The sequence below is a fragment of the Pimephales promelas genome, chromosome 1, assembly GCF_988280905.1.
Source record: "Pimephales promelas chromosome 1, fPimPro1.hap1.1, whole genome shotgun sequence".
Classification (NCBI taxonomy): Eukaryota; Metazoa; Chordata; class Actinopteri; order Cypriniformes; family Leuciscidae; genus Pimephales; species Pimephales promelas.
Window position 1 is genome coordinate 15,123,711 of NC_142769.1, and position 64,143 is coordinate 15,187,853.

Below are 64,143 nucleotides of genomic sequence, written 5' to 3' on the forward strand. Positions count from 1 at the left end.
AGTTCCGTAGCCATCCTTTCTGGCATCAGCAAAATGATGTAACTGCCTGTGTATGGGTTCTCCAAAATCCTACGGCTTTACACATCTGTCCAATCTGAATGAAATCAACAACTTAATATCTTCCAACCACCGCTTCCATTGAGTCAAGATATCTGATGGTATGACATCGTCCCATCCACACTTTCTCCTGCAGAGCTCCTGTTGCATAATTTTTGCTGACAAAGTGACTGGTGCCAAAATACCCAAAGGATCATACACGGAGCTTGTGATGGATAACATGCCACGTCTGGTTAGTGGTTGTTCTTTCACTTCGATTTTGATCTTAAAGGAGTCTGACTCAACACACCAAAGTAGACCCAAAGCTCTTTCCATTGGCAGATTATCTCTATCAAGGTTCAACTCCTTTAGCTCCTTAGCCCGCTGTTCTTCTGCAATTGTGTGCAAAACTGCCCGACTATTGCTGATCCATTTCTCCAGTATGAATCCACCTCTTTTACAAAGATCATTGAGCTCTTTAACCATCTGGATCGCCTCCATGTCCGAGCTTAAGCTCATCAAACAGTCATCTACATAGAAGTTTTGGTGAACAGCTTGAAAACATTTAGCAGAAAAGTCAGATTGATTGTCAGTAGCAGTTCTCCTTAGGGCATAATTAGCACTAGGTGATGAAACTGCTCCAAACAAATGTACAGTCATCCTATAGTTCTGAGGCTCCTTGCTCAAGTCCCCTTCTGGCCACCAGAGGAAACGAAGGAGATTTCTGTCCTGTTCAACCACCTTCACTTGATGAAACATGGCCTGTATATCCCCCATTACTGCTACAGGTTCTTGCCTAAATCGAGTGAGAACTCCGAAGAGTGAGCTGGTGAAGTTTGGTCCTTGCAACAACTGGCTGTTTAATGATGTTCCCTTATAGGTAGCTCCACAATCAAACACCACTCGTAGAGAACCTTTTCTGGGATGGTAAACACTGTGATGTGGGATATACCAAACCTTCCCACCTCCGCACTGCAACTGCTCTGGCAGTACTTGCTCAGCATAACCTTTAACGATAACCTTGTTAAGATAACTGGAATATTCCTTGTGCAAAGTTGGATCATTCACAAACTTCCTTCTTAACCCAAGCATTCTTTGTTTAGCCACTGCAAAGTTATTTGGTAGAAAGACCCTTGGGAGGCAACTTAAGCCAGTACCTTTCATCCTGTAATGTTGCAGAAGATTCCATTATTCCCATAAATCTGCAGTCTTCTCTAGACATTTCCTTGTCCTCTGTGTTCTTTTCATTGAAGTCGTGTTTATACTGATTGTTCAGCACTTATGCTGAAGTCCTACAGAAATCCTATTTACCAAAACAGAAGGACACGCCACTTCAACAGCATTGCCATTTCCATTTAAAGGACCGTTGATGACCCACCCCAACACTGTTCTTATAGCATATGGGCCACCTCCACGGCTATTGACAATTTCCCATGGTTCCAATAACTTGGGAGCGTTGGTTCCTATCAACATGTCAACATTGGCCCTTAACTGGGAATGTGAATTTTTGACAAATGTGGCCACCTTTTAACATCTCTAGCAGTAACAATGTTATCTGTAGTGACTGGCATCTTCTTCTGTGTGAGGACTTCAGGGAGAAGGTAAAAGTTGTTTTCCTCCAAACCAGACACCTCCAATCCACGTAAGGAGTATGCTGGCACAACTTCTTCACATCCCATCGTTTTCAAGAGAAAATGAGTCCTTTTTCCTGTTACGCTTAACCTTTCCATAAGCTCCTCTGAACAGAATGTAGCTGTACTACCAGGATTCAAAAATGCATATGTCTGTATGATGCTGCCTCCTTTCGTGGACTTGACCTGTACTGGAACAATAGAAAGAACACAGCTATCCTTTCCAGCCCCTGTATGTCCACATGTCTGTGATACTGTTGAAAGTTTAACTCCAGATGACACAGACGTTTGTTCTGACTCCACATTAGTTTTCCTGATATGGAGCACAGTGGGGTGCTGTTTATCACAAACTTCACAAGTCATGCGACTATCACACTCCCTACTTATGTGTCCCATAACCAAGCATCCAAAACAAATGCCTTTCTCCTTTAGAAAAAGGATCTTGTCTCTGTGCTTTTAAATTGTTGGCATTTCTCCAAAGGATGAGCACGTGTACAGCTATGACAAGACATGCTCTTTTCTTGGGACAATTGACTGTGGGTTTATTTTCATCAGGATTAACTTCAGTCACTGTAGTGGCAAAACTGCTACCTTTCATTCTGCTCTTTGACTGTAGCTTAAACCTGTTTGAAGTGTTTAGGACAACACCCCTTTGTGGTTGGCTTGCACCTTCAATGTCTCCAAAAATTGGGTCTGATAGAATTCTTACATGTCTCTCAAGAAATGAAACCATGTCTGAGAAATGAGCTCTGTCATTAGAGGCTTCCCAAATGTCATGAGCTTTGGCTCTCCACCATTCTCTTAGCTTAAATGGCAACCTGGAAATAACAACTTTCATATTAGCTGGTATATCTAACTCTTGCATGAAGTGAAGTTCTTCCATCACATTACAACATCCACGCAGGTATAATGCATAAGCTTGGAGGGCTCTGACATCCTCAGTCTTGATGGTTGACCAAGATAAAGGCTTTTCTATATATGCAGTAGCGATCTTGTACTCGTTTCCAAAATGCTCCTTCAGAAGACCCTTAGCCACAATATAACCACGTTCAGGAGACATATGTTGGCAGCTACGAACCAGTTCCTTTGGCTGCCCTCTAGTGAACTGTTCCAAGTAGTATAAACAGTCAGCTCCACTAGCTTTATCCTCCACTCCTTGCTCAAATGCCTTAATGAAGGCCCTATATTGAAGTGGATCGCGAATATGGGAATTTCTCTTGTTGGTAAAGACAGCAAACGCTGCTGGTGGGTAAGTGCTGCTGTAATTTCATTCTGCTTCTGCATAATAGCCATAACATCTCCTGATGATGTGTGTCCATGCATGTTGGCTTGGTGTTAAGCCTTTTGCTTACCATCCTGTGCAAGCGCTTTGCTTTGTGGGAATGGCGACTTTGTTTGCGGAGTTTTCCCTGTTTCAGGCACATACTCCTTTGCCATGGGGTTAAGAGTGTTGAACTGTTACAGTTTCCTTTGTTTCCTTTGTTCCCTTTCAAAATAAGAGTTCATTCCATTTGACAATACATGAGAGGAAGCTTGTCCATCAGTTGCTTGCAAAACTGCCAACTTAGCAGTAGATGCCGCTAACTCTATTTCCAGCTTCATTTTCTCCTTTTTCCTCTTTATTTGAAGCTCCTCTTCCTCCAATGCGTGTAGCTCTTTCAAAGCTGCCATGCGTGCAATTACTGCAGCCCTTTCAGCTGCTGCTTTAATTTGCGCAGAGGAAGTGGTTGTCAGGATTCAGACTCGGAAACAGAGGTAAGTAATGAACATAAACTTTTCTTTATTAACAAACAAAGGTAAGTAGTCAGGATTTCAGGTGCTTAGAGGTGAACTTCGAGGAGGATACGTGGCAGGAATGCATCCAGGTGAGTAAATCCTCTTCTTAAGGAATAACATAAACGATGAGACAGGACAATTACTTTCCTTTTCTCTCTTTCAGCTCTTCTTCGAGCAGACAGGGTGCAGAAAGGATTCCAGGTGAGTAGATCCTTTTTAGTGCAGTAAATCGGGAACTAACACAGTTCAGTGATTCTTGCTTTTTTTCTTTACAGAACATCCATTTGGGGAACGAGACTCAGGGCAGATTCTAGGACACAGAGAACGAGAATCATGGAGCAGATCCTGGGAACATCAGAACAAGGACAGAGAGGTTAGTCTTTTCAGGTGAGTATACTTTACTTTTCAGCTCGTTGGATGACTCGGGGAGAAGCAAGTGGAGACTGGTTAGGGTCTTTTCCTGTTGGAGGCTTGACAAGGAGTGAACGTGAACTGGGTGCTTTTGTGCTGGCTGGGAAAGGCGTGCTGAGTGGAAATAGGTGCAGGTGATTAGTAATCTGGGGACAGTGATCGTTGCGTGGTGACTTGGGAGGACTCTGTTTGGCTCCTGACAGTGGTACTTGATTTATTACTGATGTTGCTTTTGCTTTTACCCACATTGGAAACACTGTCATCTGGATTTATACCATGATCACCCTCGTCAAAATTACCATTTTCATTACCATCATTTTCAGAAAAAATGTTTCCCAACCCAATTACGCACATTGACAATAAAATCATCATTAAACATAATTTTTGCCTTAAACCATGTTTCATGTTTTTGTAAGAAAAAATGATGTGGACTTCGAAGATCTCAAAAATGAAGTTTATTACAGCATAGCAGTGGCACGGCACACGAAGCACCTTGGGTTCACCGGCGTCAGAATGAACCCCGAACATTCAAATCTTCAACCTTTTATCCTGTTACTGTCCTCTTAATGTAAATGAAGTTGCTCTTGTCGTAACAGCTGTGTTCTGTCTTTGATCTTCTTTCAAATAAGAACGGCCAAATGTTTAAAGCAATACGGCCAAATGTTTAAGGTGATAACATCTCTTTGAAGCCCCCTAATCAAGATGGTTCTTGAATACCTGCTGTCCTTCCCACGCTATAGGTGATGAACATAACTGTGATACTTTTAAGATTGTAAGGAATTGATTCTATGATAAATAAGCTCTTTTAAGTGAAGGAACCTTTCAATATAATCTATATTGGAGTCGAAGTTGGATCGGAGCAGACTATAATTTCTTACATTTTTCTTTTTCCTCCTGCGGTAACAAATGCAGTATAGACTCATGCATGCATCTTATTTCATCACATAATGCAATATAACCTTCAAAAGCATTTTGCACATCTGAATGTTTACCAATGTCCATTAAACCGTGCAACCTTTTTCTTAAATCACAAGCCTTATTTAGCTTTGATTTTCGACCAGCTTGTAATTTTTCCAATTTATCAGCAAGTGCTTTAACAGAAAGTTTGACAACACGCTTGCTGCCGTGTGTTTCACTGCTGGCCATACTGTCCGCTTTGCCAGCAGATATCGTACGCTCAACTGGCGCTTTGTCCGTGTCCACAACCGACATATTTAATAGTCCGACAGTTTGTAGATTATAAACCGCATAAACTGACGCAAAGCTTATTGTTTGTCCATTTCAGCGACCAATGCATTGGGATTACGCATGTGTGCACACAAATAATAGTCTATTATATGGCCATTTAAACACGTTGGCAGCGCTACCTTACCTCGTCAGATGAACAGCTGATGTAGGAATATTTCAGTGTAATACAGCTCCAAGTATCGATCCTCTCTGGCGCCCTATGCAGCCGATGAGCGTTGACTGTAGCAAAGCGGTCCCCTCTCCGCCGTCCCGATCAGCTGATTACCAGACGAGCCACAGCTGGTGAAACATTCCTTGCTTTTTCCGTTTCCCTCCTCGTCGCCGCCACCACCAACGATATGGAAAAAGCGTTTCCTCCAATTCTCCAAACGCGTCTTTGAAACTCCATCAAGCAAAAGTTTTTGACTTTAGATGTAAAGGCCAAGCTCAAACTTTAAGCCCCTGAGATGCTTTCCCTGGAATTTAGTAGTTGACGCACTTTTACCTTTAGAGTTAAATGAAAGTCCAAGTCATCTTTGCAGTTAAAACCATAAGTTCGGTTTCTTTCCATCATAGCCACATCCAGACAAACTTCATTGTGCACATTTGACTTTGTACTGGCATCGGCGTGTCTCTGTGTGTGGTCAAAAACTGTCTGTGCTTCCGGGTCACACCTGAGGAACCAACGACTGATTCCTATTTATGGTAAGAGCGCTAATTGGCTCTTACAGTCCCATTGTTGTCCAAAATGTCTGGGGACAAAAACGAGGATTCCCCAGTTGACAACTACCACTTTAGCGTGAAATCCGCTGCCGATTACAGCATGCCACCCTGGCTGGCGATGACAATGGAAACATCCTGCTCGGCAATGACATCTGTCAAGCTGACACTGCTGTAACAGTGGTTATAAATAATGAGAATCACAGTTATGCAGCTTCAACTGTTAAATGTGCAAAACGTGACAACTTTCAGGAAGATTACAGCTACAACCTAGAGTCTCCAAAGACTTTGAAACAGAAAAATCAGGCCACAGAGCAAATTCTACAAAAATACAGGAAAAGGCTGAGAAGGCAATGACAAAAGTCCAGACGTTTAAAAAGAAAAGTCTGCACCTTAAAGGGGGTCACAAAAGAACTCAGGAAGAAGCTGTTAATATCAAATCGATGTACCTCTTTGCTTGAGTCAATTAATGAAGTACCAAAACATATCTTGTGGAAAATACAGGAGGGGAAAAAGTCAGCAAAGTACTCAGAGGACCTGAAGCAGTTTGCCACCACACTTTACTCCCCAAAGGCATATGAGTATGTCCGTGACAATTTTCAAAAGGCTTTGCCACATAGTCACACCATCCGCAGTTGGTACAGCAGCATCTCAGCCGATCCTGGATTCAGGCCCGGTTCTAGAACCAAATCACTGAGGGTGCTTTTGAAAATAGTGAGGGTGCTCAAATGTTAAACAATATCCATGATCGACTATGTCCCTGTATGAGTTTTTGTCCATTACAGATCATTTCATATAGTTAAGAAATGTTATCGAGATTTACTACTTACTGGTTATGCGCATGTGCAGACTCAGTTTTTTTTTACAAAAGGTCCATTTTTATGTGTTATAATGTAATATCCCTTTAAAAAAATGCTAACTACCATATTAATATTTGTACTGTAAGCCAGCTGAACAAGAATAACTGAAAGTTTCAGTTATTAAGGAAATATGTGTTTTGACAAGTCAAAGATGAATATTTGATGATAATTTTTACTTTTCACACCGTTTTAACAATAAAAACAGTAGTCTACAGCAGGGGTTCTCAACTCCAGTCCTCGCGACCCACTGCTCTGCATATTGTGTATGTCTCCCTTATTTAACACACCTGATTCAGATCCTCAGCTCGTTAGGATAGCCGTAGAGTCTATCTTAACGAGCTGAGGATCTGAATCAGGTGTGTTAAGTAAGGGCGACATACACAATATGCAGAGCAGTGGGTCGCGAGGACTGGAGTTGAGAACCCCTGGTCTACAGTATACGGTAGAATTGTATTATAATTGTATTTCATATAGCCTAATATTAATCAACATTTTCTGTGATCGATTCGGACTACGGTAGCATTTTTCGACAAGGCAGCACAAATCGTCAGAACACCGGTGTTTGAATGGGTGTCATACGGTGAGATTTCGTCGTTAGTAATTTTGTACCCACCACTTTTGGAAACATTGAGGCACGGATTTACCTACTACAAATAAAACGTCCATTTAACTAGCAGAGCATTCATTTAGTTCGCTCTAAATTAAGAGATCTAGCTGTTAAATTTGATGTTATTGAAATCAAGTTGTTACAACTGCTGTCAGTTTCATACGGTTCTGGCTCGTGCAATCTTCACTCGGACGCGCACTGCGCGCACTTCAGTCTACCGCCGTTGCAGAGACTCTCTATTCATTCCGATATACAGTATATAGATAGATTTATTGGCTATCTAAAGGCAGCCCCGTCTCTAACGAATTTCCTGAGTGGGGCGCATTTAACTAGCAGAACTATTTAACTAGCTAAACTATTTAACTATTTAACTCCATTTAACTAGCAGAGCATTCATTTAGTTCGCTCTAAATTAAGAGATCTAGCTGTTAAATTTGATGTTATTGAAATCAAGTTGTTACAACTGCTGTCAGTTTCATACGGTTCTGGCTCGCGCAATCTTCACTCGGACGCGCACTGCACGCACTTCAGTCTACCGCCGTTGCAGAGACTCTCTATTCATTCCGATATACAGTATATAGATAGATTTATTGGCTATCTAAAGGCAGCCCCGTCTCTAACGAATTTCCTGAGTGGGACGCACACAAGCAAACAAAGTTGGCAATTAAAGAGACAGCTTCACCTATGCATATTACGATCGCGAAAGGACATAACGAATCCAATGCATTACACATGAAATAGCCTACTGAAATAAATTCTGATGTGAAAAATCACGTTAATGTATTTAGTTTGTGTAACCTATTATTTGAATGAGTGTGAAATCCGTCTGTTTCTTTTGTCGACAAAATCTCGTTTACATAATAAAAAATGAATCTGAGGGTGCTTTGACTTTTGTTTGAGGGTGCTTAGCACCCTCAAGCACCCCCGTAGAACCGGGCCTGCCTGGATTTACTGTGGTGTCTTTCACAGCACTACAAAGTCGTGTACAGGCAAACAAAGAGATAAGGAAAAGAAACTGTCTGTGCCCTAATGATGGATGAAATTTACATTCACAAGATGACTGAATTTGCAGGGGACCGGTTCCATGGCTATGTGGACATTGGAACTGGAGAAATTGATAAAACACTGGCCACCCAGGCCTTGGTACTCATGGTTGTTGCGGTCAACGAGTCATGGAAAATTCCAATAGCATACTCCTTCATCACAGGTATGGATGGAAAAGAGAAGGCAAATGTCATAAGGGAGAGCCTTAGCAGGCTTCATGAGGTTGGTGTTAAAGTTGTCTCACTTACATGTGATGCCCCCACAGGCAAATTGAGCATGATAAGGGAACTTGGCGCTGACCTAAATATCAAATACATGAAGCCCTACTTCTTGTATCCTGAGGACCCTGCACATAAAGTACATGTGTTCTTGGATGCATGCCACATGATAAAGCTTCTTCGGAATGCCTTTGCATCTTCACTAGAATTTGAGACAGAAGATGGAAGGAAGATTATGTGGAAGTACTTTGAAGCCCTCAATGAACTTTAGGAGAAAGAAGGTCTGCGACTTGGGATCAGGCTAAAGATGGCTCATATCCAATGGCTCAGCACAGCTCTTCAGCAGCAGTGTGGCAGATGCTATGGAGTTCTGTGAGCAAGGCTTGAAGTTAGAGGAGTTCAAGGGTTGTGATGCACCTGTGCAGTTTGTGTGCACTGTAGATGCAGCTTTTGATGTACTGAATAGCCGTAATCCTCTCGGAAAAGGTTTCAAAGCCCCAATCAAGCCAACAACTAAAGACCGGGTTGAGACCTTTTTGAAGCAGGCAAAACCGTGGGTTGCTCTGTGGGTTGAAGGTTCAGCAGTACAACAAGATGGTGCCACTTCCCACAACAAAAAGAAGACTGCCATATATGGCTTTATTGCTAATGGCAGAAGTCCACTCAACATCTACCATGATCTTGTTGAAAGGGCCAATGCACCATACAGATATCTTCTGACCTACAAACTTAGTCAGGACCACTTGGAGCTCTTCTTTTCTGCTATATGAGCAAGGGGTGGGCACAATGACAACCCCAATGCCAGGCAGTTCAGGGGAGCATACAAATGCCTTCTTGTGAGGCACCAAGTGAAAACAGGCACCGCCAAATGTTTGCTTCAAGACAACAATTATATGCTCAACTCAACACCTGCAGCTGTAAATGTTGCCCGTAGAATGGAAGTGCAGTTGGTGGGAGTGGGTGTGCCTGAAGATGACACCATTCCTGACCTCCCAGATGTATGCAGTCTTTCTGAATACAAAGAAGCAGCGACCAACTACATCACAGGATTTGTGGTTAAGAAGATGAAAGAGAAAATCACCTGCTTACCTTGCTAACAGGCATTGACAACTGATGGTGCTGCACATTTCATTCATCTACAAGACCGAGGCGATCTGCAGAAACCATCACCAGGCATGGTGTCTGGCCACAGAGAAATTCATTCAGAGGAGGATCAAAACAAATGCAGGTGAGCCTCCCTGTGGACGTGGATTCACATTGCATTGTCAATCAGGTTTTTGAAGATTGTGCCGATAAAGATCTTTTCCCAAATCTCCACAACCATATGTTTGATACATGGGTTGAAGTGAACCACATTCATGTTCTGGTGAAGATGGTTTCCTTGTGGTATACGCTCTATGCACGAACCCTGCTGACGTATGTCCGAAAGAATCTCAGCCAGCTACTTTACTTCCTCAAGCGCGTTCTGCAGGCAAATTATATATAGTGTTGCTTTCGTCGACGAAAATTATGACTAAATATCATCGTCAACGAACCTTTATCACGTGACGAAAACGAGACGAGACGAGACGCAAATGCTGGTCGTGTGACGATGACTATAACTAAATGTATAATGCAATATCGTTGACGAATAAAAACGAGACTAAATGTGGTTTACAAAAATAAAAACTATGATAAAATGTCTCTTCATTTTCGTTGACCAAAACGAGACGTTATTTAACGTTATTTCGTCTCGTTTAGCCTACTTGCATTATTAGTATGCAGCATTTCTGTTTCCTGTGTCACTTCAGGGGCTGCATCAGATCGCACTGTGCAAACGCAGGCGACTTCAGATCCTCAAGCCCCACTCGCGGCATTATTTAGAAGAAGCAGTTGCGTGAGTTACAGCTGTTTCACACACACTCCGTGTGTAGCGTGTATGCGGTGTGTGTTGCAGTATGCAGGAGCAGCGCACGTTATTGCTTTCACATGTACTGCGTTTGCAGTGCGCAACTGATCTACGGCTGTACCACAATCACAACATTTATTCTCTATTTTTTATTTCAAATCAGTATTTTAGCCTACATCCATTGTGTCGCGTTGTTGAGGTACTGTGTAGATCTCTGCTCTGCTGTTATGCACGCAACGCTCCTAGAGCGCGCGGTATGAGCGCTAATCTATAACGGTTATAACTGTATGGGTGCGGGAAAAATACGCACTGCAAATGGAGTATGTGTGAAACAGGCGTTAGCATAAACGACAACAAAAAAAGTTAAGTCTGACACAGAGAAAGGGGTTCGTCTTTGGGAGAAAAAGAAGAAATGACATTTGGAAAAACTTTCATTTCATCATGTAGGCTACTATGTTTGGTTGGTTGGTAAAATAAATGTGTTGTAAATTCAATTCAGAGCGTCTTCCTGGAATCATTCTTGAGTCTATAAGGTAACAATAATATAAGAAGATAAGAAGATAAGATTGTTTGAAATGGGTTTGGCTAAAAGAAAAAAATTGGTTTCGTCTATAGGCTAGCCTACTACTAGGTAGGCTTCTTATATTGGGTTAAATAGAATTGCCCACTAAAAAGAGACTAAAATACAATTTTCATTTACTAAAACTAGACTATGTCTTTCGTCAACTAAAACTAGACTAAAATGTCATCGGGTTTCGTCGACTAAAACTAGACTAAAATGTCATCGGCTTTCGTTGACTAAAACTGGACTAAAATGTCATCAGTTTTCGTCGACTAAAACTAGACTAGACTAAAACGAGTATGAACATGACTAAAACTAACAAAAACTAAAATGTCAGCTTGACACAAAGACTAGACTAAAACTAAAATTAAAACAGGCCGCCAAAAACAACACTAATTATATAGTGGCAAAACTTTAATAAAATTAATTCTCAGAAACGGAGACAACGATTTTAGAAACTGATTCGCTTGTTGTATATTGCACGATATGAGAGAATACTCACCCTCAAAGTTGTTGATGTAACTCGAAATATATCATTTAAAGCCCTTCTCTTTTTTACTCTAATGTGTGACAGCTAACTGCCTCACAGTGTTAACATCATTCACGTTAACCGCAGAAAGTTTTTGTAAACAGCGAGTGTAATTTGACACTCTCCACCTAACGCAAAACCGGCTTCTGACGCAGCACCTGTAACGGAACGAACCAGAGGAGAGACATACAGATCCATTCGCAAGGCTTTATTCCTAAAACGTAGTCTTAGTACAGGCAAGGTCAATGGACAGCAGACAGGTATGGCAGAGGTATAGCACAGAGAAATCCTAAGAGCAAGCGTGGGTCGACGAGGTGCAAACAGAATCCGAAGGGCTAGGCTGAGGGAGAATCCAAGTAACACAGGCAGGGATCAAAACACGAAGGACAAGGCAAGACTAGAGTTCAATGGAAGGTTATACAATACGTACAAACAAACAATATCCAGCAACAGAGAGAGGAAGTCCAAGGTTTATAAAGGGTGTGAGAGTGAGGGTGTGAGGGTGTGTGACGGTTCTCAAGTGTGAGCATGATTAGTGGAATCAGCTGTGTGAATCGTCAGTACAATGAATTATGGGGATTGTAGTGAAGTGCAAGAGTCCATGCTGTGAGTGGGAGACCTCTGGTGGTGAATGTCCAGAAGTGAATGGACCAGATACGTGACATAGCCCCCCTCCAATGAGCGGCTTCCAGACGCTCCAATGACATCCCAGAGGACCATGGAGCGAAGGCGGATGGGGAGACAAAAGATCCTCACAGCAGAACAGAAGACCACCAGAGCAGAGCAGGTTGTGGTTGTGCAGGCAACCAGGGCAGAGACGACTTTTTGGGCGACCACGGTGGTGAAGACCCTGGCAGAACAGGAAGTGCAGGCAACCAGGGCAGAGACGACCCCTTGGGGATCCTTCTGGCGGCCACGGAGGAGAGGACCCCTGGGGCAGCCAGGGCGGGAGGACCCCTCGGTCGGCCAGGGTGGCGAGGACCCCTCAGACAAAAGATTCTCACAGCAGAACAGAAGACCACCAGAGCAGAGCAGGTTGTGGTTGTGCGGGCAACCAGGGCAGAGACGACTTTTTGGGCGACCACAGTGGTGAAGACCCTGGCAGAACAGGAAGTGCAGGCAACCAGGGCAGAGACGACCCCTTGGGGATCCTTCTGGCGGCCACGGAGGACAGGATCCCTTGGGCAGCCAGGGCGGGAGGACCCCTCGGGCGGCCAGGGTGGCGAGGACCCCTCAGGCGGCCAGGGCGGCGAAGACCCCTCGGGCGGCCAGGGCGGTGATGCCCTCTCAGGACCAGACACCGGCTCGGGACCAGACACCGGCTCAGGAACAGACACCGGCTCAGGAACAGACACTAGAACAGAAATGGTCACAAGGACAGACACAAACACAGAAACAAACACTGGGTCTGGAACAGACATTGGCTCCAGCTCTGGAACAGGCACTGGCTCTGCCTCTGGCTCTGGAACAGGCACTGGCTCTGGAACAAACACAGACATGGGCACAGGAACAGACACTGGCTCAGGAACAAACACAGACATTGACACAGGAACAGACACTGGGTTGTTTGTGTCTGTTCCTGTGTCAATGTCTGTTGTTTGTGTTGTTTGTGTTTGTGTTTGTAGCTCCGGAGAATTTCTTCATTAATCCTTGATTTTCTTCTTTACCACTTATTTATAAACAAGCACTTTCTATTTTTATATCATGTGAACTTATCCTCGATACTATTCCTTATAAAAACAATTGGATTGCTTTGATATCACTACTTATATCCAACCTTCCGAATCCCGGCTACTAGCCTTTAGCCCGCTAGCATTCCACGTGTGGCCGTCTCATTTTACACCCGTTTCACTGAATCCTGGTTATTTCCGGCATTTCAGTCCTAAATTAGTAGTGATAGTTGTAGTATCACTACTAATTTACTGTTCATCTGTTATAATGGCGAACATATCAGATTAACATTACCTCTGAGTGCAGGTGAAGACACGTTCGAGCTCTTCACGGTGAAGCAGGAGCTGGAATACGTCGAAAAGCAGATCCGTGGTCTGCTGGTGAAGCTAGCCGAGCTGTTGGATCGGCGCTCAACGCTTGAAGCATCAGGCGCCGACGCTCACAAATCAGTGGTTAGTAACGTTAACTCTTTGACTCCGACTTCTTCTACTCCGTATGTTCCTCTGCCCAGGAGGACGCGATCATCTCGGGCTTCATTCACTCCGGCACCGAAACAACAACATGGACCATGGATCACACAGCGGAAGACACGAGCCAGGACCAGAGCTGCCTCTCCGCCCCTCCCGGTCTTCGAGATCTCCACCCGGAACCACTTCTCCCCTCTTCGCAAGCCGGAACGCGACGACGCCGTGATCATCGGCACATCCATGGTCCGCCATGTCCGCGCTACTTCGGGTAAAGGTAAGGAGCGTACTCAATGCTTCCTGGTGCTCGTGTTCTTGATGTCGCTGCACAGGTTCCCGAGATCCTGAATGGTGACGAACGCATCGGAGCTGTTGTGCTGCACGCGGGAGCGAACGACATCAGGCTGCGGCAGACGGAGGTTCTGAAGAAGGACTACAGGAGCCTGATCGAGACGGTACGCAGCACAGCGCCTAAAGCAGCAATCATCGTGTCTGGACCGCTTCCCACGTACAGACAAGGACAGGAAAGGTTCAGTAGACTATTTGCATTAAATGAATGGTTAATGTGATTGTGTAATGAACAGAAGCTGCTCTTTGTAAATAATTGGCATCTGTTTTGGGAGAGACCCAGGCTGTACCGTGCAGATGGACTCCATCCCAGCCGAATCGGAGCGGATGTGCTGTCGGACAACATCTCCAAGACGTTACGCACCAGATGACTAGTAAGTCAAAGTCCAAATCACAGCCTTTGCGGTTCAAACTTAACTAATATGCATAGTGTGGAAGATTATATAGAAACTGTGTCTATTCCTCGTTTAGTGAAGCCAAACAATAAATCAAGTGCAGGATCTAGCAAAAATCGTATTGTAATTAAACCAGAAAATCTAAATATCAGTGAACAAAAACAATTTCTAAAGCTAGGTCTTCTAAACATTAGATCGCTCACACCTAAGGCGGTTATTGTAAATGAAATGGTCACAGATAATAACTTCGATGTTCTGTGCCTTACTGAAACCTGGCTTAAACCAAATGAGTATTTCGGTCTAAACGAATCTACTCCGCCAGGATACTGTTATAAACATGAGCCTCGCCTGATCGGTCGTGGCGGCGGTGTTGCAACAATCTATAAAGATATTGTTAATATTTCTCAGAAAACAGGTCACAGGTTCAATTCATTTGAAGTACTTGTGCTAAATGTTACGCTCTTAGATGTAAGAAGGAAATCCATATTATCTCTAGCCCTGGCTACTGTATATAGACCTCCAGGGCCAGGGCCTTAAATCTCTCGGGGATCAAGTAGGAGAGCTTGAATTTAGAGTCAGTTCAAACCAGGATAACATAACTGATCTAGAACAACGCATTGAGACGCTGGAGAAGCAAAATGCATTACTGATACAGAAAGCAGAGGACGCCGAAAATCGGAGCAGAGCCCTAAATCTTCGCTTTATTCACATTCCTGAGCGTGCTGAAGGTACAGATACAATCGGCTTTATTGAACATCTACTTACTCAGCTCTTCGGTGAAGACAACTTTCCCACTCCACCGGTGATCGAGCGTGCTCATCGCATTCCTGGAGCCTCTTCTAAACCGAACTCCAAATCAGGTGCAAGAACCATTCTGGTAAAGTTTATTCACTTTCGAGACAAACTTAAGATTCTTAGCCTTGCTCGGGAGAAAAAGGAGCTGAAGTATCAAGGCTCTAGAGTGTTCATTTATCCAGACTTTAGCCATGGCTTGACCCAGAAACGCCGTCTGTTTGACCCGGTAAAAAAAGAAACTACGCGAGATGGGGATTCGCTACGCGTTGTTGTATCCAGCTACTCTCAGGATCCACATCGGTGAAGTAGCCCATCTCTGCAACTCTCCAGACGAATCTGAGGTGCTTATTTGGGATGTTTTGATGAAATCTCCATATTTGGGTTTGTCCTGATTTGCACTTCTCTTTTTATTTTTATTTATTTTTATTTTTTCTCTGTAGCTATTATCCTGTATATAATTTTTGAATCTTTATTTATCGTAAATGATTATATGCTTTGGTGATTAGTTTATTTTGGTTATTGTATTTATTATTTTCTGGATTGCATTTTTTGTTGACTAAGATTTGATTTTTTTTTCTCTTGTTTAGTTTATCTATTCATGTTTTTGTTATTTGTTTTGTTAGAATGTATATGTGGTTGTGTGTTTGTTGGCTCCCATGGTGCTCACCCCCCTTGGTTTCTATTTTTCACTATGTACCTACATGATTCCTTTATTAGTTTACACCATATTATAATTTATCTATAAGTATTGGTAAAGGTCTTTATATAGTACACCTGAACATTAGAAGCCTACTCCCCAAAATTGATCAATTACGAGCGTGGCTATCCTATAATAATCCAAGTATTATTGCATTATCTGAAACTTGGCTTACCAGTAACATTTCTGACACTGATATCAGTATAGACAACTATAAATTATTTAGATCGGACAGAGGAACAAGGGGAGGTGGAGTAGCCATTTATGTACTATCTCATTTAAATTCTCAGCTTATGGTTCCTATTGTGACTCCAGCACTTTTTGAAGGTCTGTTCATTAAAATGACTCTGCATGAAAATAAGCAAATTATTATAGGAAATATTTACATACCGCCTACCTCATTGAAAGTGGAATCAATTAAAAATATTCTTTCTACTGTTTCTTCCTTAGTTTCTAATAAAGAAATGATACTTTTGGGTGACTTTAATATTAATTGGCTTCATTCATCTACATTTACTGTTAAAAATATGATTAATAGTTTAAATTTGACACAACTTATAGCTGAGCCCACAAGATTGACTTCTACCTCTAAATCTCTTTTGGATTGGGCCTTAGTTTCTCACCCGGAACGAATAATTAAATCTGGGGTTTTACCAGACAACTTTAGTGATCACCACATGATCTATTGTATTTGGAAAATTTCGATTCAACGCCTCCCTCCTAAATTTATTAAGATAAGGCAAACCAAATTCTTTAACAGGGACCAATTTATTAATGATTTGCATCAAATTAACTGGTATAGGCTTAATCTAATTCCATTTATTGATGATGCATGGAATTTTGTATATACTGAGCTCTTGAATGTTATAAATAAGCATGCCCCTTGGACCACTGTTAAAGTTAAAGGCAGTCACTTGCCGTGGGTAAATGGTGACCTTATTAATCTCTTTAAACAGAGGGATAGGGCCTGGCATAAGTTTAGACGCACAAAACACACTGCTGACTGGGAAGAATATAAACGATTAAGAAACAATTGTACCATGCAAACAAGAAACTCCAAATCTAGTTACTTCAGAAATTGTTTATCGAATGATTTCAAAAACCCACAACGATTCTGGAAACAGGTTAATAATGTACTTGGGAAATCAGGGCGGACTACAACCACTTTGAATTTGAATGATGAAAGGATAGATGATCCAGTATCCATTGCAAATGCCTTTAGTTTACATTTTTCTTCAGCGCCACAAGTTCAGAGCCATACTTTTAAACCAGATCTGGCTCCTTGTTCCCATACAGGTAGTTCTTTTTCATTTGCAGAGATCAGCCCAGCAGATGTGCAAAAGGCTATAAGTTAACTGTCATCTACCAGTGGAGCTGGACTAGATGGCATTGAGAACAAGTTTATTAAAATGGGCTCTCATGTATTAGCAGCTCCATTGGCCTTACTTTTTAATCTATCGTTTTCTTCTAGTATGGTTCCTTTAGCCTGGAAATGCACAAAAGTTATTCCACTTCATAAAGGTGGCGATTCTGATAATATTAATAACTACAGACCAATTTCAATCATAAACAGTGTTGTAAAAGTTTTTGAGAAAATAATTTGTACCCAATTATCGAATTATTTAGCTAATAATGATCTATTATCTCAATGCCAATCTGGATTCAGAAAACATTTTTTCTACCACTACAGCCCTTCTTAAATTTACTAATGATGTGTTCTTGAGTTTTGATAATCGTATGTGTACAGGTGCGTTGTTTCTAGATCTTACTAAAGCTTTTGACTTAGTGGATCATTATTTACTTTTAGACAAATTGTACTCTTTTGGTTTGTCTACCTCTTCCTTGCTTTGGTTTAATTCTTATTTACATAATCGTCGCCAGTGTGTGTCCTTTGGGGGCAGTTTGTCTCAGTTCACAGTCATTGATAGAGGAATTCCTCAAGGCTCCTCTTTGGGGCCTTTATTATTTTCAATATTTATCAATGATCTTCCGCGTAGCTGTACTGGATGCAATATTCAGCTTTATGCTGATGACACAGTCATTTATTGTTCTAAATCTAATATATGTGACATCAGCACTACATTACAAAATGGTTTTGATTCAGTTCAGAGGTGGCTATTGTCTAATAAGCTTCTACTTAACAAATCAAAATCATTTTCAATGCTTTTTAAAATGAAACAGAATTCTTTAGAAAACTCACTAAATATTTTATTTTTGGATAAAACTCCTATAAAGCATACTAGCCAGGTTAAGTATCTTGGCCTGTGGCTTGACTCTGATCTTTCTTTCAGCACTCATGTGCATAATATAACTAATAAGCTCAACTGCTCACTCAGAATCCTATACCAATCAATTAACTGTTTTAATTATCATGTCAGAAAAAGAATCGTTTCTCAACTTCTATTGCCAATCTTGGATTATGCTGACATTGTATACCAAAACACTACTGCCTCTTGTCTTCAGTCTCTTAATATAGTTTACAATAGCCTATGTAGATTTATACTCCGCTGCCCCTACAGAACACACCATTGTGAAATGTACCATCAATTGTCCTGGCTGACCTTATCAATAGAAGGTGTTTTCATTGGTTACAGTTTATTTTTAAATGCATTTATATGAATTACCCTGCTTACTTAAAACAATATTTAACTCCATTTAGGTCATCTCATAATTTGCGTCATAATAACCAAATTTATTTTTACACTCCACAGATCAATAAAGAAATAGGAAGATATGCATTTCAATATAAAGCACCATATGATTGGAATAAACTTCCAATTTCAATTCGCTTTTTAACTTCTTTTCCAATATTTAAAAGTCATTTAGCTCAACATCTTCAGAATACATGCAATTGCTTTTGATTAGCATTATTTTATTTTATTATATTTATTTCTCACTGTAACTTTTTTTCTTGGCATGGTACATATATAGTTTTTGTCTGTATTTTGATGTTGTCTTGGTACAAATGAAATGATATGGTTTACTCTGTTTAGGGAGGAGTGTGTCACCTTTTGGGAGTCTTGCATGAATGAATGTCTTGTTTTGTTTTGGCTTATATATTTAGCTGTATAGCACTACTGCATAGCATTTTTTTTTGTTTGTTTGTTTTTCCTGTGTATTTGTTTTTTGTTTTTGTTTTTTGGCTTTTGCTATTTGTTATGTTAAATTCAAGCTGCTGTAAGGTCAATTTTTTGTTTTATTTGAATCTAGAATCGAGGACCCCCTCGAAAACGAGATGGCTCATCTCAAGGGGCTATTCCTCTTTAATAAAAATGTCAAATATGCTGAATTCCTAAAAGAGTTTGCAGACTTTCTCTCGGATCTATTGGTGAATGTCGATAAAGCAATAATTGCTGGAGATTTTAACATACACATAGATCAGTGTTTCTCAAACTTTTTCAGCCCAAGGACCACTTTATCTTCCATTTTTTTTCTGAGGACCACCTAACAAAATCCCACTCTAACACGCCCCCCCCCCCCCCCCCCAAAAAAAAAAAAAAAAAATTGTAAGGATAAGCTAAATTTAATTTTAAATGTAACTCCTAACTGAGCTTTGACTGAAATAGGCTTTTCATTTTTCTGTCAGTGAAGAAAGTAAACATAGGGTCAACTGATATAGGTTGATTTTGCCTATGAATAATTTTTTTATTTACTGAAAGCTAAGCTTGGTAATTAAGTTTATTAACCCTTTCACACGTAAGTTTAAAGGCCATGGTGCAGGTTAAACACTACTGTCGATTAATGGATACATAAAGCAGTTAAGATATGTATATAAAGTTAGAAATATCTCAAAAATGGTGTTAAAGTCCCGTTTTTGTAGTTTTTGTTTAGTGACAGTTATTTTTCACGCGACTCGGCGATGACGTCACATGAGGTTCCTTACGTAAGTTTAAAATATTAGGCTTGTTCGACTTCATGCAGCTCTGCGCAGACCGATCGTCGGCTGACTTGAAACAGTGCATGCCGGTTAGAAATTTTGTCCGACTTGATGCAGCGCTGACTCCACGTGACTGTGACGTATGCTATCGAAGTACCGCGAGAGCGATACGAGAGCAGCCGCAGGATTCAGCCAGCGCAGATTCTCAAGAGCGGCTGCACAGGTTCTGATGACGACACAACTGATCCACGATTGGCCGGATTCACTGACAACACTGATGACGTGCGTTTCAAGTTTATTGCGACGAATTCAGCTCAAGAAATTCTCATATATGGACTTTTAAAACAGTTTATCTTATAAATCATATTTATGAAATATTGTTTTACTGTACTCACTTTATTGTTAAAAGCCAATAGGGTTTTTGTATGTTTATTTGGCATTATTTTTCATACAAACCTTTTACAGTAGCCTATTCAGCTGCATAACCTATTCAAATGAGCTTTTTTTAATAACTCAAATTTTAATCTTTTTAAGTTAATCATTTTTTGTAAAACATACAATCTTATGTGGTTCTAAATGTATGCTTTTATATAAATGATACATAATACATCATGTTCCTCCATTTGTTCATATGGTTTCTTCATATTCTCTAGTTTATTTTGCTGTGTTTATACTTCACCTGCATGTGGTTAACAAACTGCTAACAACTTGCTGTATATTCAACTTATGAAATGTGTTTGTTTGTATTTTTGTATACGAAAATGAATGATGTTTTGTCTCAAATGTTAAAAAGAGCTCAGCTGAAGGGTACTGTAAATCATGTTGCTAAACCTTTAAAAAAAGGGAATATATATATATTTTTTTAAGGTAACTTTTATCATTTTGCATTAGCAGAAACACCCATGTCAAACTGCTAATTTATATCCAATATGTTATCTTGTCCAAAACACCACTTAAACACACATCTCAAAAGTGTTTTAATACCTTGGTAAATACATAAAGTTACTCAAAATCACTAAATCACAAAAACAATGGAAATCACTACTAATTAATGTTGAGCCAAAACTGGTTGACTTAAAAGGGTCATTGCATTTGTTGCTAACTATTAGTAATAATGAATGCAACAGGTGTTGGCTATGGTCCCATGGTTCCTTGGGATATATAAATAACCTGGATTACCCTGCAACACACTACAAAATGGACAATGTAACCATTAATGTGTTAGACAGCAAAGGTAATGTTGTCATGCTAACAGTTTCCAAGGACATTGCTGAAAGGATGCAAAATGGTAAGTAAACTGCATAACTGTGAAATAATTACAAGTCACCAATGATTTGTGCAAGTGTTTTAATTATAATTTATTCCCCCAGATCAATTGTTCCTATCTTCAGTCATGGAGCAAGTATCAGCTGTTGAAACAAAAGGTACACATTTACTAAATGAACAAGAATATACTGGAATTATTTCTTGGGTGACACTGACCACATCTTCTCTCCAAACAGCTCTCCTCAGTGGCCCAGCTTCTGCTGCAAAGCTCCTCCAACCTCCTATTCCATGTCTCACTAGGTCACCGGTACCCCTAAACCTCAGTTTTGTGAAACCATCAACCAGCCAGTGCCCCACTAGGCCCCCTGTACCACCATCAACCAGCCAGTGCCCCACTAGGCCCCCTGTACCACCATCAACCAGCCAGTGCCTCACTAGGCCCCCTGTACCACCATCAACCAGCCAGTGCCTCACTAGGCCCCCTGTACCACCATCAACCAGCCAGTGCCTCACTAGGCCCCCTGTACCACCATCAACCAGCCAGTGCCTCACTAGGCCCCCTGTACCACCATCAACCAGCCAGTGCCTCACTAGGCCCCCTGTACCACCATCAACCAGCCAGTGCCTCACTAGGCCCCCTGTACCACCATCAACCAGCCAGTGCCCCACTAGGCCCCCTGTACTACTTACCTCCACTGTCAAGTACCCACCGCCTGCCACTCTGCAACCTGGTGCAATGTGTGGAAACCCTTCAGAATCCATTCAACCTTCATCCCCCTCCTTCCAGTCAGACAGGCATGAATCTCAAGGTATTTCATCAAATAATATAAGGAAGATTAATGTAAATGCTGTGATTAATTTACATTTTTCTTTGTTTTGTAGTGTTAATCTATTGATCTCCTTATCCCCTCCATTTTACAGAAATAACACATCAAATGACACTATTTCTACTGGACCTTACAAAAACCCATCAGCAACTTTATTTTAGGAACAAAATGGCTTTCTATAAAAAATTGCAAAACTCCTTCTCACAAAAGGGCTACAACTTATCCAGTGAGAAAATTAGGAAAAAACTAGCAAACATGTTGACCACTTATAAAAGGGTAAAAGACAGGCGCCGTGCAACTGGGGAGGGGAAGATCACCTGGGAGTACTATACAGTAAGTTGAAGACTGCTTTACTTTGTTTCTGAAATAACATTTTCTAGTCTTGCATGAAACATTGATTTATTTATTTTTATTTTTTGATTTATTTATTTATTTTTTTACATTTGAAATTCACCCCCACCAGCTAATGGATGAGTTGTTTGGGTCATCGGGAATCGGTACCGCATTACCAGGCACCATTCACTCCACACCTCTGGGTTTGGAAGAGACCTCCTCCAAAAGTAGGCCCACATCATCTTCCCAAGACCAGCCAGCAGGGGCTAGTATAGATGAACAGTCCGGAACCTCTACCATACCAAATACAAGCAGGCAAAGACGATCACAACAACCCTTACAATTTCTGGAGGCTTATGAAGAGCATGCCGAGAGAAGGACTGCTGTGCTTGAGTCCCTGGTAAGGCCAGATCTGGAGAGATGGCGGCGACTTAAGGAGAGGCGCAGAAGGTCCTTTGAAAAAAAGATGTTGACCAGCTTGGGAACAATTGTTGAGGAGCTAAAGAAAATGGGGAAAAGACAAGAGCAAATCATGCATTTATTACAGAACCCACATGAACGTCAATAATTTAAAGATTTTTTTTTTCTCTTGATTTGCAGCTTTCCCCAAAATGTTTCTTCCCCCCCCCCCCAAAGAACACCATTTCAAATGAGAAACTAATCATGTTCAACAAATAAATGTCTTTATTTCAACACAAAATCTGTTTCTTTTATTATTTGTTGAATTTTTTGTATGTTCAGTATACATTTATCAGATCTGGCCACAAATCTGGTCTCTACGATGACATGCATTAGTGTTGTGGGGTTGCTGGTGGTGTGGTTCATCATCAACACCATCATCTACCACAGCAACTTGATCACTGGGCTCTAAACAAAGATTATGCAAAATGCAGCATGCTGAGACTGCTGAACTGATATTAGAAATGCTTCTCATTTGCAGGCAATGGAGCCTCCTAAACTTAGATTTTAGAATGCCAAATGCATGCTCAATGACCACACGCGCTGCATTGAGCTTTCTGTTAAAGTTTCTTTGCCTAGCAGACAAGTGGCCATTGTCTCTAAAAGGCCTCATAAGTTGAGGCAACAAAGGGTAGGCAGAATCCCCAATTATGTGCATTCCCGGTGGAACAAGGGAATGAGGATCTTCTTCAAGAAGACGACAAACTTCTGTTAAACGAAATGCTCTGGCATCATGCCAACTACCAGGGTGACCCACACTGATGTGACAGAAACGTCGCTGACTGTCACAAAACCCAGTTAAATTTACAGAATAAAACTGTTTCCTATTCATGTATGCTAGGGGATTATCACAGTGGGGTCTCATTATAGGAACGTGACACCCATCCACTGCACATACTGTGTTGGGGAAACCTGCTGCGTTAAACCCTAACTTTGACATCTCCAGCCTTTGACCTCTGGGCCAGGAAATGTGGTGGGACAAGTATTTGTTCACATTAAAACAAAACTCATGGAGATGCTTGGCAAGAGTGGATTTTGACATGTTGAATCAATCTGCCACCCCACGATATGACTCCTGATTTGCCAATGTCCAAAGGCAGGCAAGAACACTGTTTGTGAGTGGAAGTTTGGTCTGTTGTGAATTCATATAAACAGGACCAAGGATAGTAATGACATCCTGCAAAGGTAGAAAAAAAGGTTATCAAGACAACATGCTAACACACTGGTAATTGTTAATTTTATATTAACCAATACAAACCTCCACTTGTTCTTTGGTGAGCCTGAAATGACCTCTAAATTCTGAGGGACTGTAGAGAGGGACAACATCCTTCACAAAATTGTCTATTTTTGGAACCATTCTATATAAGAAGAGGAATTGCACTCAGTATATGCATGTAGCCTAATTGAACACACGTATAGTCAAACTTCTATTATCAGTGTTTTATGTTGAATGGGGATTTTAATGAAATAATTGGTGTATAGATAAGTGTTGAAATTTGAGAAACACTCCATTATTTTTTGTCAGAATGAGTAATTTTCTATTTATACCAAAATAATAATAATTAATATTATTAATAAAAGGCAAGCAACAGTAGCTATTGATTACAAAACCCACCCATTACATTAGTAATACATTGCAAAGACTACAGTGCAGAATTGTAAAGACTGTATCGATACAGTAGTTTTATTCAACATTTGTCAGATATTGGTAGTAACTTGACAAGTAAATTGATCATGTGTCTATAAATTGTTTAAAAAGATACTCCTTACACATTTAACCTTTACTCACTTTCGTTGCTCATTGTGCTCAATTTCATGCAATAATAATGGAATTTCTATCGCTTCCAGTTCATCTGCGATAAAGAAAGCAAACACCACGTGATCTGCCATGACTGACGTAATTGCAGCAAACTACGGGAACCAGAAAGTGTCCGACTTCACGTCTCCGTTTGCAGCTCCTCCCCGCCTGCACGCGGCTAATCTCGCCGATCGGTTGCATCCAGCCGCAGCCGATGTCGAACACACCTATTATAACTGACCCCCCAGCGTGAGTTTTTCAAGGCGACCGTTATTTAGAACTTGCCACTTTAATGTTTCCATGGTGACGCGTCTTTGCTTGTCATGTGACACAGCACAACCAAAACACGGCACTGAATGATCTGCTTTTGTGTCAATTTTCCTTTTTTGTTAAAAATATTCATAAATGTATTAGCTATAACATGAAACACTGATATTCCGATTGTCAAATATGTGCAAGTGGATGGGTTTGGCATGGTTTAAACATCTTTATAACGATCGCGTTAGTTGAGCTTTTAGTTTCTTATCAGTTCAGAGAATCTGATCTGTTGGATTTACAACGTCAATTCCTCCACTTCTCACGAAATACATGATAGTAAGTGGCTGGTGAACTTGGAGAATAGGATCAAATGTAAAGTTTACACAATGTGTATCTGATATGAATAAAACGTGTTGTTGTCTTATTATAACTGAAAGGATTATTGCCGCTTCCATAGACATCAGTGTGTATTTTACAAACTCAAAATCATTGTTTTGCTAGTACTTATGTGTATTTAAATGTCTGAAACCTAAAATAAACATTGAAAACACTCAATAGTTGTGTTATATGACAGCTCTGAGTGCGTCTGTCTCTGGCTTAGCGCCAGCCAGCGCGCGAGAGCAAGTTTGAATTTAGCAGTTGATGACGTGATGCACTGACCGTTCTAATCACACTGCTGTGATCGTACACTCCAGGGATCAGCCAAGAAGACTGATCACACTGGTATGTGCGAAAAAGTGACGATTTTGTAAACACTTGCCTAGTTTAGGTCATCTTTTCGCGGACCACTAGGGGGCGATGGCGGACCACTAGTGGTCCGCGGACCACACTTTGAGAATTACTGACATAGATAATACAAATGATGCTTTAGGGGCTGCGTTTGTTTGCGTTTGTTTCCCTTTGGGGTCAAACAAAACGTTAGTGGTCCCACTCATCGTCTAAATCATACACTAGATTTAATTATATCATATGGAACCATTCCAACTGATATAGATATTATACCGCAAAGCGATGATGTCACTGATCATTACATGGTGACTTGCATAATACATACTGCTGAAATATGTCATGTTGCGCCACGTTATAGACCAGGCAGAACAATCCTTCCAACCAGTGGCGGCTGCTGGTCTTTCAAAGAGGGGAAGCTCTTTTTTCTTCTTCTTTTTTTTAAAATTTGACTGTCAGGTGTGGTGATGGTGAAAAGAGCGAGGACTCGATGCAGAGTTGATGGGCTTTATTTTATTGATAAAAAACAAAAACAAAAAACAAACAAGGGGAATAAATTGGGAGCAAAAAAGGCAGGTAACGAGGGAGGACAGGTGGGGCAAAATAACTAATAATCAGGAAACAAGATGGGAGTCAACACAATGACAGGAAAGCACATATTGTCACGTGTGAGAAAGAGGACCCAAAAGCAAAGGACAGTCAATGAGTGATTTAATATTCAGAAGAGTAACACAGGAGCCGTAAGGCGAGTAAATCCAACAATGGAATCTCAATGGTAATGGAACAGAAAGTCTCTTAATAACAGAACAGATAACTGCCGTCTGGATCAGCACGGACGGTCACTCAGAGGGCGAGACAGGCTGGGTCCGTAGAGGCACGGGAACGCCAATCCTGAACCACTCACGATGCTGGAAGTGTAGCAGAGTAGAGTCGAGGTAATACAGAGAACAGAACAGCTTGAACCAGACAGGACACGACACGACAGGATCAGGAGCGATATGCACAGGTACGTAACATAGAGCAATAATCTGACAAAGAACAATAAGAGAGAAGCCATGAAATAGAGAGTCTAATCAGAGATAGTGAGAAACAGTTGGGAAGGTAACGGGGAGGTAATGAGAGGATGAGCCACAGCTGGAGGTGACCGGGATAATGAATGAGTGATGCAAGTAATGTAATGTAAGATAGTGACCAGAAGGGGGCAGAGAAGGAAGAGAGAAAGAAAGAAAGAGCCAGGATCATGACAGTACCCTCCCCTCAAGGAGCGCCTCCTGGCGCAACAGAGGAGGACTGGCGTGAGCGATAGAAGTCATCAATCAGCGAGCGGTCCAGGACGTCCCGGGATGGAATCCAACATCTCTCCTCCGGACCGTATCCCTCCCAATCGACCAGAAATTGATAACCACGACCCCGGGGGCGAACATCGAGAAGTCTGCGAACCCTATAGACGGGAGCGCCCTCGACGCGGACAGGAGGAGTGACAGGCCGAGGGGGGGCACGAATGACGGGTTTAATACATGACACGTGAAAGACCGGGTGGACGCGCCGAAGATTGGCAGACAACTTGAGACGAACAGAGACAGGACTGAGTATCTTAAGAATACGGAAAGGCCCGATGAATTTAGGGGCCAGCTTGCGAGACGTGGACTGGAGAGGAAGATTAAGGGTAGATAACCAAACTCTCTGACCCACAGAATAACGGGGACTCTTGACCCGACGTCTATTAGCGGCCCGCCGGGTACGAGAACGAGACTTAACTAAAGCGGACCTAACCTCTCTCCAAGTACGCTTAGCACGTTGAATGAAGGCTTGAACGGACGGCACCTTAGATTCAGTCTCCTGAGACGAAAAGAGTGGAGGCTGGTATCCGAGACAGCATTGAAACGGAGATAAACCCGTGGCAGAGGATGGAGCAGAATTGAAAGCATATTCTGCCCAGGAAAGCTGTTCTGACCACGAAACCGGATTGCGAAAGGCGAGACTACGAAGGATGCGACCGATGGTCTGGTTGGCACGTTCCGCTTGACCGTTAGTTTGTGGGTGAAACCCGGAGGAGAGACTGGCCGACGCACCAATAAGACGGCAAAATTCTTTCCAAAACAAGGAAGAGAATTGGGAACCCCTATCAGATACGACGTCAGAGGGAAGACCGTGGATCTTAAAAACCTGGTCGACGATAATCTGGGCCGTCTCCCTAGCAGATGGGAGCTTGGGTAACGGAATAAAGCGAGCGGTCTTAGAAAAGCGATCAACGACGGTCAGTATCACGGTGTTCCCCTGGGAGGAGGGAAGACCCGTGATAAAATCCAAAGCAATATGTGACCAAGGACGGAACGGTAACGGGAGAGGACGCAGTAGCCCGGCCGGAGGCGAATTACCCGACTTAGTCTGGGCGCATACCGTACACGAAGCGACAAAACGACGGACGTCGCGCTCACGAGAGGGCCACCAGAATCTTTGACGGATGGCGGCGATGGTGCCCCTAACGCCGGGATGGGCAAATAATTTGGATGAGTGACCCCATTGAAGAACCGCGAGGCGAGCGGACGGAGGAACGAACAGAAGACCCCTGGGACAAAGACGAGGGGTAATAGCGTGGGCTAAAGAGCGCTTGACCAAACGTTCTATTCCCCAGACAGCTGCCCCCACCACCACGCCCTTAGGAAGGATCTCCTCCTTAATGGGAATAACCTCTGGGGAAGTAAACTGTCGCGAGAGAGCGTCTAGCTTGAGGTTCTTGGACCCGGGACGATAGGAGATGGAGAAATTGAAACGCGTAAAGAATAGCGCCCAACGAGCCTGGCGCGCGCATAGTCTCTTAGCGGTGCGGATATACTCAAGATTCCTGTGATCTGTCCAGACCACGAACGGGACCACTGAACCCTCTAGCCAGTGGCGCCACTCTCCGAGAGCTAGACGAATGGCTAATAACTCGCGGTTACCAACATCATAATTTCGTTCGGCGGGCGAAAGGCGATGTGAAAAGTAAGCGCAGGGATGAACCTTCTCGTCAGAAGATGAGCGCTGGGAGAGAATAGCCCCAACGCCCACCTCTGAGGCATCAACCTCAACAATGAACTGTCTAGAGACATCAGGAGTACGCAAAATAGGGGCAAAGGAAAAAAGAGACTTGAGACGATCAAAAGCGGTCTGAGCCTCCTGCGTCCAGGAAAATTGGACCCTGGCGGACGTGAGGGCTGAGAGCGGGGCGGCAATCTGGCTAAAGTTGCGGATAAAGCGACGATAAAAATTCGCAAAACCTAAGAACCGTTGCAGAGCAACACGCGATTCCGGCACGGGCCAATCCGTGACCGCACGGACCTTCGAGGAATCCATGCTTACTACCTCCGCGGAAATAATTGACCCTAGAAAAGAGATGGACTGAACGTCGAAAGTACACTTTTCGGCCTTAACAAACAATCGGTTCTCGAGAAGACGCTGGAGGACTTGTCTCACGTGCTGAGTGTGGACTTGGAGAGAGGGAGAGAAGATCAAAATATCGTCAAGATAGACGAAAACGAAAATATTCAGCATGTCTCTGAGCACGTCATTTATTAGCGCCTGGAACACGGCTGGAGCGTTGACCAATCCGAAAAGAAGAACGCGATATTCGAAGTGCCCAAGGGGCGTATTAAACGCGGTCTTCCATTCGTCTCCCCTCCTAATGCGGACAAGGTGGTAAGCGTTACGAAGATCTAGCTTTGAAAAGATCTTAGCTCCCTGCAAGATCTCGAAAGCTGAAGACATAAGTGGCAAGGGGTAACGATTCTTGACCGTTATGTCATTCAAACCTCGATAATCTATGCAGGGTCGCAACGATCCATCCTTCTTCTTAACGAAGAAAAAACCCGCACCAGCAGGGGAGGAGGAGGGAACAATGGTACCCGCCTCGAGCGAGTCAGACAAATACTTCTCTAGGGCTTCGCGTTCGGGCGCGGAGAGCGAATAGAGCCTCCCACGGGGAGGGGTGGTGCCAGGCAGGAGATCGATGGCACAATCATACGGCCGGTGAGGAGGAAGAGAGGTGGCCCTGGAACGACTAAAGACCGCTCGAAGATCATGGTACTCCCGGGGAACTCCAGCCAAATCTCCCAGCTCCTCCTGAAAAACAGAGACAGAAGAGACAGGAGGAACAGCAGACACCAAACACTTAACATGACACGACAAATTCCAAGACAAAATTGAACCTCTGGCCCAGTTAATCTGGGGATTATGTTCGACTAACCAGGGGTGTCCTAAAATTACTGGACTAGAAGGAGATTGCAAAACTAAAAAAGAAATTGTCTCTCGATGATTGCCTGAGATGGTGAGACTCACCGGGGCGGTGGCAAAGCGGGCTCTAGTGAGGATACTACCATCAAGTGCGTGGATGGAAGTGACGTCATCACGTTCTAGGAGGGTAATCCCCTGTCTTCTAGCCCAACCTTCATCCACGAAATTTCCCTCGGCTCCAGAATCGATCAAAACCTGACAAGAGGTGGAATACCCAGGCCAGCGGAGTAGTGCGGGAAAAGTAGTGCGCGTGCGTGTCGGAGGGTCCAGGACTGACGCGCTCACCAGTAACCCTCTCTCTACTGGTGAGCGTTGGCTTTTACTGGACACGAGGCGACACGGTGAGAAGCAGAAGCACAGTACATGCAGAGGCGAGCCATGATACGACGTTGACGTTCGGCTGCGGAGATCCGTAACCCTCCCAGCTGCATGGGCTCAGCGTCGGAGGTGGGAGATGGAGCAGATGAGGGAACCGGAGTAGTGAGTAGAGCTCTCTCCAGACCCCGGCTGCGACGGCGCATCTCAAAACGCTTCTCCACCCGAATGGCCAAGTCGATAAGAGGGTCCAGTCGAGTCGGTGTCTCCCGGGCAAGTATCTCGTCCTTAATGTCCGCATTGAGCCCCTCGAGAAAGCGGGCAACTAGGGCAGGCTCGTTCCAGTCGCAAGAAGCAGATAAGGTGCGAAACTCAATCGAGAAATCTGCTGCTGACCTTCTTCCTTGGCGCAGCGTAGACATGAGACGAGAAGCCTCCGCCCCATATGCAGAGCGGTCAAACACCCTCAACATCTCCTCCTTGAAAGCGGAATAGCGGCGAAGACAGTCAGCCTCCGAAGTCCACATTGCGGTTCCCCACTCCCGCGCTCGGCCAGTCAGTAAGGAGACGACAAAGGCAATGCGGGAACGATCAGTAGCGTAAGTGGAGGTCTGCAGTGAAAAGACAACCTCACACTGAGTCAAAAAGGACCTGCATTCCTTGGGCTCACCGGAATAACACGGCGGGATGTTCACTCTCGGCTCAGGCGTATCCCGCCCTCGAGAAGAGGAAGGATCAGTGCGGAGATGCTGGAGCTGCTGGACAATGTCGGTGACACGAGTCGCCAGAGAATCCAGAACAGATAACTGCCGTCTGGATCAGCACGGACGGTCACTCAGAGGGCGAGACAGGCTGGGTCCGTAGAGGCACGGGAACGCCAATCCTGAACCACTCACGATGCTGGAAGTGTAGCAGAGTAGAGTCGAGGTAATACAGAGAACAGAACAGCTTGAACCAGACAGGACACGACAGGATCAGGAGCGATATGCACAGGTACGTAACATAGAGCAATAATCTGACAAAGAACAATAAGAGAGAAGCCATGAAATAGAGAGTCTAATCAGAGATAGTGAGAAACAGTTGGGAAGGTAACGGGGAGGTAATGAGAGGATGAGCCACAGCTGGAGGTGACCGGGATAATGAATGAGTGATGCAAGTAATGTAATGTAAGATAGTGACCAGAAGGGGGCAGAGAAGGAACAGAGAAAGAAAGAAAGAGCCAGGATCATGACACATATGGCACAACAAATACATGACAAGCACAAGCCATGTGCTCATACCAAACATGACAAAAACACATGACCGATAAAACAAATTAAAAAGCAATTGTGCTCACACAAAATGAGACCTGAAGAACGATGAGAACACTCATAAGACACGTGTTCACACAGAAAATGACAACATGAAAGCACTCAGCTAGTGTAAAACACAAGCTGTGTGCTATACAGCACAAGACAAAACATGAGATGAAAGCACGCGGCCGATGTAAACACAAACCATGTGCCACACAATACACAACACACTGAACACAGCGAACACGACAAGACAGAACGCTAACGTTACGCATGAGTACGACCATAAGGTCATCCTGTGCACTCACAACCGAAAACAAACACGCGGAGAATGCATGTCCGAATTCCAACACAAAAGTGAAACCAAACTAGACAGATGTGCCGTGATTCAAACACCACGCCCGCACATGTAACAAGACACCTGACATCGACGGAAGAAATGTGGGAATTAGGTTGAACTGTAAAATATCTGATGAAAATTGCAAATACTTAGAAATATGTTACAGCAGTTCGTCTTTCGAGTAAAATACACACAAAATCCACGACGAGACTGAGCACGAAGTCTTTAAAATAGCTTCCGCGTCAGCGATTTTTTTATTGGGTGAAATCGCTGTCAATCAAAAGGAGATGCAATCCTCCAATCATCACGCGGACGCCCGGACGCCAGGCCAGCCCACTTCCCTATTCACCCCAGAGACGCCCGGCGTCCGTGGGCGGGACATAATCGCAGCATTTATCCAATGACCGTCTAGTTTAACAGCACTAAAAAAAACTGTCCATTGAAGTCAATGGACGCCGAGCTTCAACGGGGAAATGCCATAGGAAAATGCACTGTGACGCGCTACAGGTATGCATGAGAAGGAGATCAAGTCAGCCGACCTGCTATTTGTAGCTTATTCTGAACGAACTCGTGTTCGAGATTACCGTGTTCTAACGCATTTTTACTCATTAAAATGTTAACACAATAGTACACATTTGATCATTATTTGTTTGACATTATAGGGGAAGCTGAGCTTCCCTTGCAGTCTTAAAGAAATCTCCACTGCTTCCAACCACTATAGATGGATTCTCAAATAGCTTACCTGATCTATCTAAGCTGCTAAGTGAACCCAAACAAACAGATGAATTAGAGGAAATGACTAGCAGTTTAAGCACCATTTTTACTAGTACATTAGATATTGTTGCACCAATTAGATTAAAAAAGGTTAGAGAGAAAACTAAGCACCATGCTTTAGTGCTACGCATGCTATCAAGAGAGAAACTCGCAACTTAGAGCGTAAATGGAAACAAACTAATTTAGAGGTCTTTAGAATCGCGTGGAAAGACAGTATGTCACGTTATAAAAAGGCCCTAAAAACAGCCAGGGCTGAGCATCTCCGCAAACTAATAGAAAATAACGTCTCGGTTACGTATGTAACCCTCGTTCCCTGAGTAGGGAACGGAGACGTTACGTCAGAAGTGACGGAGATTGGGGGTTTCGCATAGAAAGCCAATCCTCTTCGAGTATTTAAACACGAGCCAATGGCATGCAATGCCTTGGGGCTGCGGAAATTTGCATAGCGTACTCCGCCCTACTCCGTGAGTATAAAAGGAGGAAGTGAACGCAACCGCAGTATGTCTTCGCTGAGGAGCCAAGACTGAACTCGGCATCTACCCAGCGATACAGCAGAAGTGGCAGGGAGACGTAACGTCTCCGTTCCCTACTCAGGGAACGAGGGTTACATACGTAACCGAGACGTTCCCTTTCGTAGTCACTTCGAGTTACGTCAGAAGTGACGGAGATTGGGGGTCTGTGCCATCACGCCAACTTCAGGCTGTCTTCCAGTGCCCTGCGAAAGTCTGAACCCCCGAGCCTTACCTGTTTTCCTTAGGGGATCCGACTTAGACACAGGATTACCAAGGTACACTGGGAAACATATCCCGAAGGGGACATGCTACCAGCTGCCTACCGAAGGGAGGACTTACGAATACACATATGGCCACATAGGAGCACATATGGAATCACTGGAGCACCAACCGCAGGTGGCTACTAATTTCAGCTCCAGGGGTGGCAGATGGCTTGCCAAGGGAAGACACATGCTCAGAGAGGCTTACAGTGGATAATACACATGAGACGGTTACCATGGGGGGAACCGTACGCATGGAGGCACCTAGCCAGCATCCAGAGCCACAGCAGTGGTGCCCGCATCGTCGGTGCTGGAGGACTCAAGGCTTCAATGGAAGAACTGAGGAAATATCGCACTTATCCAGTCCGGGGAGTGGAGTGGCGAGCAAGCGAAGACACCTGAGCGGATCCAGAACTGGCCGAAACGAGTACGTGAGAGGATACCGGCTCAATTCGCAGATTATAGAATCTGGCGAAGGTGTTGGGTGTCGCCCAGCCTGCAGCTCTGCAGATGTCTGTTAGCGAGGCGCCGTGCGCTAAAGCCCAAGAGGAGGCCACACTCCGAGTGGAATGGGCCGTCACACCCAGGGGGCACGGAAGGCCTTGCTGCTGGTAAGACAAAGCAATGGCATCCACTATCCAGTGGGACAGCCGTTGCTTTGAGAGAGCCCTTCCCTTCTGGCTCCCCCCATGACAGACAAAGAGCTGGTCTGAGGTCCTGAAACACTGCGTTCTGTCGACATAGGTGCGTGAGCACGTACCGGACAGAGCAGTGCCAAGGCTGGGTCTGCCTCCTCCAGGGGCAGCGCTTGCAGGTTCACCACCAGGTCCCGGAGGGGAGTGGTAGGAACCTTGGGCATATATCCAGGCCGGGGTCTCAGGAATACGTGAGAGTAAGCCGGCCCGAACTCCAGGCACACTTCGTCAACAGAGAGTGCGAGCAGGTCCCTTACTCTCCTGATGGAGACCAATGCAATCAGGAGTGCTGTCACATAGGACAGGGCAAAAACTCTACCGACTGCAAAGGCTCCAGGGGAGGCCTCTGCAGAGCACCCAGGTCTACTGAGAGGTCCCCAGAGGGCAGGAGGGGAGGGAGGGGATTTAGCCCCCTCGCTCCCCTCAGGAACCTGATGACCAGGTCATGCTTCCCATAGACTTACCTTTCACTGCATCATGAGACGCGGCAATGGCCGCGACATAAATCCAAGGGGTGGAGGGCGACAGCCTACGCTCCAACCCCTCTTGCAGGAAGGAAGCACGACTCCGATCGAACATCTCCGGGGGTCTTCTCAGCGAGAAGAACACCAATTGACGAAGAGGTTCCACTTCAACGCATAAAGGTGTCTCGTGGACGACGCTCTTGCGGAAGTGATGGTTGCCGCCACCGCAGGTGGCAGCGAACTCAAACCTGCCTCGTCCCGTCCTGGAGCCACACGTGCAGCCTCCAAGATCGGGACAAGGGTGCCACAGAGTGCCCCGTCTCTGAGAGAGTGCGGTCTCAGAGGAATAGGCCAAGGAGGTGCTGTCGCGAGGAGCATGAGTTCGGAGAACCACGTCTTGGTGGGCCAGTAGGGGGCTACCAGCAAGACCTGCTCCTCGTCCTCCTTGATCTTGCACAACACCCGTGCAAGGAGGCTCACTGGGGGAACGCACACTTGCGTGGGCCCCGTGGCCAGCTGTGCGCCAGCGCATCCGAGCCGAGAGAGCCGCGGGTCAGAGAATAAACTGGGCGCAGTGGGACGAGTCCCGAGAGGCGAACAGGTCTATCTGTGCCTCCCCGAACTGGTCCCAAATCAGCTGGACCGACTGGGGATGGAGTCGCCATTCGCCGGAGATGGAACGGGCCCGGGACAGCTCGACGGCTGCCCGGTTCCGGTCTCCAGGAATGTAGCTGCACGAAGGGACCTCAGGTGCTTCTGACTCCATATCAAGAGGTGGCGGGCGAGCTGCGACAACCGGCGCGAGCGTAGACCCCCCTGGTGGTAGATGTACGCTACTGCCGTAGTGTTGTCTGAGCGGACAAGCACATGCTGGCCCTTGAGCACGCTCGGAAGCGGTGCCGGGCGAGCCGTGCTGCCAACAGCTCGAGGCAATTGATGTGCATGAGGCGCTGGGCTCCTGTCCAGGAACCGGCGGCTGCATGCCCATTGCACATGGCACCCCAACCCGTGGTAGACGCATCCGTGGAGACAACGAGATGCCTGGAAACTCGCTGAATAGGGACCCTGTCCGTAAAAAGCTGAGGTTCGACCACGGGAAGAAGGTTCGGCGGCACGTCGGAGTACTGGAACTCGGAGCGAGCCGCGATGCCATGCCCACCTCGGGACTCGATCGCGAAGCCACAGCTGAAGCGGTCTCATATGAAGCAAACCGAGCGGCGTACCGCGGATGCCATATGCCCCAGGAGCCTCTGAAATAGTTTCAGTGGAACCGCACTCTTGCCCTCGAACTGTCGAAGACAAGCCAGCAGTGAGTGCGCGCGCTCGTCGTGAGCTGCGCGGACATGGCGACCGAGTCTATCTCCATGCCGAGAAAAGAGATCCTCTGCACGGGGCAAAGTTTGCTCTTTTCCCGGTTGACCCGAAGGCCCAGACGGGCTTGGTGCCGTAGCACCAGGTCTCTGTGTTCGCAAACCCGAGCTCGAGAGTGTGCTAGTATCAGCCAGTCGTCGAGATAGTTCAGTGTGCGAACCCCGTGTTCGCGAAGGGGAACAAGGGCTGCCTCGACGATCTTCGTGAAGACGCGAGGGGACAGAGCTAACCCGACTGGGAGAACGGCGTACTGATATGCCTGGCCCTCGAAGGCAAACCGAAGAAACGGTCTGTGTCGAGGGAGAATGGAGACATGGAAGTACGCGTCCTTCAGGTCGATCGCTGCAAACCAATCCTGATACCGAACACATTCGAAAATGCGTTTGGCCGTGAGCATTCTGAACGGTAGTCGATGGAGAGAACGGTTCAAAATGCGCAGGTCCAGGATCGGTCGTAACCCACCGGTCTTTTTTGGGGACAATGAAGTAGGGGCTGTAAGCCCGGACCTCACCTCGGCTGGAGGGACCGTCTCGATTGCACCCTTCGCCAGCAGGGTCGCAATCTCCGCTCTCAAGACTGGGGCATTGCCACCAACCATCGCGGAGCGAACTCCCCTGAAGCGGGGAAGAGACCGTGCGAACTGAATCGCGTAGCCGAATCTGATCGTTCTGATGACCCAGTGGGATACCCGGGAAGCGCTAGCTAGGCTTCCAGGAAGTGAGCCAACGGGGTCATGCGAACCACAGACGTCCCCCCGGAGGGGCAGCGTGGCGGGTCGACTGGCACGCGTGCAGGAGTTACCCCGCTCGGATGCGTCGAAGCCCGCTCCCCGACAGAAGAGACCAGGGAAGGCAGAGCGTTCCACGGGGGTCTGTTCTGCCGGGGGTCTGGCGACAGAGGGGGAAGGGATTGGCGTAGCCCGGGGACGACACACGCACCCTTCCGCGCCCTCCGAGACAGAGAGGAATGAACGGGGCGACGCAATGGACGTCGTGCGCGCTCATGCCAGTCTGTGTGCTCCATGACAGTGTCAGCTTTTCCTCAACCAGCTCAGGGAGCTAGCTAGAACAAAAGATTCTCCACCGGCCCTCCACCGGGGAAGGAGGGGCCCTGCCACCGCCTCCTGAGAAAAACCATGACACTATCACTGAGCGGCCCGCCTCAGGAACATCGCTTCGCCTGGCGTTTAGCGGGGCACACGGCCTGAGGGGGGGGGGGGGGGGACGCTTACCTGTGGCCTCCTCCGCGACGCGAACCGGCTGAAGGCTGCTGCTGGGGCCGCGTGGGAGGGAAGGGAGCCGCAGGGGGGCGTCCTTGGCGGCGAGCTGACGGAGGCGTCCGAGCCGACGGCTGGTTGGAGGCAGCAGCTGGCCGTCGGGGCAGAGAAACCGCCTTCGTCTGCTCCTAGGCGGTCGAGAAGTGCTGGGCAAAGTCCTGGACCGCACCGCCGAACATATGATGCTCCTGGACCACAGCGGTGGGCATCACCTGACCAAGGGAGCGAGCGACCGCCTCCGTGACCCGTTTAAGGACAAGGTAGGCGGCAGGCTCGCAGCTCGCTTGGTCCGTCACCTCCTCGTGCACATTCCTGAGCAGCTAGCTTTGTAGGTGCTCATCATATGCAGGGCGGAGGCTGCCTGTCCCGCCGCTCTACAGAATCGCGCCGCCATAGACGACGAGAACCCATAGGCTTTGGAGGGGCATCTGAGAGCAACCGCCGGTTGACCGGGGGAGCCCCAGCGTACCCACAGACAGCCGCATCGCCGAGGGGAGGAAGGGCGGGGAACTAAAGCACGCCTTTTTTTTTTTTTTTTTTTTTTTTTAATTATTTATTTATTTATTTTTTAGTGCGTGTCAGTTCCGCATGCAACTCGGGGAAAAAAGGAAATTGGGGTTGGCCGTGGCCGTAAGGCGGCAGCGTTACCCAAAAACCAATTATTCAGCCGCGAGAGATCGGGATGGGGCAGAGTTCCACCCCCACCCGATGCTCACGGACGCCCGAGATAGCACGGCCCTCATCGCGGGATCAGACACGGCGGCGCTGACGCTCCCGAGGGAGGCAACGCGGCCGCATCCTCACTTCCCGAGGAGTCAAGCCCGCCTAGTGATGCTGTGATCGACATCGCATCATCATCTGGAGCGCTGCCCGAATCAACCGGTGCCACCAAAGAAGCAACCGACTGAATCGAACTAACGCTCGCTGGCTCTCGCACTGAGGCGGGAGGTGTGGCCCGAGGAATCGTCGGGGCTTTGTCCCACACCATCACCGTAAAATCATCAGGTCCCCGGGTCGACGGGCCCCCTATGGAGGAAACCGATCGAGCGGGGGGGACCGGGACTCTCACTCAAGTGAGATCATTGAGTCTCGACCTCAGTGTAGAGATGGTCATGTTCCCACAGAAGGAACATGAGTCATCCACGAACGCTGCTGCTGCATGCTGAAATGCCCAGGCATACAGAGCAGCGATCGTGACCATCAGATGACGACAGAAATCAACCACACCCAGAAGAACACGGGCGAACCGTCTTTAAAAAGACGTGCGCGTGCAGCTCTTTCAATGAGAGGAGGAAATTCACTCTTTCAGCGCTGAAGCGACCAGGGAGAAGCGCAAAGTCTGGCAGACCACTGCTCAGATCGCAGGCGATGCAGAATCTCGCTGGGTACCGCCGTCACACCAACACTGAAGAGGACGCTCGTCTCGAAGAGTCTTGAACAGTGCTTTCAGGAGTGAAGAGGTTCTCTTGGCTCCGAAGCGAAAACATACTGCGGTTGCGTTCACTTCCTCCTTTTATACTCACGGAGTAGGGCGGAGTACGCTATGCAAATTTCCGCAGCCCCAAGGCATTGCATGCCATTGGCTCGTGTTTAAATACTCGAAGAGGATTGGCTTTCTATGCGAAACCCCCAATCTCCGTCACTTCTGACGTAACTCGAAGTGACTACGAAAGGGAACCAAAATTATCCAAGGTTTTTATTTAACACCGTGGCTAGACTAACAAATAAACAGACATCACCAGAGCAGAATATTCCGTTACAGTTTAGTAGTAATGATTTTATTAATTACTTCAATGAGAAAATAGAAAGCATCTGAAACACATAAATGTACAATCCTCTGTGGTGTCTTGTGATTCAGCCTCAATTATGGCCCCTCTAGAACAACTACACCGCTTTACGACAGGAAGAGCTAAATAAACTTATCATTGCATCTAAACCAACAACATGTTCATTAGATCCAATACCCACTAAACTACTGAAACAACTCTTACCTGTAGTGGAAGAGCCTCTCCTCAATATTATTAACTCATCTTTATCTTTAGGTCATGTTCCAAAAATATTCAAGCTGGCAGTAATAAAACCTCTCATTAAGAAATTGCAATTAGATCCAAATAACTTAGCAAATTACAGACCCATTTCAAATCTTCCATTTATGTCCAAAATACTAGAAAAAGTTGTGTCCGCTCAATTGTGCTCTTTTTTTGCAAGAAAATGATATCTATGAAAAATTCCAGTCGGGATTCAGACCGCATCATAGTACAGAAACTGCGCTAGTTAAAATTACAAATGATTTACTTTTAGCTTCTGACCAAGGCTGTATTTCAATACTAGTTCTACTTGATCTTAGCGTTGCGTTCGACACTATAGATCATAAAATACTCTTGGATCGACTACAAAACTAGTAAACTACTGGTATTCAGGGACAGGCATTAAGCTGGTTTAGATCGTACTTATCGGACCGTTATCATTTTGTCTGTTTAAATGTTGAAAAATCAAAGATAACGTCAGTAGACTATGGAGTACCGCAAGGATCAGTGTTAGGCCCTCTGCTATTCTCAATATACTGTATATGCTGCCACTTGGTAATATCATAAGAAAACATGGAATTAATTTCCACTTTTACGCTGACAACACTCAATTATATATTTCATCACGACCAGATGAAAACACTAACTCATCTAAATTGACAGAGTGTCTCAAAGATATAAAATGCTGGATGACGCGTAATTTCCTGTTATTAAATTCAGATAAAGCAGAGGTATTACTTATTGGTCCAAAAAACTACACACAAAACCTCTTACAATACAACTTTAATATAGAAGGATGTCCTGTTACTTTATCCACTAAAGTAAAAGACCTGGGTGTTATACTAGACCGCAACTTCTTTCGAAAATCATATTTCATATGTTACAAGAACAGCCTTTTTCCACCTTAGAAACATTGCTAAGCTACGTAACATGCTATCTGTTTCTGATGCAGAAAAGTTAGTTCATGCATTCATGACCTCGAGACTAGATTACTGTAATTCTTTATTAGCCGGTTGCCCTGCATCCTCAATAAACAAGCTACAGTTAGTACAAAATGCAGCTGCTAGAGTTCTTACTAGGTCAAGAAAATATGATCATATAACACCGATTTTATCATCTCTACACTGGTTACCTATTAAGTTCCATATCAATTACAAAATACTACTATTGACCTATAAAGCCCTAAATGGTTTAGCTCCTGTGTATTTAATGGACCTTCTTTCGCCCTACAATCCACCGTGTTCTTTAAGATCACTAAATTCGAGGCTTCTGGTCATTCCTAGGATATCTAAGTCCACTAAAGTAGGGAGGGCATTCTCGCATTTAGCTCCAAAACTCTGGAATAGCCTTCCCGATACGGTCCGAGGCTCTGACTCACTATCACAGTTTAAAACTAGATTAAAGACGCATCTCTTTAGTCAAGCATTCACATAATGCTTAACCTTTTATTCCTCTGTTGAATCAGATCAGATGCATTAATACTATAAAACTTGAAACGTCTGTAGGTTATTTGTATTGGTTGCATAGTATTTACAGTCATTACTTTCCTGTGTGTATTGTGTGGATGACGGGTGGTTGGGCAGATATTGTGTTTTGCGGTAGGTGGTATGCCATACGGAACCGTTGCCACTGAAACGCATTTCCGCGACAGTGGGGCTCGACAGCCTTAGTCAAACGGGTAGGCGCGTATGGCTGGGTTGCGGAGAGTTTGGGTTGCGGAGAGTTTGTGAGATTGTGGTTTTTTAACATCTACTCTTGTGTAATGGAAATCATTATGAACATCAGCTATGCTACTTATTATTGAAATTGTTTATCTGCCTTTCTGCCGTTATCTCGGGACGCTTGTCCCAAGAAAAATGGCGTTCGTCAGCCCCAGTTTTGTATCCATCCTCTCACGGAGACTTCAGATGCCCTAACGCCTGTGAAGAGACGACTCAGCACCGACGATATGTTATGCCCTTAATATTACATGTTTAACTAAATGTATTTTTTCCATGTACTTTTCTGAAATGCACTTTCTGTAAAGCTGCTTTGAAACAATATGTATGTTGGCCAGAGGAGAACTGGCCCCAACTGAGCCTGGGTTGTCCCAAGGTTTTTTTTCTCCACAATCACCTGATGGAGTTTTGGTTCCTTGCCACTGAAGCCTTGCTTTTGGCTTGCTTAGTTGGGAACATTTAATGTTCAACAACATTATTGATCTGTGTTGTATTACTTTCATGTTATCACTGTGAAGCTGCTTTGATACAATCTGTATTGTAAAAAGCACTATATAAATAAATGTGACTTGACTTGACTTGACTCCGGTCCAGATGTAAATAATAGTGTCGAACTGCAGTGTCAGTTTGAGGCAGAATCAGACCGATCGTCGTTGTCGTAGACACAAAATAACATAACTAGTAGCCTAGTGGCTATAAAGCCAGCGCTGGCATTTGAAAAAAAAAAAAAAAACACAAGGCTACGTCAGGAATTATACATGCACATTTAAAATGATTAAGTCTTAGCCTACTTACAGGTTGTGGCCCATAAACTGCTGCCTCTTGTTTTAAAGTTGAAACTGCTTGATGTTTTAGTAACAGTTTCTTGTTGAATCCGGTGTTGAATTCGTGGAGATTCTGGAAGCTGTCTTCCGTAAAATGCGCAGCTCAGAGAGCTAAATTACGATCCTTATTTTCAGGAACATAATCAAAATTGTATCCATTGTTGACGAAGCACAGTGTCCGTGGGAAGCTCGAACACAGAAGACCTGACAGCTGGATGAACATGACACACTCGACGAGCCGCAGAAATATGGCAATGCCCCGGAGGGAGGGTTGAGGCAAATGTATGGGTAAGTGACATCTAAAACCCAGCTGTAGTCCCAATCAAGTCGTTTTTGTAGGCAATATACTTCCTGATTTTTAAAAGACGATATCTCTGTTTACACTAAACTTTCAGCGCTGCAACTTTGCAGATACTGTTCATGCACCAACAGCAACATTACGTTTGTTCACAGTGCACACTGGGGAGCACAGATGATTATTTTCATGCCCTATGGAGCTGTCAATCAGTTCACTCATTCTGGATATCAGTGACCACAAAACTGTCCGTTATCATCTTATTGTCATAGTACTATTGTCACTACTGTTGCAGATTGCTAGAGCTTATGTTACTATTGTTGTCATGAATATTATCATTATAAATGTCACAGGTCGAGGGGAGGAACGCTCGGGTGACCAACCACCCCCCCTCTAACTGAGTCACCACCGTGAGGAGCCGACACCACAGGCACACAACAGAGGACCCGGAGACAGAGATAAATTTCAAAGGAGTAACAATCTTTATTAAGCCAAAGGTTTCTCACAGTTCAAGAGACTCTCGGCGATGTATGATGATGGAGCAGGGGGGTTGAAGCTTACTTCTCCCCAGCGGTGCTGCAGACTTCCAGACCCAAGAGAAAGTATGTCAGGTAAGGATTCTTCACGGTACAAAGTACTCTCGTTGGTGCACAGTAATGAAGCAGTGGATTAAAAGCTTACTTTTCCCCCAGCGGTGCTGCAGACTTCCAGACTCAGACAGCAAGTATGGCAGGTAAGGATTCTTCACAGTACAGAGTACTCTCGTTGGTGCACGATAATAAAGCAGTGGATTAAAAGCTTACTTTTCCCCCAGCGGTGCTGCAGACTTCCAGACTCAGACAGTAAGTATGGCAGGTAAGGATTCTTCACAGTACAGAGTACTCTCGTTGGTGCACGATAATAAAGCAGTGGATTAAAAGCTTACTTTTCCCCCAGCGGTGCTGCAGACTTCCAGAGTCGGACAGCAAGTATGGCGGGTAAGGATTCTTCACAGTACAGAGTACTCTCGTTGGTGCACGATAATAAAACAGTGGATTAAAAGCTTACTTTTCCCCCAGCGGTGCTGCAGACTTCCAGACTCAGACAGCAAGTATGGCGGGTAAGGATTCTTCACAGTACAGAGTACTCTCGTTGGTGCACGATAATAAAGCAGTGGATTAAAAGCTTACTTTTTTTCCCCAGCGGTGCTGCAGACTTCCAGACTCAGACGGTAAGTATGGCAGGTAAGGATTCTTCACAGTACAGGGTACTCTCGTGGGTGCACGGTAATGAAGCAGTGGATTAAACGATTACTTTATCAGCGTTGCTGTATACTTCTGGGCTCAAACAGTAAGTAGAACAGGTGAGGATATTCACAGTACACAGTACTCTCTCTTCAGTTCACAATAGGGAGACAGTGAGTCATAAGGTTACTTTACCAGTGGTGCTGTATGCTTCTGGGCTCAAACAGCAAGTAGAACAGGTGTGGATCTTCACAGTACAAAGTACTCTCTCCTCAGTTCACAGTAGGGCGACAGTGGGTTAAACGATTACTTTATCAGCGTTGCTGTATACTTCTGGGCTCAAACAGTAAGTAGAACAGGTGAGGATAGTCACAGTACACAGTACTCTCTCTTCAGTTCACAATAGGGGGACAGTGAGTCATAAAGTTACTTTACCAGTGGTGCTGTATGCTTCTGGGCTCAAACAGCAAGTAGAACAGGTGGAGATCTTCACAGTACAAAGTATTCTCTCCTCAGTTCACAGTAGGGCGACAGTGGGTTAAACGATTACTTTATCAGCGTTGCTGTATACTTCTGGGCTCAAACAGTAAGTAGAACAGGTGAGGATAGTCACAGTACACAGTACTCTCTCTTCAGTTCACAATAGGGAGACAGTGAGTCATAAGGTTACTTTACCAGTGGTGCTGTATGCTTCTAGGCTCAAACAGCAAGTCGAACAGGTGGGGATCTTCACAGTACAAAGTACTCTCTCTTCAGTTCACTGTATCACTCTGGGCTTCTGACGGGGGCAGATATAATAACCTTCCACGAACGTGTAAGCATGGATGGGGGCCACTTCTCAACAAAGACACAGCACACTTGTGTTCACTTCAATTCCACAGCAATAAATCAATGTGTATCAATAAGGCAAAAGCACTGCAATTCACTCACACGATAGGGTTGGACAGAGGCCCCACTCCGGCCGTTGCGCTCGTTTACAGGGTTTTCACTTTTAATTCCTCCTCATCACACTCTGAAACACATAGCTCCTCCAACAGTCAGATCCACATTCACTGTATCCTCTTCAAGTGGTTCAAATGTTCATAAGATGAAAACAATTCACTTATCTTTCCTCTCTCCTTCCACAGCACAGATCCAGCCCTAGCTCGGTCCAGCAGTCTTCCCACAAACGATCAATCTGACCCAGCAACTCGAATGGGCGATCTCCACACTCCAACGATTTTTCCAAGGAAGCCTGTATCCAGCACTGCCCAGAGTCAACCCACTTTAATGTCTGCTCTTGTCAACCCTTTGGAATCTTGACACACTGTACACCCACCAACCACACTGCAAACACTCTCTAAATGCTCCTTTTATATTGTGGCTTATGAAACAGGAAGCCTGTGTGAGCGCCGCTCCTCTCTCCCTCACACCTGCCATGCATTAGCGCTAATCAGTACGGGCATGTTTCCATCACACCCGGAACCGTAGTGGAGTGTTGCACCCAATACGTTCCCCTAGGAAACTCAGGACTCTCAAGAAGGTTCCGTTTACTGAGTGATTTTGTCACCCGTGACATCCCCCCTTGCCAATCGGTTCCAGTCCCTGGAACGGGCGTCCCTCAATTCCATTCGCCGTACCTCTCAGGTGGTTGTCCTCGGGTGTTCCGTTGAGATCGTCGGGGTGGCGAGGGCAGAGCCGCTCTGGCTTCAACCTCAGGGTCCCTCGGGACCACAGCCCACCCTATCATAGGTGCCTCTAAGGCGGGTGGTGCACTTGGAGCCTCAGCCGCTAGTTGCGGGTAATTCGGACAGGGACGGAGCAGGTTTCGATGGAGCATCCGTATTGGTCCGGGCTTCCCTTCGGGCCGTACAGAGTAGACGGGGGCATCAGGCCCTTGTCGTTGTTCCACCACATATGGCGTCGACTCCCAGCGGGCACTGAGCTTCCCTTTCCCTGGGCGCCGGTTGTCCCATACCAGCACTCGCTCCCCAGGTAACAAAGGGGCCTCTCGGGCAGTCCGGTCGTATAGTCTCTTATTCTTGGCGGCTGCTGTACTCAGATGGTCTGAGACTCGTCGGTAGGCATTGAGCAGTTGGTGGTGGTGCCGATTTACCCAGTCAGTGGTACTATACCCTCTTTCTGCAGCCTCGGTCCCCATGAGCAAGTCCACAGGCAAGCGGAGATGGCGCCCAAACATAAGGTAGGAAGGAGCATACCCGGTGACACTGTGCACACTGTTGTTGTATGCTTGTAACAGCGAGGGAAGACTCTCTGCCCATTGGCCCTGTTGTTCACTCTCTAGGGTCCCCAGCAACCCCAGCAAGGTCTGGTTGAATCTTTCGCACCCTCCGTTACCCTGAGGGTGGTATGAGGTCGTATGGGTCTTTCGGCAGCCATAGAGGCGGCTCAGCTCTTGGATGACCCGGGACTCGAAATTTGAACCTTGGTCCGAGTGTAGGGTTTCTGGGCAGCCAAAAGGTTGTATCACTGCTCTCCAAAGGGCGTTGGCTGTGGTAACTGCCGTTTGATCGACGGTGGGGACGGCCCAGGCATATTTAGTAAATAGGTCCGTCATGACCAGGATATTCTGGAATCTGTCTGTTGGTCGACCCAGAGTCAGGAAATCTATCCCTACGATATGCAGAGGTGCTTTCGGTCGCAGGGGGACCAATGGAGCTCGGACCTCCTTCCTGCGTTTGAACAAGGTACACCGTGGGCAGCTCTGAACAAATTCCTCAACTTTCTTTTCCATCCTAGGCCAGTGGAAATACCTCCTCAGCAGGGACAGTGTCCTCTCTTGGCCCTGATGGCCAGTATGGGTGTGATAGGCATTCAACAGCTCCGAAACTTGGCCCTCTGGTACAACAACTTGGTGTACAGTCTCCTGTGTGCGGGGATCCCGCCTTGAACGACAGATTACTCCTTCTCGGAGTTGCAGCCTCTTCCACTGTCTCAGAAGCTGTCGTACCCCCACCGTCTGAGACCGTCTTTCCTCTGCCCTCGGCATGTTTCCCTGTCGGAGGTACAACAGGAGCTGACCCAAATCTGCATCTCTCTGCTGCAGCTCTCTCCACCGTCCGGGGTCCCACCCCCAACTAGATGGAACAGACTCCGGGGCCCCGGGAGCTTCCACCACGGCCACCAGCAACTCATCTTCGGTACCAAGGGCACCGAGGGGTGCTTGATCGTCTCTCTGGGTGGCTGGGAGTCTGGACAGGGCATCTGCATTTACGTGCTCTCTGCCGGGACGATATTTTAGCTGGTAATCATAATTTGCTAGCTGTGCCACCCAGCGCTGCTCCACTGCCCCCAATTTAACGGATTGCAAGTGTACTAAGGGATTGTTGTCTGTAATCACCGTTACCTTGGCTCCCCACAAGTAGTCTTTAAACTTCTCCGTCATGGCCCACTTCATCGCCAGTAGTTCGATTTTAAAGGAGCTATAGTTTGCAGCGTTTCGTTCGGCGGGATGTAAACTTCGACTTGCGTAAGCTATCACTCTCTCCACTCCTTGATGTTCTTGGGCCAGCACGGCCTCCAATCCTGCATTGCTGGCGTCAGTGTACAGGAGAAACGGCTGGGTGAAATCTGCATAGGCTAAGATTGGGGCCTTCAGGAGTTCCTGTTTAAGGTTCTGGAAAGCGGTCTCACAGGTGGAATCCCAGTGTACTGAGGGGGAGCCTTTACCACGGGCACGTCCAGTGCCAGCCAAGAGTTGGTTCAGTGGCTTAGCAAGCCCAGAGAATCCCTTTATAAAGCGACGATAATATCCCACAAAGCCCAGGAACGACCGCACCTGTCTTACTGTCCGGGGTGGCTCCCATCCTTGGACCGCCGCCACCTTCTCTGGGTCCGGGGAGATCCCTACCGCACTAACACGATGTCCCAAGAACTGCACCTCTTTCCGCAGTAACTGGCATTTTTCCGGCCTAAGCTTCAGCCCATATTTCTCCATGGCCCTGAAAACTCCTTCCAGATGATGCAGGTGAGTGTGGAAATCAGGGGAGAAGACGATCACATCGTCTAGGTAGACCAGCGTTGAGTCGACTAATTGTCCTCCTAGGCAGCGCTGCATCAGGCGTTGGAAAGTCGCAGGAGCGTTGCACAGACCGAATGGCATACGGTCCCATTCAAATAACCCAAACGGGGTGGTGAAAGCTGTCTTCTCCCTATCTCGGTCATCCACCTGCACCTGCCAGTATCCACTTGCCAGGTCCAATGTCGAGTACCATGCCACTTGGGTAAGACTGGTGAGTGAGTCTTCAATCCGTGGCAACGGGAATGCATCTTTCTTCGTTACACTGTTAAGTTTGCGATAGTCGACGCAAAACCTCCAGGCTCCCGTCTTCTTCTGCACCAGAACGATGGGCGCAGCCCAAGGACTACTGCTTTCTCGGATGATTCCTCCCTCCAGCATACCTTTCAACAGGGTGCGGACCTCGGTATAAAGAGTGGGGGGCACCGGACGGTACCGCTCTCGACTAGGCGTCGCCTCACCAGTGGGTATTTGATGCTTCACCACCCCTGTGCAGCCATAGTCCTCTTCATGTTTTGAAAACACATGTTGCCACTTCCTCAAAAGCTCCTGAAGCTGTACCACTTGCTCCTCTTCCAGATTCTCACCCTTCAGGGACTCTCCCATCAGATGGGCCGGCATCCCTCTTCCAACCGAACCCAGTTCTACCTCAACAGGGCGGACGGCAACTTCCACCACCGCAGGGCCCACCTGTCTGAAGCAGACAGCTTGGTGCTCGTGCACCTGGGCAGGACGTACCGAGGAAACTCGGGCCAGACGTTGATGTCGACGAAGGAGCACTGGGTAAGGATTTGTGTTCCGTACTTTTACTGAGACTCGCCCCCGATGGACAACCGCCAGTCCGTGAGCCACTTCAACTGGCTGACAATCTTCGTGAGGCTCTACCAGGACACAGGTGCCTGACCCACGGGGTCTTGCGGGTACTCGGACCCAAAGAACGGTCTCACTCTGAGCTGGGATGGACAGAGCATACCTACAGGCAACTCGACCGATGTCTTCCCTCTCTTCTATGTGATTAGCTGCGTGCACTCTTTTACAATCGGCCAGAATTCGGTCCCAGTCCTGTTTTGCCGGTGACGGAGACATCCGAGCCGGCGGGCCCCGGAACAATTCTTCCCAGCAATCCAGTATAACGTTCATCCCTAAAAGTGCTCGATGATTTCCCAAGCAATGATCTCGGACAATAACTACCCCTTTTTGTTGGACGGGGACCCCTTGGACAAGAAAGTCTACCACGATGTACCCTGTGTAGGGGATGTCCAAACCATTGGCCCCCCGTAGGGTCAGCCTGGAAGCTTCAGTTGCTTGGAGCCGATGATCTGCGAACAACTCCTGGGCCAGGCTCTCCGAGAATAGCGTAACTTGAGACCCTGTGTCAACCAAACAGTCTATCGTGACTCCATTAGCTTGAACCTCCACGGTAGGGCAATGTCCCACCCAGTCATCTCGTGCAACAGGAACAGAAAGAGGGTCACACAAAGGGGTCCCGGCCACTTGACCCACAGTGGCCGGTGGAACTAAAAACCCCCTTGAGAACCCCGACGAAGCCCACACTGGCGACTGATATGTCCAGGATCTCCACAATTTATACAAATGGGCCTTCCTTGGTCGTCCCACTGGAACCGGGGGCCCACAGGGCGTAGGGGGCGGCGCAGAGGACCTCGCCCTTCCTCTGAATATGACCTCTCTCGCCCCACTGCTCCGCCTTCAACTCGTCCTCGGCGAAGTTCACCCAGCAGGTTCCGGGATAATTCCGCCATCTGTCCCTTGACATCCTCCAACAGTTTGGCCCTCAGTTTCTGCTTCCAATCGCTCGGTTCGACAGGCGCAGGTCCACTGGCACTACTTGCTGCCACACAGACTGGTGTGCGAGTTACCTCTCCCTGGTCCAGTTCTAATGCCAAGGCCTCTTGTCGCAGAGCCTCGAAGGTCATAGTGGGGTCTCGTCGAAGCTGGAGTCGTATGCCCTGACGTACTGGCCCTTCACGCAGCCCCAAGACGAATTGATCTCGTAACAAGTCATCCCCTTCACCCAGTCCATGATCCGGTCGCCCCTTCAGCCAGCCAAACTGCTCCCGCAACTTCAAGGAGTATGCCCGAAGTGTCTGCGTAGGCCCCTGTTTATAGTTAAAGAACTGGGCACGAAGAGTGGCCACTGGGGTGGAGTCTCCATATAATCCGAACAAGAAATCGAAGATAGTTTTTGCGGTAGCACGTGTGGCTTCCGATGCAGCCAGAACTTCCCTTTTGGCTTCTCCTTCCAGCGACCCCAACACAAACTGTACTCTCTGTGCTGCACTCAGTCCCTGTAGTCCAGCCAGATACTCCGTCTGCGCCTTCCAATTATGTAAGCTTAACTCCGATCCCGGTCCTCCATAGTGCTGCGCCCAGGGAGCTCCCATGAAGATCGGCATGACTTGAGGACGAGCCGCAGGTGCCTCTTCGTCCGCCATTGCGTACCTGTGGCCGCTACAACTCACGGTGTGTACCCTGCCGACTACGCCACTTCTGATGTCACAGGTCGAGGGGAGGAACGCTCGGGTGACCAACCACCCCCCCTCTAACTGAGTCACCACCGTGAGGAGCCGACACCACAGGCACACAACAGAGGACCCGGAGACAGAGATAAATTTCAAAGGAGTAACAATCTTTATTAAGCCAAAGGTTTCTCACAGTTCAAGAGACTCTCGTCGATGTATGATGATGGAGCAGGGGGGTTGAAGCTTACTTCTCCCCAGCGGTGCTGCAGACTTCCAGACCCAAGAGAAAGTATGTCAGGTAAGGATTCTTCACGGTACAAAGTACTCTCGTTGGTGCACAGTAATGAAGCAGTGGATTAAAAGCTTACTTTTCCCCCAGCGGTGCTGCAGACTTCCAGACTCAGACAGCAAGTATGGCAGGTAAGGATTCTTCACAGTACAGAGTACTCTCGTTGGTGCACGATAATAAAGCAGTGGATTAAAAGCTTACTTTTCCCCCAGCGGTGCTGCAGACTTCCAGACTCAGACAGTAAGTATGGCAGGTAAGGATTCTTCACAGTACAGAGTACTCTCGTTGGTGCACGATAATAAAGCAGTGGATTAAAAGCTTACTTTTCCCCCAGCGGTGCTGCAGACTTCCAGACTCGGACAGCAAGTATGGCGGGTAAGGATTCTTCACAGTACAGAGTACTCTCGTTGGTGCACGATAATAAAACAGTGGATTAAAAGCTTACTTTTCCCCCAGCGGTGCTGCAGACTTCCAGACTCAGACAGCAAGTATGGCGGGTAAGGATTCTTCACAGTACAGAGTACTCTCGTTGGTGCACGATAATAAAGCAGTGGATTAAAAGCTTACTTTTTTTCCCCAGCGGTGCTGCAGACTTCCAGACTCAGACGGTAAGTATGGCAGGTAAGGATTCTTCACAGTACAGGGTACTCTCGTGGGTGCAGTGGATTAAACGATTACTTTATCAGCGTTGCTGTATACTTCTGGGCTCAAACAGTAAGTAGAACAGGTGAGGATATTCACAGTACACAGTACTCTCTCTTCAGTTCACAATAGGGAGACAGTGAGTCATAAGGTTACCAGTGGTGCTGTATGCTTCTGGGCTCAAACAGCAAGTAGAACAGGTGTGGATCTTCACAGTACAAAGTACTCTCTCCTCAGTTCACAGTAGGGCGACAGTGGGTTAAACGATTACTTTATCAGCGTTGCTGTATACTTCTGGGCTCAAACAGTAAGTAGAACAGGTGAGGATAGTCACAGTACACAGTACTCTCTCTTCAGTTCACAATAGGGGGACAGTGAGTCATAAAGTTACTTTACCAGTGGTGCTGTATGCTTCTGGGCTCAAACAGCAAGTAGAACAGGTGGAGATCTTCACAGTACAAAGTATTCTCTCCTCAGTTCACAGTAGGGCGACAGTGGGTTAAACGATTACTTTATCAGCGTTGCTGTATACTTCTGGGCTCAAACAGTAAGTAGAACAGGTGAGGATAGTCACAGTACACAGTACTCTCTCTTCAGTTCACAATAGGGAGACAGTGAGTCATAAGGTTACTTTACCAGTGGTGCTGTATGCTTCTAGGCTCAAACAGCAAGTCGAACAGGTGGGGATCTTCACAGTACAAAGTACTCTCTCTTCAGTTCACTGTATCACTCTGGGCTTCTGACGGGGGCAGATATAATAACCTTCCACGAACGTGTAAGCATGGATGGGGGCCACTTCTCAACAAAGACACAGCACACTTGTGTTCACTTCAATTCCACAGCAATAAATCAATGTGTATCAATAAGGCAAAAGCACTGCAATTCACTCACACGATAGGGTTGGACAGAGGCCCCACTCCGGCCGTTGCGCTCGTTTACAGGGTTTTCACTTTTAATTCCTCCTCATCACACTCTGAAACACATAGCTCCTCCAACAGTCAGATCCACATTCACTGTATCCTCTTCAAGTGGTTCAAATGTTCATAAGATGAAAACAATTCACTTATCTTTCCTCTCTCCTTCCACAGCACAGATCCAGCCCTAGCTCGGTCCAGCAGTCTTCCCACAAACGATCAATCTGACCCAGCAACTCGAATGGGCGATCTCCACACTCCAACGATTTTTCCAAGGAAGCCTGTATCCAGCACTGCCCAGAGTCAACCCACTTTAATGTCTGCTCTTGTCAACCCTTTGGAATCTTGACACACTGTACACCCACCAACCACACTGCAAACACTCTCTAAATGCTCCTTTTATATTGTGGCTTATGAAACAGGAAGCCTGTGTGAGCGCCGCTCCTCTCTCCCTCACACCTGCCATGCATTAGCGCTAATCAGTACGGGCATGTTTCCATCACACCCGGAACCGTAGTGGAGTGTTGCACCCAATACGTTCCCCTAGGAAACTCAGGACTCTCAAGAAGGTTCCGTTTACTGAGCGATTTTGTCACCCGTGACATAAATACTATCATTGTTACTACCACCACTAATACTAATATATACTGTATATCTTTGTGTTTGTCAAAGTCTCTATCATATCCTCTACAACTATTCAGATACTCCCTAATTGCATCACAGAAAGGATCTCGTATGCCTACATACCACTTTGTCGATGACTGTGTGGGGCTGTTTTGTATTTTTCTGTTCTCTGTGTTTATTTCTCACTGAATCTTACCTGGTATGTGTTACTGTTTTGTTAATCTGCAATAAAAAAAAATAAAAATAAAAATCAGGACATTGGCGGCTTCAGTTCCCTTTCGTAGTCACTTCGAGTTACGTCAGAAGTGACGGAGATTGGGGGGGGATTTCGCATAGAAAGCCAATCCTCTTCGAGTATTTAAACACGAGCCAATGGCATGCAATGCCTTGGGGCTGCGGAAATTTGCATAGCGTACTCCGCCCTACTCCGTGAGTATAAAAGGAGGAAGTGAACGCAACCGCAGTATGTTTTCGCTTCGGAGCCAAGAGAACCTCTTTAGAGCCCTGCACGGGCCTCAAATCTAGGCCCTAGCCCGGCCCTGGCCCGAGACGTCCAGGCCCTAGCCCGGCCCGTGTCCGACAGCTCATCAGAATGATCAGCCCGAGTCCGACCCGAGCCCGTTATTTAAAAAAAAAAAAAAAAAAAAAAAAAAAAACACCTTACACAGCCTGCCCTGTTGCAACAGTCATTTAAACAGATATGTTTTGTCGTCAATGGCAAAGTAGTTACCGTTTAGATTATTTTCATTTCTTTATAAAGTTAATTAAGACAAATATTTCTTTTTATTTATTTTTTTTATGACGACCAAGCACCCGACAGCGAGTTAAACATATTTGATCCATTTATAGCCTCTCAAATCAACACTTTACTTGGCTACAATAAAATCCATAGATATAAAACAACTTAAACATACTCACACAGACAGTTAACGTTAGTTTAAACGTTTGTGAAACGTTTATTGTCATTTTTGAAAAGCTGAGGCAAAAAGCTGAGGCAAACTGCTCTGCTGCTCGCAACAGCGCTCGTAAATGCATTTACAATACAATAGGCTACAATACAGAGAATGCAATCTAAACAAATCAAATAAATTACATTAAAAACAAACATGCAGGTTATCTTACCTCAAAAATCAAGTCTTCACTACAGAACATGGCCATTCGTATTTCCAAAAGTTTCCAACAGACTCATGAAACTAAAGTCCAATCAAACAAAAAACATCAAGACAACCTCCTAAACTGTCTCTTACAGAGCATCGTGCAGAAAAAGCACCATCCACCGTGGAAAGTTTTAATCCAGTCGTACTTTTTCCAGCTGGGCTGAAGTCACGCTCACTACTCCTGCTGCTGGCGGGACACTAACAGAGAACGAGCCGGTCGCGCGGATCGCGTTGCCGGGGAAACCTGTGTGCGCGTGTGCGTGCCGTGACCTGACTGTCAGTCATATATGTCAGTATGATAGATTATAAAACGTCTTTCTATGTTTGCTTTTCAATAGTCATCTTCTCATATTTTATTTTAAGTAATATCTAAAATAGGCTATAAAAAGATAAGCCTAAAACAGGCCCGAGGCCCGGCCCGCGTGTGAACTATGACGTTAAAATTGGCCCGAAGCCCGGCCCGAGGAGTGTAAATAAGTCGGGGCCCGTCGGGCTCGGGCTGAAATGCAGGCCTCTAAACCTCTTCACTCCTAAAAGCTGATTCAAGACTCTTCGAGAACGAGCGTCCTCTTCAGTGTTGGTGTGACGGCGGTACCCAGCGAGATTTTGCATCGCCTGCGATCTGAGCAGTGGTCTGCCAGACTTTGCACTTCTCCCTGGTAGCCTCAGCGCTGAAAGAGTGAATTTCTCCTTTCTCATAAAAGTGAAAGAGCTGCACGTGGCACGTCTTTTTAAAGATGGTTCGCCCGTGTCCTTCTGGATGTGGTAGATTTCTGTCATCATCTGATGGTCACGAACGCTGCTTTGTATGCCTGGGCATTCAGCATGCAGCAGCAGCGTTCGTGGATGACTCATGTTCCTTCTGTGGGAGCATGACCATCTCCACACTGAGGTCGAGGCTCAATGATCTCACTAGAGTGAGAGCCCCGGTCCCCCCCACTCGATCGGCTTCCTTCACGAAAGGGGGCCCGTCGACCCGGGGACCCGGCGATCTAACGGTGACGGTGTGGGATAAAGCCCCGACGATTCCTCGGGCCACACCTCCCGCCTCAGTGCGCGAGCCAGCGAGCGCCAGCTCGATTCAGTCGGCTGTCTCTTCGGCGGCGCCGGCTGCTTCTAGCAGCGCTCCAGATGATGATGTGATGTCTATCACTGCATCACTAGGCGGGCTTGAGTCCTCGGGAGAGGAAGATGCGGCTGCGTTGCCCCCTTCGGGAGTGCCAGCGTTGCCCGTGTCAGATCCCGAGCTGACGGCCATGCTGTCTCGAGCCGCTGGGAGTATCGGGCTAGAATGGAAACCTCCATCCTGCCCCGATCTCTCGCGGATGGATAACTGGTATCTGGACAAAGCTGCCGCCGCAAGGCCACGGCCAACTCCAATACCTTTTTTCCCCGAGCTGCATGCGGAGTTATCGCGCTCTTGGGGGCTCCTTTGTCCACTCGAGAGCGCGATCTCTCCCCCGCCTTTCCCCCCCTCGACGGTGGGGCCGCCCGTGGGTACACTGGGATGCCCCCGGTGGAGCACTCTGTTGCGATGCAGCTGTGTCCACAGAGCGCCTCCACCCGTGGTCCTCCTAAGCACCCATCCAAAGCCTGTGGGTTCTCGTCTGCTATGGCGGCGCGATCCTATAGAGCGGCGGGACAGGCGGCCTCCGCTTTGCATGCGATGAGCACTTTGCAGGTCTTCCAAGCGAAGATGCTCAGAGACATGCACGAGGGCGGGACTGACACGACGGCATTTAAAGATTTGCGGTCCGCCACTGACCTTGCTCTCCGGGCAACGAAAGTGGCTGCTCGCGCCGTCGGTCAGGTGATGGCCACTTGTGTGGTTCAGGAGCGCCATCTCTGGCTCAACCTGGCAGATACGCGGAGCGCTGAGCGGACTCGTCTGCTCGACGCTCCGCTCTCCCAGGTTGGCCTTTTCGGCGGTGCGGTCGAGGACTTCGCCCAGCAGTTCTCCACCGCCCAGAAGCAGACGGAGGCCATCAAACACATCCTGCCCCGGCGACCAGCTGCTGCCTCCACCCAGTCATCGGCGCAGGTGCCTCCCTCTGCTCGCCGCCGAGGACGCCCCCCTGCGGCTCCCCTCCCGCCCGGCCCCAGCAGCAGCCTTCACCCGGGCCCCGGCGTCGAGGAGGCCGCAGGCCGGCGTCACAGCCCCCTCAGGCCGCTCGCCCCGCTAAACGCCAGGCCAAGCGAAGATCCTGACACGGGCCGCTCAGTGACGATCTCGAGTCTTTCACAGGAGGTGGTAGCAGGCCCCCTCCTTCCCCCGGTGGAGGGCCGGGGGAGAATCTTTTGTTCTCAGCTCCCCGCTGCTCACCCACGGGTGGGCAGCACCCTGAACTGGTTAAAGAAAGACTTGACATCCTCACTGAGCTCACAGACTGGAGTGGGTGCGCTCGATGCCCCCGTGCGTCAGCCCACACACTCCTCTCTGTCTCTGAGGGCGCGGAAGGGTGCGTGTGTCGCTCCCGGGCTACGCCAATCCCTTCCCCCTCTATCGCCAGACCCCCGGCAGAACAGACCCCCGTGGAAGGCTCCGCTTTCCCTGGTCCCTTCTGTCGGGTAGCGGGCTTCGACGCATCCGAGCGGGGTAACTCCTGCACGCGTGCCAGTCGACCCGCACCGCTGCCCCTCCGGGGGGACGTCTGTGGTTCGCATGGCTGGACAGGAGCCCAGCGCCTCATGCACATCAATTGCCTCGAGCTGTTGGCAGCACGGCTCGCCCTGCACCGCTTCCGAGCGTTGCTCAGGGGCCAGCATGTGCTTGTCCGCTCACTTCCTGGAAGCCTGGCTAGCGCTTCCCGGGGTATCCCGCTGGGTCATCAGAACGATCAGATTCGGCTACGCGATTCAGTTCGCACAGTCTCCTCCCCGCTTCTGGGGAGTTCGCTCCACGATGGTCGGTGGCAATGCCCCAGTCTTGAGAGCGGAGATTGCGACCCTGCTGGCGAAGGGTGCAATCGAGACGGTCCCTCCAGCCGAGGTGAGGTCCGGGTTTTACAGCCCCTACTTCATTGTCCCCAAAAAGACCGGTGGGTTACGACCGATCCTGGACCTGCGCATTTTGAACCGTTCTCTCCATCGACTACCGTTCAAAATGCTCACGGCCAAACGCATTTTCGAATGTGTTCGGTATCAGGATTGGTTTGCAGCGATCGACCTGAAGGACGCGTACTTCCATGTCTCCATTCTCCCTTGACACAGACCGTTTCTTCGGTTTGCCTTCGAGGGCCAGGCATACCAGTACGCCGTTCTCCCATTCGGGTTAGCTCTGTCCCCTCGCGTCTTCACGAAGATCGTTGAGGCAGCCCTTGTTCCCCTTCGCGAACACGGGGTTCGCATCCTGAATTATCTCGACGACTGGCTGATACTAGCACACTCTCGAGCTCAGGTTTGCGAACACAGAGACCTGGTGCTCCAGCACCTAGCCCGTCTGGGCCTTCGGGTCAACCGGGAAAAGAGCAAACTTTGCCCCGTGCAGAGGATCTCTTTTCTCGGCATGGAGATAGACTCTGTCGCCATGTCCGCGCAGCTCACGAACGAGCGCGCGCACTCACTGCTGGCTTGCCTTCGACAGTTCGAGGGCAAGAGTGCGGTTCCACTGAAACTATTTCAGAGGCTCCTGGGGCATATGGCATCCGCGGCCGCGGCAACGCCGCTCGGTTTGCTTCATATGAGACCGCTTCAGCTGTGGCTTCGCGATCGAGTCCCGAGGTGGGCATGGCATCGCGGCTCGCTCCGAGTTCCAGTGACTCCAGCGTGCCGCCGAACCTTCTTCCCGTGGTCGAACCTCAGCTTTTTACGGACCGGCGTCCCTATTCAGCGAGTTTCCAGGCATCTCGTTGTCTCCACGGATGCATCTACCACGGGTTGGGGTGCCATGTGCAATGGGCATGCAGCCGCCGGTTCCTGGACAGGAGCCCAGCGCCTCATGCACATCAATTGCCTCGAGCTGTTGGCAGTACGGCTCGCCCTGCACCGCTTCCGAGCGTTGCTCAGGGGCCAGCATGTGCTTGTCCGCTCAGACAACACTACGGCAGTAGCGTACATCAACCACCAGGGGGGTCTACGCTCGCGCCAGTTGTCGCAGCTCGCCCGCCACCTCTTGATATGGAGTCAGAAGCACCTGAGGTCCCTTCGTGCAGTTTACATTCCTGGAGACCGGAACTGGGCAGCCGACGAGCTGTCCCGGACCCGTCCCATCTCCGGCGAATGGCGACTCCATCCCCAGTCGGTCCAGCTGATTTGGGACCAGTTCGGGGAGGCACAGATAGACCTGTTCGCCTCTCGGGACTCGTCCCACTGCGCCCAGTTTTATTCTCTGACCCGCGGCACTCTCGGCTCGGATGCGCTGGCGCACAGCTGGCCACGGGGCCCACGCAAGTATGCGTTTCCCCCAGTGAGCCTCCTTGCACGGGTGTTGTGCAAGATCAAGGAGGACGTCTTGCTGGTAGCCCCCTATTGGCCCACCAAGACATGGTTCTCCGAACTCATGCTCCTCGCGACAGCACCTCCTTGGCCTATTCCTCTGAGACCGGACCTACTCTCTCAGAGACGGGGCACTCTGTGGCACCCTCGTCCCGATCTTTGGAGGCTGCACGTGTGGCTGCTGGACGGGACGAGGCAGGTTTGAGTTCGCTGCCACCTGCGGTGGCGGCAACCATCACTTCCGCAAGAGCGTCGTCCACTAGACACCTTTATGCGTTGAAGTGGAACCTCTTCGTCAATTGGTGTTCTTCTCGCGGAGAAGACCCCCGGAGATGTTCGATCAGTGTCGTGCTTTCCTTCCTGCAAGAGGGGTTGGAGCGCAGGCTGTCGCCCTCCACCCTTAAGGTTTACGTCGCGGCCATTGCCGCTTCTCATGAAGCAGTGGAAGGTAAGTCCTTAGGGAAGCACGACCTGGTCATCAGGTTCCTGAGGGGAGCGAGGAGGCTGCATCCGCCTCGTCCTCCCCTCGTACCCTCTTGGGACCTCTCGGTAGTTTTAAGTGCTCTGCAGAGGCATCCCTTTGAGCCTTTGCAATCGGTAGAGTTAAAGTTTCTGTCCATGAAGACAGCACTCCTGGTTGCATTGGCCTCCATCAAGAGGGTGGGGGACCTGCACGCATTCTCCGTTGACGAAGCGTGCCTGGAGTTCGGGCCGGCTTACTCTCACGTGATCCTGAGACCCCGGCCTGGATATGTGCCCAAGGTTCCCACCACTCCCTTCCGGGACCAGGTGGTGAACCTGCAAGCGCTGCCCCCGGAGGAGGCAGACCCAGCCTTGGCACTGCTCTGTCCGGTACGTGCTCTCCGCACCTATGTCGACAGAACGCAGTGTTTCAGGACCTCAGACCAGCTCTTTGTCTGTCATGGAGGGAGCCAGAAGGGAAGGGCTCTCTCAAAGCAACGGCTGTACCACTGGATAGTGGATGCCATTGCTTTGTCTTACCAGCAGCAAGGCCTTCCGTGCCCCCTTGGTGTGACGGCCCATTCCACTCGGAGTGTAGCCTCCTCTTGGGCTTTAGCGCACGGCGCCTCGCTAACAGACATCTGCAGAGCTGCAGGCTGGGCGACACCCAACACCTTCGCCAGATTCTATAATCTGCGAATTGAGCTGGTATCCTCTCACGTACTCGTTTTGGCCAGTTCTGGATCCGCTCAGGTGTCTTCGCTTGCTCGCCACTCCACTCCGCGATATTTCCTCAGTTCTTCCATTGAAGTCTTGAGTCCTCCAGCACCGACGATTGGGGGCACCGCTGCTGTTGCTCTGGATGCTGGCTAGGTGCCTCCATGCGCACGGTTCCCCATGGTAACCGTCTCATGTGTATTATCCACTGTAAGCCTCTCTGAGCATGTGTCTTCCCTTGGCAAGCCATCTGCCACCCCTGGAGATATGTGTATTCGTAAGTCCTCCCTTCGGTAGGCAGCTGGTAGCATGTCCCTTCCGGGATATGTTTCCCAGTGTACCTGGGTAATCCTGTGTCAAAGTCGGATCCCCCCAAAAAAAAAAAAAAAAAAAGAGGTAAGGCTCGGGGGTCCAGACTTTCGCAGGGCACTGGAAGACAGCTTGAAGATGGCGTGATGGCACAGACCCCAAATCTCCGTCACTTCTGACGTAACTCGAAGTGACTACGAAAGGGAACGTCTCGGTTACGTATGTAACCCTCGTTCCCTGAGTAGGGAACGGAGACGTTACGTCTCCCTGCCACTTCTGCTGTATCGCTGGGTAGATGCCGAGTTCAGTCTTGGCTCCTCAGCGAAGACATACTGCGGTTGCGTTCACTTCCTCCTTTTATACTCACGGAGTAGGGCGGAGTACGCTATGCAAATTTCCGCAGCCCCAAGGCATTGCATGCCATTGGCTCGTGTTTAAATACTCGAAGAGGATTGGCTTTCTATGCGAAATCCCCCCCCCCAATCTCCATCACTTCTGACGTAACGTCTCCGTTCCCTACTCAGGGAACGAGGGTTACATACGTAACCGAGACGTTTTCTCTGACAGTCTATGGTCCAGTGGCAGAACTTTTGCCAGGTGTGTCAGAGGTTCTGGGTTCTAATCCTATTTAGCACCAAAATGGTCTTCCTACCATTGTCCAGGAAGTAGACACACTCTGCCAGTTCAAAGCTCGATTACAGACACATCTCTTTAGCATACACATAATACATTACAGACTTCTATAACTTAATGTTAGGCTGCATAGATTAGGTCAGCCGGAACTGGGAACACTTCCCTTAAAGGAGCAAAACGCAAAGTATCTGAGTTTTTGCAGAGCTACGCCCCCTCTGGCGACAATTTTTCATCTTTTGATCACACATCTTTTGTTACAGTCATAATGATGTAATACAGTTATAAATCTGCAGGTCATTTAAAACATATGAAAGGAAAGGCATTCGAGTAAATTACACACTTCCCAGATAGCAAACTGACATTGAATCAACGTGGAAATATGACATCGAAACAACGTTGATCTGACATTGTTTTGCTCATCGAATTAACGTTGAACCAACGTCAGACGCGTCATTCTTTCAAAACTAACGGAAAATCAACATGAAATCAACGCGTTGTTTCAACGTTATGAAAGCAAACCAATTTTCGATTTTCATTTAGCTTTGAAGAATGCCGCGTCTGACGTTGGTTCAACGTTAATTCGATGAGCAAAATCAACGTTGTTTCAATGTCATGAGAGACGTCGTTTCCACGTTGATTCAATGTCAGTTTGCTGTCTGGGTTATGTGTGTGTGTGTGTGAGGGGAAAACAGGGGTAGTAGAAAACTTCGGTTTTTGTTTCTCCATATTGAACTGTTTTATGTGCTTACTGTACCCACGTATGATTGTATATTTATGGAAACACGTTCATGAACAATATAAGTTATTACTTTGTATAGGACCCGTTTGAGCCCTAGAGCAGACCGGAGATCTCTCCGTTTGTTGAAAGCCTTCCCGATGTTGACTCGCGTCTTATTCCGACGACTGGCACTGGACTATGGAATGCCAAAGCTGACTTAATTAAAAATAAATAAATGCATAAATAAATATACGAAGAAATATAAAAAAGCAAAAATACAGAAATAAATACAGAAATAAATATATAAAGAAATGTAAAAAAGTACAAATAAATGAGTATTTATACTTTTATTTCCTTATTTATGTATAATTGTATTTTTTCACACATTTATTTATTTATTTATTTATTTCTACATTTATTTATTTCCACTTTTATTTATTTCTACATTCATTTATGTATTTATGTTTTTATGTCTACATTTATTTATTTTCACATTTATTTATTTCCACATTAATTTATTTCCACATTTATTCATTTCCACATTTATTTATTCCAACATTTCTTTGTCCATATACTAATGAGGGGGGCGTGTTTTAACTCAGACGTGAGCTATCGATCTCAGAGTGGCAGTGCTGAAGCTTTGAGGCCACAGTGACAGACCAGGAATGTGACCAGACCAAACGAAACGCAAGAGCTATATATAGCAAGGGCAATATCACATTTTAAGTCGTGTATAACACCCTAACTGTATGTAGGGTAGGCTATAGGGTTAACACATGAATATGATAGAATATTTCTCACAACTTCCGTATTTGGGACCGGAAATGGTAAATGGTAAATGGACTGCATTTATATAGCGCCTTCATAGACCTAATGGCCACCAAAGCGCTTTACATATTGCCTCACATTCACCCATTCATACGCTCATTCACACACCGACGGCGGTGTCAGCCATGCAAGGCGCCAGCCAGCTCGTCGGAGAGCAGCTGGGGTTAGGTGTCTTGCTCATGGACACCTCGACACTTGGCCAGGTGGAACCGAGGATTGAACCACCAACCTTTCGGTTCGTAGACAACCCACATGAACCACTGAGCCACTGCCGCCCCGGAAATAGATAGCGCCGCAGGCAACTAGTGAGAGTTTTTGCGTACAGATCTTTTTTGTTATTCTCAAAAGCAGCCATACCTGTCGTTTTCATTCCTTCCCTCGTCAGTTCCCTGTCGATGAAGTTCGACGGAAATGGATTCAGGCAATCTGGCGGGATGTTATTGATCCTGTGATCTTCTGTACTTCTCTCATGTCACCATTCACTAAGCCGTCATTGTTTATGTTTATTTTTTATGTTTTATGATTTGTGTATTTTGAAGTAACGTTAGTTCATGCTCAACTTTATTAAGATAATTGTATCCAGCGGAATAAGCACATAAAAATATACACCAAAATATAAAACAAGATAAATAAGAACACACAACAGTGGGCTACATATACATTTAAAATATTAATATATACCATTCTGAGTATTTAACAATCTGAGTGTACAAGGGATAAATTAATATTTGTATAAATTGTTCTTCATCTTTGATCGTTCTATAGCAAGAGCAGTGCAAAAAATTCATTACCCCTAGAGGATAACTGTTGAATAAAACTGACAGACTTCTTTCTGGTATTCACATCAAAATGCAGTTTATTGTAAATAATACTCTCCCTAAATATTAATAACTTTCCACGCATTCCACCTTCTTACCTTTAATGAACGTATATTGGGAAGAATGAGCTTCAGTTCTGAAATCAATATCATATCTTTGGTCTTAGATACATCAGCTGCAGACAAGCATCACCACAGCATTTTACAAAGTCATCAACAACTGGACCATGACACGTTTACATTTTTTTTAAGTTTTGAAGACTCTCTGATCAATTTTCTCCTCCCAGAGTAGGTTTTTCTGATGTGTCGACAGTTGACGGGAACTCCGTTTCCACAACGATTACGTATTTCCGGTTTTAGTGAAAAAGGTCTATAGCTGATAGCTTGCTTTTGGCTTGTGATTATTGACGATGAGACTCGCACACCAGTGCAGAACACGGAGAGAAACCAGCGCACATTTCACTGACTCCGACGCAAGCATATCAATCAATGAGTTTGAAACAACCGCGGTTACATTCATGTTTCCTAACTTCGTATGCGTAACAGGTGACAATTCAAACGCTTAAAACGCAATATAGATGCTGCTCTTATATAGAAATCTATTAATCACAAGTCATTTTGAATTATTCTTAAATCAAACAAAAGTGGCTCATTTAAACGCAGTGAGCCACCTCACGCCATGCATTGGAGCACAGATCCTGCCCATTCAAAGAGCACCGGTCGTGCCCGTGGTCGTGGTGATATTTCCCCCTCTAAATTAATTTTATAGATACCAAAACCTTATTAAATAGGTATAGGCTAGGCAGCTGGACATCATCATGTCAAGTTCTTAATATTAATCGATAAACTACTTAATTATAATAATAATAATAAATATAGCTGCGAGCAGCGATTGCGGGCCCAAGCCGGTGGCACCGCAACCCCGATGCCTTTAGTTACCTAAAGGCAACGGGATGGTGGTACCACCGGCTTTGGCCCTTTATCGCTGCTCACAGCTATGTTTATATTTAATATAAAGCCGGTGGCACCGCCACCTTGGTGCCTTTAGGGTTATTCTGTACGACGTGCAAAAACGTAACCCCCGCTTCGACTGTCGAAAAGAAGTGTATTGTAGAGCTTGCATCAATGCGGACTCGATGCGCTGTGCACTGTAACTCCATGTGGCTTTAAGCGCATCATTCTCCACTCGGGATGCGCATAAGCGTTTTGTGCCACACTGTACTGAGCCTTTCATATCATAATGCAGTGACGCAATGACAGATTATTAATTGCCTTTCTTGTTCTGTTCTATCTATTATATGTAGATAATAGATAGGACAGAGCACTAAAAACCTCAAACAAAGCACTAAAAACTTAAGCTGTTTGCTGTGTAGTCTGAGAATGAGCTGTTTGATTTGCACCCTCTTCCTCTTCACTGTCCTCCATAAAAACCAGCTATTCAGGTCCATGTTGTTCTAGAAAGTTTGTATGTTGCTGCCTCATTTAACATCTCTGCTATACATTTAAAACATATATCAATTTTATATCAGCCATGGCTATATCTAAAATAATGTATCTTTTTGATTTTTGTTATCTTGTTTTTTATGAATGTATTTTACAACAATACAAAGAGCAATGTGTATTTTCCACTAATATAGTTTGTAATGGCTTTTTTGTCATAGATTATGATCATATATTTTTTGGATTTGTTATTTATCTTTATAATGAAGTTGTCTGTATTAAGTAGATTGTGTTTAACACACACAAGAGTGATTTATTAGTTCAACACATAGTTATAGAAATTCTACTTTATCTAAAAAAACCCCCGCACTTTATATATTTACACACACACACACACACACACACACACACACACACACACACACACACACACACACACACACACACACACACACACACACACACACATACATAAATACGTGTAAATAACAATGCAAAAAGAAAAATCAAATGTGTTTTTAGTCAGAGTATTATTTTATACAGAAACAAATATTTGTAATTCAGATAAGAATGAAGTTAG

The 64,143-nt window shown here is 46.5% G+C and overlaps 1 protein-coding gene and 1 long non-coding RNA gene across 2 annotated transcripts; both read left to right on the forward strand.

Moving 5' to 3' along the window:
* Positions 1-13,858: 13,858 nt before the first annotated feature.
* LOC148998384 (uncharacterized) lies at positions 13,859-42,212 on the forward strand. Its single transcript, XR_016153281.1, has 3 exons — positions 13,859-14,366; positions 41,699-41,851; positions 42,017-42,212. It is a non-coding gene; the product is annotated as an uncharacterized LOC148998384 (long non-coding RNA).
* On the forward strand, positions 21,150-22,801 carry LOC120485562 (uncharacterized). Its single transcript, XM_089131845.1, has 3 exons — positions 21,150-21,831; positions 21,944-22,182; positions 22,313-22,801. The coding sequence occupies exons 1-3, from the start codon at positions 21,150-21,152 to the stop codon at positions 22,748-22,750; spliced, it is 1,359 nt and encodes a 452-aa protein (XP_088987971.1). The 3' UTR covers positions 22,751-22,801.
* Positions 42,213-64,143: the final 21,931 nt, after the last annotated feature.

Excerpts from the sequence above, each read along its gene's own strand:
- LOC120485562 (XM_089131845.1), top strand. The coding sequence starts at position 21,150 with ATGGAGCAAGTATCAGCTGTTGAAACAAAAGGTACACATTTACTAAAT. Across the intron at positions 21,832-21,943 it reads AGACAGGCATGAATCTCAAG|AAATAACACATCAAATGACA; the intron begins GTATTTCATCAA and ends TCCATTTTACAG. Across the intron at positions 22,183-22,312 it reads TCACCTGGGAGTACTATACA|CTAATGGATGAGTTGTTTGG; the intron begins GTAAGTTGAAGA and ends CACCCCCACCAG.